The following is a 62735-nucleotide window of genomic DNA, read 5'->3' as shown; positions in this document are numbered from 1 at the left end:
AAACAAAGATGATTAGGGGGCTGGAGGCTAAAACATATGACAAATGTTTGTGGGAATTGGGTATGTCTAGCTCAGTGAAAAGGACTAGGGATGGTGACATGATAGCAGTGTTCCAATATTTGAGGGGCTGCCACAGAGAAGAAGGGGTCAACCTATTTTCCAAAGCATCAGAAGGCAATAATAGATGGAAACTAATCAAGAAGAAAACCAGCCTAGAACTAAGGACTTGTGAAAACAAATAACCAGTGAAAAGGCTTGCCTTCAGAAGTTGTGGATGCTCCATCACTGGAGGCTTTTAAGTAGAGATTGGACATTCCATTGTCTGGAATGGTATAGATCCCCTGCTTGAGCAGGGGCTTGGACTAAAGACCTCAACGGTCTCTTCCAACTCTCTTATTCTTTGCGAGAAGCGCTGCCAACCTCTCCCCCTTCCTTTGTCCCTTCCTGGGCACAGAGAGAGGGAGGGAGGGAGGGAAGGAAGGAAGGAGGGGAGGGAAACAGGAAGAAAGAAAGGAAAGGAAGGAAGGAGATTGGAATAAGAGGGAGGGAGGGTCTGAGGGAAGTCCTGCCTTAGCAGTTGGCCACCAGCAGCCCTGTTGCCCTTTTGCCATCCCCAGGTGGTCTCCTATCCTATTGCTGAGGATGCTTTGGTTACAAAGCCAGGTCTCCTCTCATGGAGAGTGAGTGGGTCTCCCTCTGACCATGCACTTTACCCTCCTGCACCCACCATGAGTAACCTGGCCAAGGAGAGCAAGCACAGCAGTAGCAGCTTTGAGGAGGAGGTAAGTACAGCTGGGCGCCCCCCTCGGGGAAGTGCATCTATGCTAGGCAGGGCTGTGGGGTCCTGGTGCCGTGGGAGCTCAAGGGCTGGGATGGGCGCTTGACCTCCACTGCCCAGGGCTCCAGGCGGTCCATGCCACTGTCCACGGGCCCCATGCACAGCCTGAGGCTCAGTGAGGCTCCTCCAGTGGACCGTGCCCCAGCGTTTGCCCCAGTCCCACCCCCCCTTCAGCCAGATCCGCCCCAATCCTGCCCAGCCCGCACAGGTGCCCCTGACGCAAGTGACATCAAGCTGGCCATGCCCATGCCAGCCATGCCACCCAGTAGGCCACGCCCATGCCAGCCATGCCCATCCGGCCCTCCAATGGCAACCACCATGCTGATGCGGCCCTCAATGAAATTGAGTTTGACACCCCTGGTCTAAAGGTTGATAGAAGAGGCTAGGCCACCTGAAAATTATAAAATAATAAAGGTTATCTTATCTTATCTTATTTAAAAGATGGCAAGTACAAATATGAAAAGCAGAAATTGCTAGCTAACTGAAACTGCAAGTAGAGGAAATACAAAACCTGAACATAAAGTTTAGAGCTCAAGGTCTAAAAAGCATAAACGCAGACAGAATAAGAAGTAGGCTTTGCTTATAAAAAGTAAATGATGTTAGATAAAATGGATACAAAGGGCATACGAAGGGTAGCGGTTTTAGGCGTTTCAGAGTAGCAAACAAGTGCTACTTGAGTTGAGTGCGATAGGGGAGGGAGACCTGTGTCAAACTGTTCTTTAAGGTGTGACTGAACTCCTGTGTGTTTTTCAGTTCACCAAGCCTTTGCAAAGGGTTCTTTTTAAACAAACCTTTGTTACTGGAATTCCAAGTGGGTTTGTTTGTTTTTGGATCTTGAGCCACGTTCCAAACAACTTGGGGGCTCATCTGGGATATCCAAACGGTCCCCGGACCTTGAGGAGTGGCTACCCCTAAGGGGACAGGCGCCACGTCGATTTTGACGGTTTCCTGAAAGGTGACCACCCCCGGTCTGGTACCCGTGAAGAACCGGACACTAAATAGTGGATTCCAGGAACAAAAGGAAGTCAGATCAGGTTTTTTTTGATGTCCCGAGGGTCCTGGAATACTGGCAAGACATACATGCCCAGTAAGGTGAGAATGTCCCTAGGGTCTGAAGGACTGGCAAGGTGAAGGAGGTGAGTCAAGTACCAATTGCTGGGAAACTCTGTGCACAGACCCAGGTAAGAAAATCTGGGCATTTTCACAGTTACCTGGGCAGCTGAGTGGAAGGGATGGTGTGAATTTGAGACTTGTGAGAGGCTGGATTCAAAACCCAATTCCATGGCTCAAATGGATGGAGGCAGCATCTAGGACAGTGTGGTCTGCTTCCAAAAGGTTGTTGATAAGGTGACCAACCGTCCTCTTTTAGGGAGGACAGTCCTCCTTTTGTAAGTTCTGTCCTCCCTCAAAAAGTGTCCTCCTACATGTCCTCCTTTTCGATATTTGAAGACTAATCTGCAGGTCTTTTTTTTTTCTCATAGAACAGTGTTCAGGCACCTTTTTTGATGTTTTTTTTTCCAACTTTTACATGAGCTGTGCTACTCCTATTGGCTTTCGAAAGCCAATAGGAATTGCTGCTGAGCACGCCAAAACACCCGGCCGGCAAACTTGGCACATGTAAGTTGTCTGCAACGAAGGTGAATTGGCAGGAACTTTGCACCTCTCCCTGCTATCCAACTACACCACCTCCTAGTTAGTCCCGAAGATACCTGGAGGAGACTGGAGCGGCGATGCCATGGTAATTTTCTCTTGATCTTTGGCCCTGCTAGGGCAATAATGGCTGCGGGCACAAGAGGCAGGGGCGGCGGGGCTGCTGTGGGTGGGGGTGTGAGGGGCGGTGGTGGCCGGCTGCCCCCGTGCTGTGGGAGCCGCGGGGCCTGCTCTACACGGGATTGTGCAGGGTGGGCAATGGTGCTGGTGGGGCAGTTGCAGGTGGGCTGTGTTGACAGCGGGCTGTCCCCCACGGATGGAGCCGGTGCAGCTGGTGCTTTGGGAGCTGCGGGGCCCGGTCTACACAGCAGGACAGCCATGCTGGCGGGGCAGCTGCGGGCGGGGGCACGGCATGTAAGCATAATTACAATATAAAATGTTATTGTTACAAATGTTTTTTTATCATGCCTTTATCATATTATAGTGTATTCTGTATTATTATTGCAATGAATAAAATATTTCTTTTATTTAAGATATTTTTTTTCTTCAATTTATTTGTGTCCTCCTTTTCACTGTAAAAAAGTTGGTCACCTTATTGTTGAGTTCCCACAGATGATTCTGGAAAAACTGACCACATGTAGTAGGGCGTAGAGTGGGTTTTTAATACCTGCTTGGGCTTTTGTTTGGAGTTGTTCCTGTGGCATGACCTTTGACCTGAGTCTGAGTGTGCCTTTCGGGTATTCTGATGGTGGTGGGTTAATCCTATTATGTCCCAAAGGTCATACATATCCTGCTTCCCTGGGGCTGTGGCTGATGAGCATTGGATTTTTTTGGTATGAGGGATTGTTGATTCTACAGATCTTTGTCTTTCTGATCCCAGCTTCCTGGCTCCAATCTTTCTAACAAGATAATCCCATCTGCATTTCTGCAGACCTGGTTTCTGTTTGGGGCAGAGAGATTTGGGAGGGGGGGGAGTTTCTGTCTTTAAGATCCTTTGAGGAAATATAATATTTTGCCTTTTAATATTCCCAAAAATATTTCTTTCTCTGTGGGGGGGGGGACTGACTTCCCACAGTAATAATGACAATATTGTGGTTGTGTTGTTTTCTGCCCCGCTCTTTAAAATCCCAGGCCTGGAAAAGATCAAAAGCTTCTACTGAAATTTGAAATGGAAGAACAAGCGAAAAAGTGTATGATTAAATGTGCTAAGATCTTTGGTTGCAACATACAGGATCAATGGAAAAATATTTATCTGTATCCCGCCTTTATTATTTTTGGAAATCACTCAATGAACATAGCCAACACAACTTCCTCCTCCTGATTTACCTCACAACAATAACCCTGTGAGGGGGGGGTTGGGTTGAGAGAGAGAAGGACTGGCCCAAAGTCACCCAGCTGGCTTTCGTGGCTAAAGCAGGACTTGAATTCACAGCCTCCCACTTTCTGGCCTGATGCCTTCACCATTAGACCAATATGTGGTCGAAAGAACTGAAACTCATGTTAGGTTAGGAATTTAAAAGAGGATTTCTGCAGAATGGTGGACTGTTGGGATATTTCAGATCTAAATTGGAAATGTGGAAAACACAAAGGGGTCATTTTATCATGCTGGATGAACTTGTGAAAAGGCCAGAAAAAAATTGGGTTCAAATCTACTCAGTGAGATAAAATAATTTTAAAGATTAACATTCAATTGAAATCAGACATTTTTCTTGCTGGTACAGTTGGACAGACAACTATAAAAGATTTAAGGGTGATTGGTTTTGTGTGCGGCAATTGCAGTGAGATTTGTATTTATTTATTTGTAAAATTTATAAGCTGCCCATTTTCCTGTGCGATAATTTTGAGCAGTTTACAGTATTATATTATTGTGCTTGCAAGGTAAGATTATAAGGTGAATAAAAATAGAAAGGCTCTGAAACACCCACAAGGAAGGAATGGTGGTTGAAGTTGGCAAAATTTGCAGAGAGGGCAAAAATTGACTTATTTGATTAAGAAAAAGACAGTGATTATATATTTATTAGTGAGTAGAAACCCTTTATGAACTTTTTGCTAAAAAATGGGGGGAAATGAACTCGTCATTGATGGATTTGATACTTAGAAAAAGTAGAATATGGCTTGAATATGGTTAAAAGAACAGATAACTTTAGATATAAAGGGGCCTTACAATAAGAGGAATAAAAGATATAAGTAATATAGTATTTTTTATAATATAAAAACAGGATCGCCAACATGATCGCCAAAATCTGATAACAGATATGGCACAAGAAGAAGAAGAAGAAAAAATATTGGGATGATGTATGTGAATGAAATGTTTGAAATTCAAAAGTAAATTAAGTTGAAGAGAATTAGGATTAAGGAATGACTGAAATATAGAGGGGAAATTAAGCTTAAATAAGAACTTTGAAAATAGGATATAGTGATTTAACAAATTAACTTTTACAAATATAAGTGAAATATAAACTGATCAGAAAAGATGTTATAGATAGATATCATAAGATAGATAAGCAGTATAGTATTTTTATAACACATGAAATATGAAAACATTGGGATGGTGTATCTAAATGGAAAATCTGGATATTTAAATGATAAATATCGAGAAAGTTATGACTGATAAGAACTGTTTGAATATTAAAGAGAAATTAAGCTTAAATAAGAATTATGAAAATAGGATATATGATGAACTAATAAGATGATTTTTATAAAAACACGCTGATAAGAAAAAAATGTCATGTATGGACATTATTATTTGTACAAACATGAAAAAAATGTTTATATTTAACCTTTTATGCATTGAAAATATTAACATTATATTTGTTTAAGGTTGAAGAAGGAGAATACTATTGGGAGGAGGGAAATTCAAAGAAATATACTATTAACTAATATACTAATTATGGAAGTACAAAAATTAATTATTATTGACTGTTAATTAACTACCATTGTTTTTTTTTCAAAATTTATGAACCAAGACAACACGCTGTACATTAGGCACTAAGGATTGTTATTGTAAAAAATCAATAAAACATTTCTAAAAGAAAAAGAAAGAGTAGAATATGGAAAGAAATAAGCCATGTTGCAGGGAGAAGATAAAATATACAGTAAATATACTTATAAAGGCTGTAAAGAAGATGAGAAGTTGCTTCTTTCTTTCTTTCTTTCTTTCTTTCTTTCTTTCTTTCTTTCTTTCTTTCTTTCTTTCTTTCTCTCTCTCTCTCTCTCTCTTTCTTTCTTTCTCTCTCTCCTTCCTTCCTTCCTTCCTGCCTTTCTGCCTTCCTGCCTTCCTTTTTTCCCTATTTACTTATCACTTTTGTTTCGCTTTACTTTTCACTAATTTATTTGCAGTCACACAACTCTTTTTACTTTGCAAAAAATAATTAAAAAATAAAATAGGGGCTGGGAGCAGGAGACAAGGACAGGAAAATGGGCAATAACACCCCCCCCCCATTAAATTGTTGCTGGGAGGAAGGATGATTAAGAGACCAGAATAGGGGTCTCGTATATATGAAAATTATATATATTATTACATATGTTTTTAATTCATCTTTAGGTCTTATTCTTCAGTACCGTTGTAACTTTGAACAGCCACTAAAGGAACGGTTGTAAGTCAAGGACCACCAGTACTCTTTTGTGATAGGAATAAATAGAGATAGCAGAGAAGGTACTCTCTCAATAGTCCTTGTTTTTGATTAATTAATATTTTCTGTGTAATTTTTGTTTCGTCAAAGAGCCTAATTTTCTGAGAGTGACTGCAGAGAAGGAAGAAGACATTGGAAGACTGAAAACTGAACATCAATTCCTTGTATTATGTTCTCCAGCATATGCCTGAGAAAGCAGAAATTAGCGGTTGGCATTATCTTACTCATTAGCATCACTAGTCTGCTATGGGAGAAATTCAAACAGTGAGTACTGCATATGAGTTTGTATTTCTTCAAGCAAACTGGATAGGAAGCCACAAGGTTTTTTTTTTAGACATTTTCAGTATAATACAATACAAGTAGTCCTCGACTTAACAACAGTTCATTTAGTGACTGAAAAAAGTGACATGGCTGTTTTTCACACTTGCAACCATTGCAGGAACCCCATGGTCACATGATCAAAATTCCGACACTGGGCAACTGACTCATATTTGTGATGGTTGCAGTGTCCTGGGGCCATGTGATCCCCTTTTGTGACAAGCAAAGTGAAGGGGGACGCCAGATTCACTTAACAACCATGTTACTCACTTAACAATTGCAGTGATTCACTTAACAACCATGGCAGGGTAGGTCGTTAAATGGAGCAAAACTCACTTAGCAACAGAAATTTTGGGCTCAGTTGTGGTCGTAAATTGAGTACTGCTTGTATTATTAATATAAGGGTTAAAGTTCTGTGATTTGAGGAGTGGCATATATCAGATTCCTCACCCAAGGGTTTGCTGGTTCTCTGGGACAAATTCTTCCCCATCTGAGGAACAGTCCTTGGTTAAATCATAAAGGCATCTATTTGCAGAGGCATCCTTATTTAGGGATTAAATTCACTCTTAAAACTTCAGGTGCTTTTAAACCATCGGAAAGAAAATGTATTCAGTTCAATTCAATTCAGTTAACCACCCTTTCCTCTGTCTTTTCTAGTAAACAGGTCCCGTTAGAAAAAAAAATAACATGCCAGAAAGTGAATCAAGTTTTAAAAACAATGTCTTTCTTAGTAAGGTGAGTTTGGGGTTTTCCAGCTCAAATGAGCGATTGCCTAAAGTTATTTGTTTGCATACTTTGTCATTTATTTATTGGACTGATATAGCCACCTATCTCAAACCTGTCTGGGAGTTCTGGGAAGTTGAAGTTCACCCAAATCTGAAACAACCACTGTTTAAGAGTTTTAATTAAGTTGGAGTAGTCTCCCATTCAAATTAAGTTTCATGCGTGGAAATTATTTCAGATATTTTAAAATTATTTATTGGAATACAGTTGGTGATATGTGGAAACTTTTAACTCATTTGCATGAGTCCTCGGCAACATTATATATTTGTTCAACCCTTAACTGAACAAATATATAAATGAAATATAGGTTTAGTTGCTTTATCTGATTCTGGCTCAGTTACAGATAAATACCATCATGTTTCTTCATTATTATTAGATACAGTATTACCTAAACCTCTATGGGTTTTTTTTTATTAAATAGATACAACATTGGTTTAATTTCATTTTCCCCCCCCCATATATTATATAAATTCCTTGAGCAGTGGTAGTTTAGGATGCCTTAAAGTCATGGCTGTCTTACCACTTATTCTTCATAGAAAATATTTAAAAAATAAAATAAGGAAAATTTGGGAGAAAAGTTAAGGCAGTGATGGCGAACCTTTTAGAGACCGAGTGCCCAAACTGCAACCCAAAACCCACTTATGCATCATCGGGTGCCGGGTGGGTGTGGCCCATTGAGTGGGCGTGGCTGTGGTGGTAACAGCAGACTAAAAAGTTCAATCAATCAATTCCAACTTTGCAAGATCTTTTTTTTCCCCGCGAGAAGTTGAAATTGACTGATTGATTGAACCTTTTTTTTTTGTACATGGCGGCGGAGGCCTAAAGCGAAAAGGTTTTATAAAACCCAGCTGAAGGCCTAGGTCTGGGGCGACGGCACGCGTGCCCACAGAGAGGGCTCTGAGTGCCGCCTCTGGCATCCGTGCCATAGGTTTGCCACCACTGAGTTAAGGAATGTACACACATACACAGACACAGACACAGACACAGACACAGACACAGAATAGATAGATAGATAGATAGATAGATAGATAGATAGATAGATAGATAGATAGATAGTTAGATAGATAGATTAGTAGATTAGATTAGGTATAGGTCTATAGGTAGAGGTATAGATTAGAGATACAGATAAGATATAGATAGATAGATGCACACCTATATACATATATATTAATAAATATACCTTCACAAGAATTATCGTATATGCCGGCGTATTAGGCGACCCGGCGTATAAGACGACCCCCGTCTTTATAGCCGGGCCGCATTCCTAGAACGTCGTCTTATACGCTGGAAACTACCAGTATTTCCGGCGTATAAGACGACTCGGCGTATAAGACGACCCCCGTCTTTGGCGCCGATTTCAGCGCTTGCGGAAGTCGTCTTATACGCCGGCATTTACGGTATATCAAGTTTTTATGAATCTGCGTTGGAGCTTAATTTCACGCTGCCTGGTCTGGGAAGGGAGGTACCATTAGAAAGTTCCTGGGAAAAAATGTTTTCTTCTCTCCGTTTTGATGATAGTGCTGGAGGTCAGGACCCATTATTTAAGAATGGAAAATTCTCCACGGACGAGGTGCTAAGGTGGCAGCTGATGCTTATTCAGGAGTGTCCTTGGAAACCCAATGCTACAGCGGTTATGCAGCATAGGTAATAATGCTACTGGTTTACCCAAATCACAGTTTGAGAAGGTATTGGCTTGCCTGCCTGTCAGACCTGCCACAAACTTAAACCTCTAAATGGAAAATGATCCTTGGCTCCATTTGCTGAGAATGGTATATTTTTTAATTAGAGATCGTGTATTGCAGTAATGCATAGCCAGAACTGAGATTCGCCGTCAAAATCCCTATGTTATACTTTCCCTTCCTCAACTGTCTTTCGTTTCCCACCCCAGGTTAACCACTTAAAATCTTGCAACCTGCTTTCCTAATGGTCAGATCAAGCATGCTCTGTGTATGCCACTCTCTCCTCCTTCCAGCTGGGCGACCTTGAAGCAGCTTCTCGAGAAGACACAGCACCTACTTTTGATTTCCCAAGCATTCCCTCTTTTGTCCCTCTTCTCCATAGTTCATGGCAGTGTCACCGCATATCAGCAAAGCACAAGCAAGCCCAAAGTGGCAGCTGACACTGCCCTTTGATTACTTTATCCATAGGACAGGTTCATTACATGTAGTCCTTGACTTATAACCGTTCACATATTGACTGTTTGAAGTTACAACCACACTCAAAAAGTGACTTATGACCAGTCTCCGCATCTACAACCGTGACAGCATTCCCACGGCCAGGTGATCCAAAGTTGGCAACTGGCATTTATGATGGTTGCAGTGTCCTGGGGTTAGGTGATCACTGTTTGTGACCTTCCCAGATGGCTTCTGATAAGCAAAGTCAATGGGAAAACCTCATGGCTCATTTAGATGCAGGGATTCATTAACGACCTGGTGAAAAAGAGGGTAAAATTAGACACGCCTCACTTATCAACTCCCTTGCTTAGCAATGGAAAATCTGGTCTCCATTGCAGTTAAGGACTACCTGGAAAATCTGGTCCCCATTGCAGTTAAGGACTACCAGTATTAAGAGAACAATGATGATGAATTATGTTTCTTCTGGTCGCCCCCTCCCAAAAGCTGTATATAAAAGGTTCTTTGCAATAGTTCAGAAGTGGTGTCTCTACCAATCCACATTCAGGATGCTGGTTGAGGGACCATCCAGCGTCTTTCTGGTTTATGTAAAGCTGGGTTTTTATAGCTTTTCCAGTGTCGCAATTCTGCAAACCTTTCAGCCTATGGCAGACATGTCAAACACAAGGCCCGGGGGCCAGATGCGGCCCGCGAAGTGGTTTCATGTGGCCCGCGAAGCCATCCTGGAAACAGTGAGGGAACGGCCCCTGCTGCCTTGGTCCTGGCCCAGGCCAGCCGGGAGCCAATGTACAATTTTGTGGTGGCCATCTATGCTGAAACGCATTCAGTCTTAGCTCAACAAGGCCATCTAGAAATAGCGAGGAACCAGCCCCTACTGTGTTGGCCCCACCTCCTGGGTGCATGCTGGGGAGGTGTCACCCTTTGTGAGGAATGAAGAAATGGACCATGCCTTGGTGCTTGCCCCGGTCCCACCCCCTTCTGCCAGAGACCCTCAGATCTGTCCCACGCCTGCCCAGGCCCCCACAGGCACCCTTGACACGAACAATGTAGAACTGGCCATGTCCACCCACTAGGCCACACCCACTCCATCCACACCCACCCAGTAGGCCGCCCACACCCTGGCCACACCCATCTGCCCCCCTGAAGGCAACCGCAATGCTGATGCGGCCCTCAATGAAATTGAGTTTGACACCCAGGCCTATGGGAACGCTTCGTCTATCCAGCTCCTGGGGTGGGAATATAAAATCACCTTTCTGACTCCAGTCGCTGCAACAACATGCAGCTGATGTTCTAACTCTTGGACTAACAGAGTTGGAAGGGACTTTGCTGGTCATCTAGTCCAACCCCAGCTCAAGCAGCAGACCCTATGCCATTTCTGACCAGTGATGAAAGTTCTATTGGTTGATTGTTCTCATTGTCAGAAAATTTCTCCTTATTTCTAGGTTGAATCTCTCCTTGATCAGATTCTGTCCATTGTTCCTTGTCTGGCCTTGGGGTGCTTTGGAAAATAGGTTGACCCCCAATTCTCTGCGACAGCCCCTCAAATATTGGAATGCTGCTGTCATGTCACCCCGGTCCTTCTCTTCACTAGACTAGCCATGCCCAGTTCTTGTAACCTTTCATATGTTTTAGCCTCCAGGCCCCTAACCATCTTTGTTGCTTTTCTCTGCACTCTTTCTAGAGTTTCAACATATTTTTTATAGTGTGGTGACCAAAACTGGATGCAATATTCTAGGTGTGGCCTTACTAAAGCTTTATACTAGTACCTCAAGTGATCTTGATTCAATCCCTCTGTTAATGCAACTTAGCAACAGCAATAGCACTTAGACCAGGGGTTCTCAACCTGTGGGTCGGGACCCCATTTGGGGTCGAACGACCATTTCACGGGGGTCGCCAATCAACGCAGTCCGCCATTTTTTCCCCCTTTTCCTTAGCTGTGCTACTCCCTTTTATTCTATTGGCTTTTGAAAGCCAATAGAATAGACTCTCTTGAGTAGAGTCTAATTCTATTGGCTTTTAAAACCAAGAGGAATTGTCCAGGTGTCTCTGCCCTGCTGAGCCCGCCAAAAGTCCCAGTCTGCAAACGGTGCTGCACCAGTTGAGTAGTCCTCAACTTACGACCGGTTGAGTAGTCCTCGACTTACGACCGGTTGGGGGTCGCGGCATTAAAAAGATTGAGAACCACTGACTTAGACTTATATACTGCTTCACAGTGCTTTATAGCCCTCTCCAAGCGGTTTACAGAGTCACCATATTGCCCCCAACAATCTGGATCCTCATTTTACCGATCTCGGAAGGATGGAATTTAGGATTGCACTGGCTTTTTTGGCTGCTGCTGCACAAGGATCCCTTTCCAAGTTAACCCCCACCACTGCCTTCTTTTAGAGCAGAGCTAGGACAGTGCTGCAATGCCTCTCATCGGCTGGTGGTAACCAAGGAAAACGCACCGCTGGGATCCACCATCCATTTTGATGGTGTGAAAGTTAAGATTATAACTGTGGATTCCAAGCTGACAAATATGCTATTGGAGGTAAGAGAAGAGGCATTCTTTGGGTTTTGGTGGGAGGGAAACCAATGGGGGCAGGATACAGGTAGTCCTCGATTCAACAGCAGTTCATTTAGTGACCATTACAATGGCACTGAAAAAAAAGGGATTTATGGCTGTTTTTTCACACTTAGGACCGTTGCAACATCCCCATGGTCATGTGATCAAAATTCAGACACTTGGCAGCTGACATATTTAGGGCGGTCGCAGTGTCCCAGGATCTTGTGATCCCCTTTTGTGATCTTCTGACAAGCAAAGTCAGTGGGGAAGCCAGATTTATTTAACAACCGCGTTACTAACTGAACAACTGCAGTGACTCACTTAACAACTGTGGCACGAAAGGTCGTAAAGTGGGACAAAACTCAACAACTGACTTGGTTAGCAATGGAACATTTGGGCTCAAGGACTTACCTGGATATCCAAGGCAGTATTTCATTATTTGCCTAAAACGGGTCAGATCCCAAGTCAAGTCCCCTTTGAACAAATGTAATGAAATAAGCTGCTCTAAGGCAGTATTTCTCAACTTGACAATTTTAAGGCATGTGGACTTCAACTCCCAGAATTCCACAGCCAGCATTGCTGGCTGTGGAATTCTGGGAGTTGAAGTCCACATGCCTTAAAATTGTCAAGGTTGAGAAACACTGCTCTAAGGGAATCCTTGCTAAAGGTCCCTGCATTGCCTTTGAGTCTACCTGAAGGATAAATTGAGGCCCAATTCATTAAAATGTTTGCATTCAGGGGCTTATGCATCCATTTTTAATTCTTTTTTTCCCCCCCTTCTTTCCTGGGCCCTCTAGAGATTTCCATTGGCAGATGCCCAGTATAGCAAATGTGCCCTCATTGGCAACGGTGGTATCCTGCAAGATAGCAGGTGTGGACAAGAAATTGACCAGGCTGATTTTATCATAAGGTAGCTGTTTCTTTCTTGGAGAGCTCAGTTTAAAGGGTTGGGATCATAAGGAGCTCTGGAAACCTTTATCTCCTTGGTTTATCAAAGTAAATACTTTCTCGTTTCCCTATCTTTCTTCTCTTTCTTCCTTTCCTCCTGTTTCCCCTTCTCTTTCTCTCTTCCTAGCGTCTCTTCCACTTCCTTCCTCTTCCTCTTTTCTTCTTTCATTTTCTTTTTCTTCTTCTCTGCCTCCTTTTCCTTCCCCACCCCCTCTCTTCCTCCTCCCTCTTTTCCTCTTTTCTTTCACCTTCTCCTTTCCCTTTCTCCTTCTCTTTTTCCTTTTCCTTCTCCTCCTCCTTCCCTCCCCCTCTTCTTTCCCCTTCTCCTTCTCTTTCTGTTCCTTTCCCTCCCCTCCTCCTACCTCTGTCCCTTTCTCTCCTCCTCCCCTTCCTCGCCTCTTCCTCATTTTTCTTCTTCCCTATCCCCTTTTACTTGCCCAGCCCCCTTTCTTTTCCTCCTTCCTCTTTTCTCTTTTCTTTCTCCTTCCCTTTCTCCTTCTCCTCCTTTTCCTTCTCCTCTTCCTTTCCTCGCCTCCCCGTCTTCCTCTTCCTTCTCTTTCTTTCTCTTTCTCTTCCTCTCCCTCTCCTTCCTCTCTTTCTTATTTATTCTTTTTCTTCTTCTTCTTCCCCATCCCTTTATTTGCCCATCCCCTTTTTTCCTCCTTCCTTTTTTCCTCTTTTCCTTCCTCTTCTCCTTCTCTTTCCTTTCCCCTCTACCTTCCTCCCCTCCTACCCCTCCCCTTCTCCTTCTCTTCCTCCTCCTCCTCTTTTCCCTTCTCCTTCCCCTTCTCCTCCTCCTCCTCCTTTTCCCTGTTGGACACAGGGGCTTTAATTTCTAGTGTTTTTGCAATTAAAACCATTGCTTATTTGGGAATCCTATAAGCATAAAACTCCCCTTCAGTATGATAAAAACAGGGCCTTACGTAGGTGGCACATCCAAAGAAAATGGCAAGGAAGAAGCCATTTCTTCAAGAGATGACAGAAAACTCTTCCACCATCTGGTTCTGGGCTGAAGATGTTTGAAACAGGATCAAGAGTTAGCACAAAGAATTTAGGATGGTGAGACTCTGGCAACAACAATGCCCGTTTGAAGTTCTTACAAAAATTCCCACCTCCCCCCCCATTAAGAACAGAACCGAACCTACCCATTTCCCTTCTTTTGCAGTTTTAAATAACAGTAATGCATTGGCTTGAGATTATTCTCTGGGTCTGTTTTCTATTTGCTCCCCCACCCAGGTTTAATTTGCCTCCCTTGAATAGAACTGAAGATGTGGGAACGAAAACACACCTAGTGACCATCAACCCCAGTGTTCTTACTAATAGGTAAGGCGATTGTGTAAGTACAAACAATAAACCACTACAATCTGTGAACGAAGAATGTCTTTGTGTAACCATGCTGGTTTCTTCTTGGGTTTCTTGTTTTTCCTTTTCAGTGGTATTGTGCTAGACTAGGCTTTTATGATCATATTTTTCAGAATTTCTCACATTTCTTGAGTTGTTTTCCCCTTTAGGATTTTCATCCATGGAATTTTTCGTATTCTCTCTCCGAGTTTGTTAAAAACAGCTCTTTTAAAGTTTAAGACACTGGCTGGCTGATGTTCTATTGCTTGTCTTTGCATTATATTGAATTCCAATATGGTGTGGCCACTCTCGCCCAAAGTTCTAGCAACTTCAACTCCCTCTATCACTTTTTCTCTATTAGTAAGAATTAGGTCCAATATAGCTTTTTCTCTAATTCCCTCCTCTACCTTTTGGATGACAAAGTTGTCAGCTAGGTTGGCTAGGAATCTGTTTGATCTCCCACTTGCTGCAGAGTTTGTCTCTCAGTTGATATCAGGGTAGTTAAAATCTCGCATTATTATGAGGATATATTTCTTACATACATTTGTTAGTTATTTAGCAAAAAGTTCATGTATTTCTTCTGCTTGGTTAGGTGGCCTGTAGTATATGTCTATAGCAATGTCATTCTTTTTTTCTTTTATGTTGACCCACATGGATTCTAGGAGGTTTTCATCCCTGGTTTTGTGGATTTCTATAGAGATGTAGTGATCTTTTATATATAATGCAATTCCACCTCCTCTTTTGTTAGGTCTGTTTCTTTTGAATAGTTTGTATCCTTCCATCAGTACATTCCAATCATGAGTTTCATCCCACCATTGTTCAGTAATGGGAAGTATATCATATTTACCTTCATATATTAGTACTTCAAGTTCACCTGTTTGTTCCCTAAACGTTGAGCATTCGTGTATAGGCATTTGAGTCCTTTATAGGTCTTGAGTACCTTTCCATCACTCTCTACTTCATTGTGTTTTTCCTTTTCTTCTTCTTTCTCATTACTCCCTACTTCCTTATATGATTGGCTATCTAATGGTTTTTGTTGGAATTAGGTTCTAAATATCTCGAAGACCCTCCCCCCTCAATTTTAGTTTAAAGCTCTTCTGATAAGATGAACCAGTCATTTTCCGAATATAGTCTTTCCGGTTCTTGTGAGGTTCACTCCATCCCTTGCCAGTAGCCCTTCATGTAGTTAATGCAGACTATGGTCTAGGAAACTGAAGTTCTTTTGACAACACCAGTTTTTAAGCCAGTGGTTCATTTCTAAAAACCTTTGCTCCCTGATTGGATGTTGGCATTTTGTTGGAAGTATAGATGAAAACACTACTTGTGCTCCTAATTCTTTAAATTTCTTCCCTAGTGTTGGTAATCTTTTGCTATTGTTTTCATATTCACTGTTGTGTCAATGGGTCCCCACGTGTAGGACAGGGCTTTTCAACTAGTGGTACGGGTACCACCTGTGGTACATTGGCACATGGCAGGTGGTACGCGACCATCCTAGAAATGTGGTAGCGGGGGAGGGGAATGAGCTGAACTGGTGACAGCACCGCACATGTTTGAGCGAGAGATGGCTGGAGCTGCAGGGCTATCAGGGCTCAGCAGAAGCACCAGGATCAATGCTACTTTCCAGCTGATCGGTGCTTCTTTGGGGCTGTCAGGGCTCAGTGGAAGCACCAGGATCAGCACCAGGCTCCAGCTAGAGCTTGGCGCTGATCCTGATGCTTCTGCTGAGCCCTGAAGAAGTACCAATCAGCCTGAAAGCAGCACTGATCCTGATGCTTCTGATGAGCCCAGAAGAAGCACCAATCAGCTGGAATGTTGCAGCCTCTCCAGGGTCTTGTGATTTACATTCAGATGCTTGGCAACTGATTCATATTTATGATGATCACAGTGTCCCAGGGTCATGTGAAGTGACCAAAACCTGCTGCAACCACCTAGCAGACGGGGGGGGGGAATAAAAACCAAACACCCCCCACCCCATCCCCGCTGCCAATCCTCATAAGAAATGCTCACAACAATGGAAACCTCGGACAGGAGAAAGAGCGCCGCCGGGCAGGCAGGCAGGTGTCTTGCTCGGCTGTGGCGTGGGGGGCACTTTTTTCAGTGCCATTGTAACTTCAAACAGTCACTAAGCGAACTGTTGTAAATCGAGGACTACCTGTACTTTATCATTTTTTCCCTTTTGGGGGGGGGTTCATCAAGTTTCTGACACCTTGCTAGGCGACTGGTGGTACTCGGATGTTGCCATATCCTAAAAGTGGTACAATGGGTGAAAAGGTTGAAAAGCCCTGGTGTAGGAGAAGAAAGGGATAATAATCCATGGGGTTGATTATTTGAATAAGGTTCTCAGTGACATCTTTGATTTTTGCTCCAGGGACACAACATACCTGCCTAGTTTGACTAAAATCAGACCTTTGCTAACTTCTTCCCTCTAGATTCCTCCCTCCAAGTTATCATTTTGCTCCCAGCTCCCCTTAATGGTGTTTTGCTAAAAAAACGTTCAAAATGGACTCCTACATCTGCAAATCTGTTTTGTTCATATGCTTTGGATTGTTGAGTGTGTACCATTGTACCACTTTTAGGTTTTCCTCTGGGATTTTCTCTCTCCTGTTTTTCTTTTGAAGATTCAAAAACTTGGAGGGTCCTCCGATGGCTTTTATAGATGCTGTTCGAGCCTACCCAAATGCCCTTTTCCTCATTCCTGCGTTATCATTTCATGATCATATTGAACTTGGCTACCGTGCTTTACACATCCTAAAGGATATTGGCCTGCCCCACCAGGCTTTCTTCCTCAACCCACATTACCTGCGTGCCCTTGATATCTATTGGAAACAGAAAGGGATGACAGAAATACGTCTGTCCACTGGCTTCATGTTCACCAGTTTTGCTCTGGAATTCTGTGACCACATCACTCTCTATGGTTTCTGGCCCTTTTTATTTGACCTAACTGGGAAGCCAATCAATCATCACTACTATGACAATGTGTTGCCACATCCTTTCGTTCATAGCATGTCCGAAGAGTTCTCCCGTTATATTGATATGTATGCCCAGGGTGTCTTGCGCATACAGCTTGGCAAATGCCAGTGAAATTTGGATAGGCAAGACAGTCCCTAACCCAGGGATAAATCACCCAAAACAAGAAGCGTCGGTGTGTAACGCCCATGAATATGTTAGCGTGGAATTTACACCGGTGAAGAAAACAACCCTCCACTAGGATCCTTCCAAAAACAAGACTTTGCGCACAACATTCTCTTTTGGCATAACAACAGCTCTTTGTATCTCAATCCATCTAATGGGCAGAAACAGCAACCTTCACACAACCTGGACATTAAGGGACAAAATAAGAGAACGTGCAATTGTTATGTTTGTAAAAATAAAAAAGAAGCTGTTTTATAAGTAACTGGCCAAAGTGGAGTCTTTTTCAAAAGCTCTTAGCTGGGAAACCCAAAGTGTTTACAGAAGAAATGTCAGTTATAGGAATGTGGGTGGTTGTTGATTGTTGCAACTCGATAATTTGTTGGAGTATCCTATATATATATTTATATATATAAATCACAGTCCGTTTTGAATACATAGCGGAAAAAAAGAGTCTTGAGCGTTAACAAGGTTGATACTATATGATATAAAGCTATTATAGAGTCTAGTTGTTCTGCTTTGTATTCTGCAAAGTCTTCTCCCAGAAGGTAACAAAGAAAACCAGTCATGGAGAGGATGTGTAGCATCCCAGATAATACTGTAGGCCAGTTACTAGAGTTCAAGTTTTTGTTACATAAGATAGCTAAGGATCAATGGCACTCAAAGGGGCTGGACTTAGTTCACTTGTGACTGTGTGAGGATTCTAGGTTGATCCCCCTTTTCACTCCATCTTCAGGTTCTGCCAGTCCTACACTCAACTGGCTTTCACAAAGTTCTTCCATCCATCCATCCATTTATCATACACCATCCATCTACCCATCTATCATCCATCTGCCCGTCCATCCATCCATCCATCCATCCATCCATCCATCCTTTGTGGCACTTCTATTGGATTAATCTAAGCAGTTTACACAGTAATAACAAAACACACAGCAAGTTATAAAATACCAGACTGTCATAAATAATTAAACCATCAGTCAGCTATAAATTCATAAAACAACGATCAATAATGCCTTACGGATCTGTAGAGAATAAGGAAGATGACTTTGACGGGCCAGATCTGATACCACATCTTATGTCCCAAACAAGCAGAAAGCATGTGTAAGACACTTCCCTAATTCGCATGGGTAGAAGTGGCATGGCACAATCAAACTTGCAAGATTCTACTACATGGATCTCTTGGGGTATATCAGATCAGGTTAGAAGGTTATAGCTTTAGTCTGGCAAGATCTTGTCTATTAGGTGTAAGCAAATAAAGAATTGGACTCATGTAAAACCCCTATCACCTTGCTACAGCATGTTGTGCTTTTATTATATTAATTTTATACCAATGCCCAGTTGTTATAGGAACTCAGTGGGGAGAATTAAGATAGCATCCTTCTATCCAGGTAACAACTGTGCTTATTATTTACTGGTACCATATTTCATATTTAAATGTCTCAGGTATTTGGTATAGACCAGTGTTTCCCAACTTACAAATATTGGGAATTTCAACTCCCAGAATTCTCAGCAATGGCCTGTTAAAGTTGGGGAATTCTGGGAATTGGCCACAAATCAGGTAGTTGGGAAAACTGGCCTAGAACCTAAATGGGTTGTACTGTTTACATGATTATGGGCAAAGGAATCAGGACCCATTTTGGTGGTCTTAGATGTTCCCACATAGAGCTATATTGCAATCTATCTATCTATCTATCTATCTATCTATCTATCTATCTATCTATCTATCTATCTATCTATCTCTATCTATCTATCTATCTATCTATCTATCTATCTATCTATCTATCTATCTATATCTATCTATATAGCTATCTATATATCTATCTATATATCCGTATATCTCTATCTCTATCTATATATCTATCTATCTATTTATATATCTATATCTATCTATATCTATCTATCTCTATCTATCTGTCTGTCTATCTATATCTATATCTATATCTAGATAGATAGATAGATAGATAGATAGATTGATTTATGACCAGAACTGAGCCCAAAATGTCTTTGCTAAGTGAGTTTTATCCCATTTTATGCCCTTTATTGCCACAGTTGTTAAATGAATCACTGTAAGTTTTAAATTAGTGACACAGTTGTTAAGTGAATCTGATTTCCTCCATTGACTTTGCTTTTCAGAAGGTCGCAAAAGGGGATCACATGATCCCAGGCCACAACAACTGTGAAAATATGAGCCGGTTGCCAAACATCCAAATTTTGATCCCGTGATCAAGGGGATGTTGCAATGGTCATAAGTCACTTTTTTCAATGCCATTGTAACTTCGAACAGTCACTAAATGAACTGTTGTAAGTTGAGGACTACCTGTCTTCTGTTCAAATCAGAGAAAATGCTCTTAAACCAGATCTCAGCTAGAATATATTTCGTTCAGTGGACAAATCTCAAGATTTTGAGGACATGTGTCTCTCACCATATGGCTGCCATGAATGTCAGGTATTGACATTCCACAAAATGGCTTTTTATCAGAAGACAATTTTTCTTCAATTCTTCTCTGCCATGCCTTCCAGCATGGGCTCTTCATCCCAATTTTTTTCCCTGAGTAGATCAGTACTTCCAAACAAAGTTGACACTATCCATTATTTTTACTTTTCGAAAAAGTTTCTCCAGTCTCAATGGACAAAGGGGCACCCTGGGAAATCAAGATGATGCTATGCTACACTTTTCTTTGCAACAAACTAATTTCACCTTTGCCAGCTTTCCCTGAGGTCCTGGTGGCTAATTGGTATTATCAAGCCAATTACACAATTCATACCCATATTTTTGATCCTGAGTGGAGTGCAGAAGTTAAATCTCAAGATGGCAAAGTTACTTTGGAATTACAACACCACCCTAGTGTATTTGCTTTGGCGACTCCGTGATGCCTGTTCTATTAATAATATGCTTCGGCGAAGAAACAGATGCTAGCAAACTCTCCAGGGCTTGGCTATCTCTAAAGTTTATCCAACTTAGAGGAAAAAGAAACTTGAAGTGTTTTTTTCCACTCACTTTTACAGAAAGGCAGGCCATACTTGCCATTTCTATATATCTTTCTACTAGTAGTTTCTTCCCATTCTTCCCTCCCCATTAAAAAGAAAAAAATAGCCGTGGCATTTTTATATCCAAATTGGGGCTTTGCAAATAGATACGTAGCAGCTTGCCCTATTTTTCTTTTTCTTTTAAGACAAAATAATAAGCACACAAATCCACAATTTCAAACACACAGCTTGGGAAAGAAGCCTGTTCAGGGTTTAATTCTATTAAGCCACCCAGAATTGCCTTGCAGCAAGTTGGGTGGCAAACAAATTTAATAAATAATAAATAAATTCATAGGGGTAATTTGAGGGCAAAATTGCTCATTGCCAACCTGAACACCACAGCAAATAAACGCTTCTTTCCAGAGTTGTCATTCAGAAGTGGAGGTTTTAGAAAAAATAATTGTTTTGCAATTGTGGAAAAGTACTAGAAGCCCCACGAAACCCTGCCTTTTCTCCTTGCCCCCCACTTGTCTTGACTACAGGAAAGCATTGTTTTCCAATCCAAGCCATGTTAGTACTTGCTTCAAATCTATGATTGTCATGTTCTCCTATCTTTGCTCACTGCAATCACACAAACAACTGGGGTTCCATAGTGATGGGGGGGGGAAAGCTTACATTTTGTAATGGAATTTGAATGTGAGAGTTGTTTTTTTGCTAATTATTTGTACTGAACTATAAGCAACATTTGTCAACCCTGGCGACTTTTAAGTCGTGTGGACTTCAACTCCGAATGTATGAGATAGGACAGCCACCTATCTGAAATGGTATAGGGTCTCCTGATTGAGCAGGGGGGTGGACTAGAAGACCTCCAAGGTCTCTTCCAGCTCTATTCTGATTGATGTATGCTGGCTGGGGAATTCTGGGAGTTGAAGTCCACACTTCTTAAAGTTGCTTGGGTGAGAAACGCTGCACTATGGTCTCAGTGGGAAATCGAGAACAATTCCGAATGGTTGCTTAAAGGAATGAAGAGGCTAAAATACAGGACCATATATTGGAGGCAGTTACCCTTTTGGCAGCTATATGTAACGAAATCTCATTTTAATGTATGCTGATTAGTGTACATTTAAAATGACAATAAAGTTAGTATTCTATTCTAATTCCTTGTCTAATCACACTTGGCCAATAATTCTATTCTATTCTATTCTATTCTATTCTATTCTATTCTATTCTACTCTACTCTATTCTATTCTTTTTATCATTCTGTTCTATTCTATATTCCATTCTAGTTCTTATTCTATTCTATTCTACTCTACCCTACCCTACCCTACCCTACCCTACCCTACCCTACTCTACTCTATTCTATTCTATTTTATGCTATTCTATTCTATTCTATTCTATTCTATTCTATTCTATTCTATTCTATTCTATATTTTATCATTCTATTCTATATTTTATCATTCTATTCTATATTCCATTCCATTCCATTCCACTCCACTCCACTCCACTCCACTCCATTCCATTCCATTCCATTCCATTCCATTCTATTCTATTCTATTCTATTCTATTCTATTCTACTCTACTCTACTCTACTCTACTCTATTCTATTCTTTTTATCATTCTATTCTATTCTATATTCCATTCTAGTTCTTATTCTATTCTGTTCTATTCTATTCTATTCTATTCTATTCTATTCTATTCTATTCTATTCTATTCTATTCTACAGAACCATCTGGTCACTTTTTTCTATATTGTTCTCCCACCTCTCTCTGTGTGTGTATGTATGTGTGTGTGTGTGTTTGTCTATGTGTGTGTGTGTGTGTGTGTGTTTCAATGCTTTAATTCAAACCTTTAATTCCATCAAATAGCCTGTAACCTGAGGATTTCTTTTTCATCCTTCTTCAAGCTATAGATCCCTTTTGTGTACCCCAGCCAAAGTCTTTGCAGCTTTCCTTTTCAAGCCTATGAGTTCAGACGCCCAAGATATTTCTTTTTTTGCCCCTTAAAAAAGTAAAACAATTCTCTTTTGCCAAAGCATTAAATCCTCTCTCCCCAAATTCCGCTTTTCGTGATCTCACAGGGTGGAGCAAATAATCCCACTTTGGACAGCCCCTTCCCACAGTACAGGCAGTCCTTGCCTTACAACCACGATTGAGCCCTAAACTTCTGCTGCTAAGTGAGACAGTTGTTAAGTGAATTTTGCCCCCATTTTATGACATGTGCCTTCTTGCCACAGTTGTTAAAGAGAATCACTGAAATTCTTAAGTTAACCATTCAATGAGGTTGTTCTAGTGAATGTAGTTTCCCCGTTGACTTTGCTCTTTAGAAGGTCGCAAAAGTTGATCACATGACCCTGGGACGGTGCAACCGTCGTAAACATGAGTCGGTTGCCCAGCATCTGAACTTTGATCATGTGATCACGGAGATGCTGCAACAGTCGTAAGAATAATGGTCGTCAATCACTTTTTTTCAGCGCTGTTGTAACTTTGAACGGTCACTAAATGAACTGATGTGAGTCGAGGACTACCGGTGAAGTGAGGAATGGACTGGCTGGTCGATCATTTGGGAAGAATTCTGCCCTATGTATATGTCTCTCCCTAATTCTCCTTGCCTTTTACTCTGTTTTTGCTACTTAAATATTTTCATGTTTACTTTGACTGACAGGGCAAGCCGTTACTATACAGCACGGGTGTCAAACTCGCCGCATCAAGTGACGTGTTGCGACATATCACTACTTTTTTTTGCATTGCCGGAGCTGGGGTGGGCGCGGCCTCCGCATGATGCAACCAGCCGACCGGCCAGCAGTTTGAGACCCCTGCTGTACAGTATAAAATTAAAAACTACAGGCTAGCACTGATGACGTTGCCTAGTTTGATAATGAAACGTCTGCAAAAAAACCACCAAGCTCACAGAGCAGCAAGGATGGGGACCCCAAAGTTCAACCCTGAGCTACAAATATTTTCTTCTGGTTTTTAATAAATATCAAGATACAAAGATATTTTTTGGCTAGCTGTACGTCTTGCGGTGTCTGCTTTTTTCTAATTAGGTTTAGTGATCGTTTGAAACTACAGTGCACTGAAAAAAGTAACCTAGGACTATTTTTCACACTTACGACTGTTGCAGCATCCCCATGGTCATGTGATCAAAATTCAGACCCTTAGCAACTGGCATGTATTTAAAAGGACAATTGCACTGTCCCAGGGCCATGTGATCATCATTTGCAACCTTCCCAGCCAGCTTCTGACAAACAAAGTCAATGGGGGAAGAAGCCAGACTCACTTAACAACTAATGATTCACTTAACAACTGCAGTGATTCCCTTAACAACTGTGGCAAAGGAGGTCGTAAAATGGAGCGAAACCCATTTAACAACCCATTTAGCAACAGAAATTTTGGGCTCAATTCTGATTGTAAGTCAAGGACTACTTATATAGCAGACATGTCAAACACAAGGCCCGGGGGCCGGATGCGGCCCGCGAAGTGGTTTCATGTGGCCCGAGAAGCCATCCTGGAAACAGTGAGGGAACGGCCCTCGCTGCCTTGGCCCTGGCCCAGGCCGGCCGGGAGCCAATGTACAATTTTGTGGTGGCCATCTATGTTGAAACACATTCAGTCTTAGCTCCACAAGGCCATCTGGAAAGAGCGAGGAACCAGTCCCTACCGTGTCGGCCCCACCCCCTGGGTGCATGCTGGAGAGTTGTCACCCTTTGTGAGGAATGAAGAAATGGACCATGCCTTGGCGTTTGCCCCGGTCCCCTCCCCTTCTGCCAGAGACCCTCAGATCTGTCCCACTCCTGCCCAGGCCCCCACAGGCACCCTTGACACCAACGATGTAGAGCTGGCTATACCCACCTAGTAGGCCACACCCACTCCATCCACGCCCACCCAGTAGGCCGCACCCACCCTGGCCACACACCCCCTCCCCGCCCCCCCCTCCCCGAGGGCAACTGCAATGCTAATGCGGCCCTCAATGAAATTGAGTTTGACACCCCTGTTGTATAGGAAGTGACTGGAAGAACGTTGGTGCAAATTAGACTGAAAATGACCTCACAACTAGAATTAAAACATTTCCCAGCATTTTGTCTCTTTACCTCTTCTTAAGAATGGCTGGAGTGATGGTCCCTAGATTATACTACACTGCTAAGTGCATTAATCCAAATTAAAATATGTCTGAAAGGTGGCTGGCTACCTAGCCTCTGTTTGATCCCAAAACAAAGAAGTGAAAATCACAAATTCTCTAGATAATTGTTTATAGTTAGTTCCACCACCAAATTACTTATTGTTAGGAAGTTTTTTCATGACGTTCATCCAGAATCATGCTTCTCTGAAACTGTCCCAGTTAAATTTCTAAATCTTTTTTTCAAAAAAAAAAAAAAAAAAAGGAAAAAAGAAGAACGAGATGCAAGGGACATGCTATTCCAAGAGGGAGGGAATTATTCCTTCCTGAGGTTTGGAAACCAAATTCCACTTTTTAGAAGTCAAGACATAAGGTTGACTCATATTCTGCTTCTGATCCATAACGATCCCAAAATCCTTTTCGCACACTACATTTGATTCCTGTTTCCCATATACAGGCAGTCCTCGTCTTATGACTACAATTGAGCCCTAAATTTTTGTTGCTAAGCGAGACAGTTGGTAAGTAAATTTTGCCCCATTTATGACCTTTTTTTGCCACAGTTGTTAAGCGAGTCACTTAAGCTGCTAAGTGAATTGTGCGGTTGTTAAGAGAATCTGACTTCCCACATTGCCTTTGCTTGTTAGAAGTCGGCTGAGAAGGTATAAATGGTGATCACATTATGCTGGGACAGTGAAACTGTCATAAATACATGACAGTTGCCAAGAATCAAATTTTGATCGTGTGATCATGGAGATGTTGCAACCGTCTTAAGTGTAAAAACTTGTCATAAGTCAATTTTTCCAGTGCTGTCGTAACTTCAAATGGTCACTAAACAAACGGTTGTAAATTGAGGACTGCCTGTAATAATCATAATTTAGTTGTAATCCAGTAACCAGGTTGACAGATTGAACTATGGTTTTGTTCCACTGTGATTTATTGACTAAATAACAATTGGCTGTATTTGCATGCCATGTTAAGTCATAAACCATAGTAAGCCATAAACCTTGCTAGTTATACAGGCTGAGAAATCTACAAGACAACACTATTATGGATTGTCACAAAATAATGATGTCATAAAATAATGATGAAATTGGGATGTTTTTCAGAATCAAGGCCCAAACTAGAGAAAAAGAATAATAGTGATCCGAAACGAGGGTACCTTTCCTAATTTACAGGAATCCAGATGCTCACTAGATGGCAACAATTAGTTGATTTCTTCTCTTTGACGACATCTAGAGGTGATTTCATGGACCAGATATGGTTGCTCTAGCCTAGCTAAAGCTAGACTAAGCTGAGAGGTTTTGGTCTTCAGCAGTGGTTCTCAATCTTTTTAATGCCGCGACCCCCAACCAGTCATAAGTCGAGGACTACTCAACTGGTCGTAAGTCGAGGACTACTCAGCTGGTGCAGCACCGTTTGCAGAATGGGAATTTGGCAGGCTCAGCAGGGCAGAGACAGCCTGGACAATTCCTATTGGCTTTTGAAAGCCAATAGAATTGGACTCTATTCAAGAGAGTCTATTCTATTGGCTTTCAAAAGCCAATAGAATAAAAGGGAGTAGCACAGCTAAGGAAAAGGGGAAAAAAATGGCGGACTGCGTTGTTTGGCGACCCCTGTGAAATGGTCGTTTGACCCCAAATGGGGTCCCAACCCACAGGTTGAGAACCACTGGTCTTCAGTGTCTTAGCTATTTATTCACATCTCAGATGCTGTCCTAGAAAGGAAGTGAAGCTAGAGAGGAAGAATGCAGAAGACAAAGTAACTTCATTGCTCACAGATTATTTTTTTAACTCAGTTTATAGAGTTCTATGGGATTTCTGCTGTTCTGTTCAGCTGCAGAAGGAACAGGAAAAAGCAAGGGTCATCCTTAGTATGTAAAGCAAGATAAATTTCAGGGGGTGAATGGCCACTTTTAAATTTTTTACAGGTAGTCCTCGACCACAATTGAGCCCAAAATTTCTGTTACTAGGCAAGGCAGTTGTTCAGTGAGCTTTGCCCCATTTTATGACCTTTCTTGTCACAGTTGTGAAGCGAATAACTGCAGTTGTTAAGTAACACGTTTTTTAAGCAAATCTGGTTTCCCCATTGACTTTTCTTGTCAGGGCGCAAAAAGTGATCACATGACCCTGGAACACTGCAACCGTCATAAACATGAGTCAGTTGCCAAGCGTCTGAATTTTGATCACATGACCGTGAGATGCTGCAATGGTCTTATGAAAAATGGCTATCAATAACTTTTTCTTGTGCCATTGTAACTTTGAATGTCACTAAAAGAACTATTGTTAAGTCAAGGACTACCTGTATTCTCTACTGCTGCAGGCTATTGCACTAGACCAGGGGTGTCAAACTGTCGGCCTGCGGGCCGGTTGCTTCATGCTGAGGCTGCGCCCACCCCAGCTCCAGCAATGCAAAAAGTCATGCTACTTCGCGACACATGACGTGGCAAGTTTGATACCTGTGCACTAGACTGACAGCTCCACAAATAATCACCATCTTACACAGTAGGGCAATGTTTCTCAACCTCAGCAACTTTTAAGAAATGTGGACTTCAACTCCCAGAATTCCCTAGCCAGCATGCTTGGTAAATCATGGTTTATGGCTTACTACAGTGTTTCTCAACCTTGGCCACTTGAGGCATGGACTACAACTCCCAGAATTCCCCAGCCAGCAATGCTATGCTATGCAATGCTATGCTATGCTATGCTGGGGAATTCTGGGAATTGAAGTCCTGGCCTTTTCAAGTGGCCAAGGTTGAGAACCATTGGTTTAGTTTAGTTAGTACATTACACAATCTCAAGCTATTATGGTTTATTCCCTAATTTGTGGCTTAAGCCTTTTGAGGAATCCAGTCTCTATCTGCCCCATCCCATATTATGTGCTTTCATCTAGTCAGGCTGCCTTTCGCTCCACTTTTGCCCACTCCCCAAACTGCGGGCGTAGACCCCTCATTCCTTTCCTGAAGTTACGAATAGAAACTTTCCGAGCCGCAAGGGCTGATGGGAACTGAAGTCCTAAAGTAGGGAGACTGCCAAGCCATTAGCGATCCGCTCTTGGCGTTGCCATAGCAGCAGAAAGCCATTAGCGCTCCCTTCTTGGCGTTGCCATAGCAGCAGAAAGCCATCTCTTGACTGACTTCCGGTTTTTCCACCGGAAGGAGCCGCACGGACTTAGGCACGCATGGCTGAAAATCCCGGAGGCTTCAATAGATGGCGCGAAGCAGTTACCATAGAGATGATGGTTCGAGAGTCTCCAAGTAAAAGCAATGTCGGGTTTCCGCTTCCGTCTAGCGGCCGCTTCCGTGTTTGGGCGTGATGGAGTCGGTGCTGAGCGAGGTGGTGGCGTTGGAGGATCTAAAAGTGAGTAACACCAGCCTGGGTTTTGAACCAGCGTGGCTCAGGGAAGCCTCCAAGTTCAGGAGCAGTCTACCTTTAGTTGCTAAGACGGAAAACAAGGGGGTGAAAGGTTGAGTGTCCCCCTCCAGCCACTCCCGGGGGAAATTCTGGGCTTCGGATTCAGCAGGGCTATTTATTTAGCGCATGGGATATCATACATGGACTAGCAATATATGGGTTAACATTTCTCCTACATTAGTAAAACACAATAAAATATAAATGTTAAAAAGATACATTTTCAAAAGTAATAATTAGGCTCGACTAGATGTCCTCATAGGCTTCTTAATTAAGTATGTCTCTGCTTAATCCTTATAAGGCTTTCAGATGTGCTTAATCCTTTATTCCTTTCTATAGATTAGAACTTTTTTTTCTTCTTCTCCGGGCTTCTTTTCATTTACCTTCCTTTCGATTTACAGGTAGCCCTCGGCTTACAACAGTTCATTTAGTGACCGTTCATAGTTACAGTGGCCCGGCAAAAAGTGACATGACCCACATTTCACACTTAACAACCATTGCAGCATCCCCATGGTCACATGATATAAATGTTTGGCAACTGACTCATATTTATGATGGTTGCAATGTCCTGAGGCCATGTGACCTTCTGGCAGGCAAAGTTAATGGAAAAACTAGATTTGCTTAACAACTGTGTTAGTAATTTAATAGCAGTGATTCACTTAACAACTCTGGCAAGAAAGATCATAAAATGAAGCAAAATTCACTTAACTGTCTCCCTTAGCAACTGAAATTTTGGGTTCAGTTATGATTGTAAGTTAAGGACTACCTGTATTTTCCACTTTATCATTTCTGTTTGCTATGCAAAAAAGCATGGGATATATTCTGAGTTGCTGCACCTGTGCAGAAATCCAATGTGAATTGAGAGGAGTAGAATAAAAACTTCATTGTCACTTTAATTGTACACCAATCAGCATACATTAAAATGAAATTTCATTGCATTCAGCTTTCAAAAAATACCATTATACATATACTCACATACACAAACATGACACAGAGAAACATCCCAGTCTAGTTTGAATATATACATGGTAAAAAAAAAGAATCTTGTGAATTTACGAGATGGATGGCATAAGGAACAAAGCTGTTACAGAATCTAGTACAGTGGTGGCGAATCTATGGGATGGGTGCTAGAGGCGGCACTCAGAGCCCTCTCTGTGGGCATGCGCACCATCGCCCCAGTCCTAGGCCTTCAGCTAAGTTTTATAAAACCTTTCCGCTTTAGGCCTCCGCCGCCATGTGCACAAAAAAAAAGGTTCAATCAGTCAGTTTCAACTTCTCGGGGGAAAAAAAGATCTTGCAAAGTTGGAATTGATTGATTGAACTTTTTAGTCCCACCCATTCTGCTGTTACCACCACAGCCATGCCCACCCAATGGGCCACACCCACCCAATGGGCCACACCCACCCGGCATCCAACGATGCATAAGTAGGTTTTGGGTTGCAGTTTGGGCACTTGGTCTCTAAAAGGTTCGCCATCACTGATCTAGTGTGTCAGGTCTCTAACAGAATGCTTCGAACTCTAAGCACATAGCGCTTATATGTAGTATCCTGAATAAAAGGAAGTGAGCGGGCGCCAAATCCTTTACAACTTGCAGACATGCAAAGGCTTTCCTAGTGTTAAGCAATTTATTTATTTTACTTATTTATTGCATTTTTATCCCACCTTTATTTCTTTATAAGCAACTCAAGGCGGCAACTTCTTCAGTAGAGATCAGCCCCTAGCATTCCCTCGATCAAACCTGCTTTTTTCCCTGTAGCCTGGAACTATAAAAAGAAAAATGCATATTAAATGTGAGTGGAGATGGACAAGGGACTCTTCTGACAACTAATACACATACATCATTGGAACTAAACTTTCCCAACAACAGCCTTGTGATCTAGGTTGGGCTGGGAGAAAGTAACAGATTCAGAGTCACCCAGTAAGTTGTCATGACAGAGTTTTCCTGAGTTTGAACCTGAGTCACGAGTGCCAGTCCAAAATCTTACCTAGTGGCTGTACAGTTGAGGTCTTACAGCTCCAGCTGTTTGGCAAATTGAGAGTCATTTTTGTCTAGTGCAGTGTTTCTCAACCTTGACAATTTTAAGGCATGTGGACTTCAACTCCCAGAATTCCACAGCCAGCAATGCTGGCTGTGGAATTCTGGGAGTTGAAGTCCACATGCCTTAAAATTATCAAGGTTGAGAAACACTGGTCTAGTGATTAAGATACCAGGCTAGAAACCAGGAGACTGTGAGTTCTAGTCCCACCTTTGGCGTGAATGCTGGCTGGGTGATTTTGGGCCAATCACCAGGCGACTGCGAGTTCTGGTCCTGCCTTAGGCATGAAATCCAGCTGGGTGATTTTGGGCCAATCACACTCTCTCAGCCCAAAACACCTCACAGAGTAGTTGCTGTGAGGAAAATAGGAGGAAGAAGTAGTATTATATATGTTTGCCACCTTGCGTTAAAATAAAATAATAAAGGCGGGATCAAAAAAAAAACAAGTAGTAAATTATTGTGGCAATTGTCCAGGACACCTGCAGGTTATTTCTCCTAAATTTGTTTTGGTACTGTGTATTACACTTATGTTACATATTTATGGTAAATTTGCTCAGTAGAACAATATTAACTAACTCAACGGTAGGCTGCTATGATTACTATGGGGGAATTAACTTGGTTTTCAGAAAGGTCTGGGCCAGGAAGTTGAAAAATAATCTGAGAAAAAGCCATGGAAAATCAAGAAAACAGCAGAGACGTGTACATAAAGTCCATGAACTAGGAGCTGAATTCATTTTAAAAGAGAATGCCCTTTTTATGAGAAGGGCTGGATGTACTTTTGGATCTCCAAGTACAATATTGTATAGTCCCAGAAATAGCTTGCCTGCCAATTTTTTTTTTTTTGATAGGAAATCCCACGGGCTTCTTTCTGTCCAAGAGGCAATGTACTGTTAAGGTTTATTTTGGCTTCACTTAGCGTTTTCAGACCTTGAAGTGATGGTGTTGCAATGATAATAGTGTTTAGACAGGTTCCCATTTCCCTAAAAAACAAAAAAACAAAAAACCAAACAGCATCAAAAGGGATGCTTTAGGGCAAAGGACATTTTGAGTAGGTATTTTTAGCAAACACAGGTTGTCAAGCAGGCTGGGGAGACGTCACACCTAGTCTTTGGCGATCCCAGTGATCTCTCCACTGAAGATCACTATGTTCTCCTCAACCCGGTCAAAGCTCTGCCGGAGGGCTTTTAAAACTCACTTCTGAGACCTTTATCAAAAGAAATGTAGCTGACCATTTCTTCCCACGGTTGAAGTCAAAAAGATCTTCCAACGTGCAGAGGGGGTGAAAAATCCCTTCCATTCTTCTTTATGGTGGCAGCTGTCATCTGCTTGGGCTTGCAGTTGTGGGCCTGACCATCGCAGACAAAGAAACAACAACAACAAAAATCATTGTTTTGTGCCTGGCAACACAGTCACACACACTGTGGTCCCTGTGTTCCTTTGTCTCTGCAGTTCTCCCATAATGCTTCGTAAGAGATCCCATTGGATCATTTTTACCCCCTCTGGCAGTATTGGGTCCTTGCTGGCCAAAATCAGTGCAGTGAAATAGCAGCATCCTCAAGGGAATCGTTGTGTTACCTGATTTTCAAACCTGGATATGTGCTGTTCTGTGTTAATTGAAAATATTTGCAGTTCAGTCTTCATTTTTAGAAAGATAATAAATTTCCAGCCCTGTTCTACCGCAAGAAATGGTTTCTTTCATCTTCAAAGTAATCCTTGACATACAATCATTCGTTTAGCGACCGTTTGATGTTGCCACAGAGCTGACAAAAAGTGACTTAGGACCATTTTTCACAATTAAAACCATTGCAGCATCTCCATCATCGTGTGGTCAAAATCCTGTCACTTGGCAACGGGCGTGTATTTAGGACGGTTGCAGTGTCCCGGGGTCACATGATCCCCTTTTGCGAACTCCTGGCAAGGAAAGTCAGTGGGGAAACCAGATGCACTTCATTAACCGCTGTGTTAATAACTTAACAAGTGCACCGGCTCACTTAACGACAGTTGCAAGGAAGGTCGTAAAATGGGGCAAAACTCACTTAACAGCTGTCCTGCTTCGCAACGGAAATTTGGGCTACCTCTGCTTAAGATGGAGTGGAGAAAGAGGGCAAGTTTGCAAAACATGGATTTCTCCCTGCCCCCCCAAGTTAGAGAAGTACCTCCATGGAGATTCTTAGTTGTCCAGGTCCTGGTTGTCCCAAAGGTGCTTATTTCAGGAGGCAACTGGACTTTCTTGTTTTTCTTTGAAGACCTTTCGCTTCTCATCCAATAAGCTTCTTCAGCTCTGACTGGATGGTGGGGCAATGGAAGGATTTATATTCTTTGCAGACAGCTGGTCATTTGCATTCTTTTAGAGCAGACATGTCAAACTCGCGACATGTGACGTCGCGGAACGTATCGGGACGGTTTCACCATTGCCAGCAATGGGGTGGGCGCGGCTTCCAGGTGACACATCTGGCCCGTGGGCCGGCAGTTTGACACCCCTTGTTTTAGAGAATCATTGTGGCCACTTGGAGATTTACCTGTGTCCTCAGGGTCACCTGAGTAGTGCAAATGGGTGTGGAATGTTCTTGGCTGTATGATGTTTTCTGCCCTGTGTCCCTTCGCTGTTGAAGACAGGCGCACAGACTCATCCCCAACAGTCTGTGCCTGTCTTCAACAGCGAAGGGACACGGGGCAGAAAACATCCTGCAGCCAAGAAGACTCCACACCATTTGCACTATTCAGGTGACCCTGAGGACACAGATGAACCTCCAAGTGGCCTCAACGACTCTAAAAGAAGACAAATGACCAGCTGTCTGCAAGGAATATAAATCCTTCCATTCCCCACCATCCAGTCAGAGCTGAAAAAGCTTGGATGGGAAGCGAAATGTCTCCAAAGAAAAACAGGAAAGTCCAGTTGCCTCTTGAAAAAGCACCTTTGGGACCAGTTAGAGAAGGTGGACCAACTTGATTGGGGGAAGGATGTCCATTGAATGTGTGTTGCATTTAGCGTTTATTTTTCATGCTGGTACCTGGTGTCCAAAGTTGATGTGGTTTCTTCTCCTCATAGTTTATTTGCACAAGAACCTCATTTTGAACCTTATCTCAAAGAAAAAAACAAGAGTCTAAAGCAGTGGTTCTCAACCTGTGGGTCGGGACCCCATTTGGTATTGAACGACCATTTCACGGGGGTCGCCAAACAACGCAGTCCGCCATTTTTTCCCCCTTTTCCTTAGCTGTGCTACTCCCTTTTATTCTATTGGCTTTTGAAAGCCAATAGAATAGACTCTCTTGAACAGAGTCTAATTCTAATTGGCTTTCAAAAGCCAATTGGAATTGTCCAGGCTGTCTCTGCCCTGCTGAGCCCGCCAAAAGTCCCATTCTGCAAACGGTGCTGCACCAGTGGAGTAGTCCTCGACTTACGACTGGTTGAGTAGTCCTCGACTTACGACAGGTTGGGGGTCGCGGCATTAAAAAGGTTGAGAACCACTGGTCTAAAGCCTCGCTATCAGCTTTGCAGCTTCAGACCTCTCTGTGTACAGGTTGTCCTCGGCTTACAACAGTTCATTTAGTGACTTTTCAAAGTTACAAGGGCACTGAACAAAGTGACTTACGACTGTGTTTTTCACTTATGACCCTTGCATCTCTCCCCATGGTCACGTGATCAAAATTCAGACACTTGGCAACTTGACTCATATATGTGACGGTTGCAGTGTCTCCGGGGGTCATGTGATCCCCTTTGGCGGCCTTCTAAGAAGCTTGAGAAGTCAATGGGGAAGCCTGATTCGTTTAACAACCCTGCTATTAACTGAGCCACCGCTAGTGATTTACTTAACAACTCGGGCAGGAAAGGCCATAAAGTGGGGCAAAATTCACTTAGTAAATGCCTCGCTGAACAACAGATTTTGGGCTCAATTGTGATCGTAAGTCGAAGACTACCTGTATTACCCTGGGGTCCTTGGGCTCTGAGCCAGCGTTGAGAATTGCACAGGATGCTAAATTGCAAATCATTGAGAATTGCACAGGATGCTAAATTGCAAATCATTGAGAATTGCACAGCATGCTAAAACATGAGAGTGATAAATTGTGATTAGCTGGAAGAATCTCCAAAGCTATTTGCTGGCTGTGGAGAATTGCCCTCTCTCGCAGAGAGAGGGGATCACATTCATTCATTCATTCATTCCCCCAAAATATTTTCATTTTACTTATTTATTGTTTGGGCGAGGCGTTCTGACCGCAAAATTGAAAAATGAGGGAATTGCAGCTTTTTTCTTGCCCTGTAGAGGGCGCAAAGACCCTGAGAATATCCTGCATGGGGAGAGGGGGGCAGGGAGCTGCCATGCTATATGTTTTTCATCTATTCTAGAAAGACAATAAGAAGCTGCAGATTTTTATTGGTAGAAAAAGAGACTCTCTGTTCATATTTTCTATTCCTTTGGGGGGGGGTGGCGGGTTTGTCCCCTCTGCCCTGCACTTTTTATCTTTCACCAAATCTTTTTGTTACCACGGCACTGTAAAAAGTAACTTATGACCATTTCTCCCACTTACGACTGTTGCAGCATCCTCACGGCCACATGAACAAAAGCCAGGCGCCTGGCAACTGGTTCATATTTATGACAAATTGCAGTATCCCGGAGTCAGGTGATCGCCATTTGCGACCTTCCCACTTGTCTTCTGACAAGCAAAAAAATCAATGGGAGGAACCAGAATCGCTTAACGACCCCATGTCTATGGAGACACCCAGTCATCCAGGCCGTGCTTCTCCCAAAGATCCTTTTTTTTCCAAAGGCAGCGGGACTTTCTTTTTCCTAACAAAGGGAAAAACGAAGTCTCGTTGCCTTTTCAGAAAAGCATCTTAACTGCATGATTCATTTAGCAACTGCAGCGATTTGCTTAACGACCGTGGCAAGAAAGAAAGGTCATACAATAGGGCGCAACGCAACAGATGCCTTGCTTAGCAGTGGGAAGGTTGGGCTTAGTTGTAGACATAACTCAAGGACTACCTGTATAGTCAGAAATTCAGTGGACCATATTTTAGCACAGCTTGGGTCTCTCGCCAGGAAGGCCTGTTAATAGTAGTAGTAGTAGTAGCAAAGTTGGAAGGGACCTTGGAGGTCATCTAATCCAACCCCCTGCTCAGGCAGGAAACCCTATACCATTTTGGACAAATGGCTGTCTCTTCTTAGAAACCTCCAGTGTTGGAGCATTCACCGCTTCTGGAGGCAGGTTGTTGTTCCACTAGTTAATTGTTCTAACTGTCAGGAAGTTTCTCCTTAGTTCTAGTTCAGCCTGTCCAGCTGAACCCTCTTTTTGAGAATCCTTTGTTCTGAGTTGTCCCAAACATGTTTTTTTTAGGAGGCAACTGGACTTCCTTCTTTTTCTTTGAAGACGTTTTGCTTCTCATCCAAGAAGCTTCTTCGGTTCTGGCTGGATGGTGGGGAATGGAAGGATTTGGAAGGATTTACCACCACCCAGTCAGAGCCGTAGAAGCTTCTTGGATGAGAAGCGAAAGCTCTTCAAAGAAAAACAAGAAAGTCCAGTTGCCTCCTGAAAAAGCACCTTTGAGACAATTGAGGACACAGGTAAACCTCCAGGTGGCCTCAACGACTCTCTGAAAGAAGGCAAACGACCAGCTGTCTGCAAGGAGTATAAATCCTTCCATTCCCCACCATCCAGTCAGGGCTGAAGAAGCTTCTAGGACAAGGGTAGGCAACCTTGGCTCTTTTATGACTCGTGGACTTCAACTCCCAGAATTCCTGAGCCAGCCATGCTGATGGGAAAGGGAGAGGTTTCCAAGCTGAGCCATGCTGGCTCAGGAATTCTGGGAGTTGAAGTCCACGAGTCATGAGGGGGGCCATAGTTTCTCTCATGCTGGCTCAGGAATTCTGGGAGTTGAAGTCCACAAGTCATAAAAGAGCCAAGGTTGCTTACCCCTGTTCTAGGATGAAAAGCAAAACGTCTTCAAAGAAAAACAAGAAAGTCCATTTGCGTCCTGAAAAAACCTTTGGGACAATCATGACCTGGATGACTGGGAATCTCCAGAGACTCGTTCTGAGTTGAGAACCCCACATTGTAAACATACAATAGTGCCAGCCGCCATATCTTGGGGAAACTTGCAGATGGATGACAGTGCCGAAGAATTTATCTCTGTTCATCTTGCTTGATCTTCATGATAACTTAGGATTAATGCAGGCAAGTCTTCACCTTACAACAGTTCATTTAGTGACTGTTTGAAGCGGCAACGGCACTGAAAAAAAACAACTTACGCCTATTTTTCACACTTATGACCGTTTTCAGCATTCCCCATGGTCACAGTGATTTACATTCGGATGCTTGACAACCTGACTCACATTTATGACGGTTGAGGTGTCCCATGGGTCATGTGATCCCATTTTGCGACCTTCCGACAAGCAAAGTCAGCCAGATTCACTTCACAGCTGTGTTACTAATTTGAGAACTGCAGTGATTCACTTAACAAATGGGGCCAGAAAATTCGTAAAATGGGGCAAAACTCACTTAACAAATTTTTCACTTAGCAACATCAATTCTGGGCTCAATTGCGGTCGTACGTTGAGGATTATCTGTACCTAGGAATGAATGACGGACTAGCAGACGTTCCTGCAAACACCATAGTTTACACGAGAAGCGATGCTATCCCCCAAAATAAGATTTACTGTACCAGATAGTCCTCGACCTACGATCACAATTGAGCCAAAAACCTCGGTTGCTGAATGAGACATTTGTTAAGTGAGTTTTGCCCCCTTTTACGATCTTGCCTGCCACAGTTGTTAAGTGAATCACTGGAGCTAGTCACACGGTTGTTAAGTGAATCTGGCTTCCCCATTGACTTTGCTGGGCAGGAGGCCACAAAAGGTGATCGCGTGGTCCCTGGAACACTGCAACCGTCATAAATAGGAGTCACTTGGCAAGTGTCTGAATTTTAGTCACGTGACCATGTGGGGATGCTGCAACTGTCGTAAGAGTGAAAAGCAGCAGTTATAGGTCAGTTTCGTCAGTCCCGTTGCAGCTTTAAATTGGTCACTAAATGAATGGTTGTAAGTTGAGCACTACCTATATATCAGTGATGGTGAACTTTTTAGAGCCTGAGTGCCCAAACTGCAACCCAAAACCCACTTATACTTGTCGAGTGCCAGGTGGGTGTGTCCCAATGGCTAGGTGTGGCCCATTGGATGGGCGTGGCCCATTGGGTGGGTGTGGCTGCGGTGATAACAGTAGACTGGGTGGGATTAAAAAGTTCAATCAATTCCAACTTTGCAAGATCTTTTTTTTTTCCCGCGAGAAGTTGAAATTGACTGATTGAACCTTTTTTTTTTTTGCATACGGTGACAGAGGCCTAAAGTGAAAAGATTTTATAAAACCCAGCTGAAGGCCTAGGACTGGGGCGACGGCGCGCGTGCCCACAGAGAGGGCTCTGAGTGCCGCCTCTGGCACCCGTGCCATAGGTTCACCACCACTGCTATATACAATCAATAAAATAAGGCTGATTTTTCCAGTAGGTTTATCACCTTTCCTTTTGGTAAATGACTTAATTCTCACCCAGCTGGAAAACACAAATTAAACAGAAATTCATCCTAGTCTATTTCTAGTAGTGCAGCCTTTCCCAGGATGGAATTTCCAGCAGTTTCTTCTAGCCTGGCCAGCATTGAAGATGATGGGTTCACTTAACAAATCACAGCTAGAAAGGATCGTGTTGCAGGAGGCTCTCGTTCAAAGCAAGGAGAGAGATCTTGCTAGAAAACCTGCTGTAATGAGGACAATAGACCAATTATATAAGCAATGTGAGGAAACTTCCCATGTGTGTGTGTGTGTGTGTGTGTGTGTTTGTGTGTGTGGAATCAATGATTTGGGGCAATGAGGGGCGCTGGCAATTGAAGATTTGAAGATGGGCGTCCTTGCCGTCCATCCATCCTTACCCTCCATCTAGCCCAGTGGTTCTCAACCTTTTTAATGCCGCGACCCCCAACCGGTCGTAAGTCGAGGACTACTCAACCGGTCGTAAGTCAAGGACTACTCAACTGGTGCAGCACCATTTGCAGACTGGGACTTTTGGTGGGCTCAGCAGGGCAGAGACAGCCTGGACAATTCCTATTGGCTTTTGAAAGCCAATAGAATTAGACTCTATTCAAGAGAGTCTATTCTATTGGCTTTCAAAAGCCAATAGAATAAAAGGGAGTAGCACAGCTAAGGAAAAGGGGGGGCGGAAATGGCGGACTGCGTTGTTTGGCGACCCCCGTGAAATGGTCGTTCGACCCCAAATGGGGTCCCGACCCACAGGTTGAGAACCACTGATCTAGCCTTTCTCTTTTCTGTTCTCCAGAGATTCGAGAAGAAGTTCAATTCTGAGCAAAGCGCAGGCAACATCTCCAAAGGAACACAGTTCGAGTATGCTTGGTGCCTGGTCCGCAGCAAATACAATGAGGACATCAAAAGGGGCATTGTACTTTTGGAAGGTGAGCCTTAGGCCAGCTGCAAAGGGGCACTCTGGATCTCCCTTACGAAACTCTTTCTTAAGAATAAATCCCCGTAGTTCCTTTCATAAGATGAATGTTGTCTTTCACCTGTTAGGCCTTAGAGATACGGCAGAGGATTGAAAGGGCAGTTACGGAAATTCTAGTGCAGGGGTGACAAACTCAATTTCATTGAGGGCTGCATCTGCATTGCGGTTGGCCTCGGCGGGGGGGGGCAGGGGTGTGTGGCCAGGGTTGGTGCAGCCTACTGGGTGGGCATGGATGGGATGGGTTTGGCCTATTGGGTGGGCATGGCCAGCTCTACATCGTTCGCGCCGGATATGTGAAGTAGGCGAGGGCCATTTGCTGGCCACTTCCAGGTGATGGTGCATTTCTTCATTCCTCACAAAGGGTGACATCTCCCCAGCATGCACCCAGGGGGCAGGGCCGATGCGGCAGGGGCTGGTTCCTCACTGTTTCCAGACGGCCTTGTGGAGCTAAGACTGAATGTGTATCAGCGTAAATGGCCGCCACAAAATTGTACATGGGCTCCTGGGTGGCCTGTTTCCAGGATGTCTTTGCGGGCCACATGAAACCACTTTGTGGGCCGCATCCGGCCCCCGGGCCTTGTGTTTGACGTGTCTGTTCTAGTGTGTCATCTTTCAAACATGACACACTACACTGCAGTGGTAGGAAGCTTAAGAGCTTTTTCCACTCTTCAGCTGAACTGACCATGTTAAATCTGGGGAGTTGTTCATGTGGTCCTTGGCTTACAACAGTTCATTTAAACCTTAGCATGTTCCTAGTCCTCAGTGATCTCCTCTCTGTCTGGTGGGACTGACCTCTCTGAACCTATTTTCTCTCTATATAATGATTATCCTTATACGAGTAGTCCTTGGCTTACAACAGTTCATTTAGTGACCGTTTCAAGTTACGACTCCATTGAAAAAAGTGACTTATGACCATTTTTCACATGATCACGTGATTTACATCCGGATGCTTGACAACCGGCTCACATTTATGACGGTTGCCGTGTCCCGGAATCATGTGATCCTTTTTTGCGAACTTCTGACGAGCAAACTCAATGGGGAATCTAGATTCACTCAACAATCATGATTTAAATCCACTTAGCAAATGGGGTGAGAAAAGTTGTTAAATGGTGCAAAACTCACTTAACAAATTTCTCACTTAGCAACATACATTTTGGGCTCAGTTGTGGTTGTAAGTTGAGGACTACTTGTACCACTTCTCCACCAAACCGAAGGCTGTCAGTTTGGAGACGCTTGCCTCTTTTAGAAACCGGGGCCAAAAATTATTGTAGAAAAAGATTCTAGTCTGGTAGAAACATCTAATTTGTGAATAATATAGTTTCCTACCTGATACGTGTCAAGCAAGGTCCTCTTTCATAAGAAATATCAATGTTTGGCTCTCAGCAGCGGGCACTTTTTCCTTTTCCGAGGATGACTGACATTTGGCTTTTAATTTGATGAGCCTCACTGTATTTACTTTTGAATGGTGTGGACTTTAAAATAAGTGATTGACCTTAAAAAGTCTCTACTGGGATATACAGGAAACACAAATAAGACTCGTAAGAGTCAGCGTTCTCTGTTGCTATTAAACCAACTTTTTTTAAAAAAAATTTTTGCTAGTTCTTTTGGAATTTGGGGAAAAGCATTTTAAATACTGAGTTGTGCTTCTTGAGTGTATGCTTCCACATTTGAAGGAAAACATTTTTTTGTTTTATTTATTTTGCCAAAGGATTGTCCTAACTAACCTCAGTAGCTAGATTCAGGTGGACTAAAGCAGCAGTTCCCCAATCTTTCCGGCTTTGCGGACTGGTGGAGGGGGGGGGAGAGAAAGAGGGGATGGATCTGCACAAGGAGCGGACACGTGTGCCCGCCGCTTGCACAAATGGAGCTTTGCGCAGGTGCTCGCCTGCTACTCGTGCAAGTGAAACTGCACGTGTGCGTGCTTGCCCACCGATTCTGTGGCCCAAATGCGCCACGGCACTTGTAATTTAGCAGCCATCCAAGGTAATGGCTGAGAACCCAAATGCCTAAAAATACAGTAGCTCCCTTTAAAAATACTCTTGAACCTGGAGGCTGAATTTGTGTGATGTCTTTGTTCAGGGCCAGTGTGTATTTTAATTCCTCAAGGATTCAGCTCTGCTGTTGGACAAACAGGGGAGGCAAAAATTTCATCACATTACAGATAGTTCTCGACTTAACAACGTTTAGTGACCGTTCAAAGTTGCAATAGCACTGGAAAAAAAGTGACTTGATGAACCCTTTTTTTTAAAACATGACTGTTGCAGCATTCTCTCAGTTACATGATCAAAATTTGGATCCTTGGCAATTGCTGGTTGCAGTGTCCCACTGCCTAAGGTCGTTAAGTGTGAAAATTGGTCGTAAGTCACTTTTTTTTTCATTGACATTGTAAATTCGGACGGTCACTAAGTGAACTGTTGTAAGTTGAGAGCTACCTATATTAGAAAGCCACGTACATCCATTTTCTTCCCTTTGCCTTTATTATTTATTTATTTATTTATTTATTTATTTATAGAACTGTTGCTCAAGGGAAACAAAGAAGAACAACGGGACTACGTATTCTACCTTGCGGTAGCCAATTACCGGCTTAAGGTAAGCTTGTAGATGGCCCCCCTTGTCACTTTTCTGGAATTTGCCGGAAGGTCCACTTCCAGATATGGCTGTGCTCAATTTCGATCAGCTGGCCTTATTTATTTATTTATGAGACTTATATACCGCTTTAAGTGAAAGCACTCTCTAAGCGGTGTACACCAGTAAGCAATGTATGTATGTATGTATGTGTATGTGTATGTGTGTGTATATATATATATATATATATATATATATATATATATACACATACATACATACATACATACATACATACATACATACACACATACATTGCCCCCAACAATCTGGGTCCTCACTTTACTGACCTCGGAAGGATGGAAGGCTGAGTCAATCTTGAGCCGGTGAGATTTGAACCGCTGACCTGCTGAACACAGTCAGCTAAAGTGGCCTGCAGTACTGCACTCTAACTGCTGCGCCACCTCGGCTCATTTTTATACCAAAATCACAGCAGTTTGGGATTGCAAGCCAAAAGAAGTAACGTTCTGTTAAAAAAAAAGAGGGAATCCAAATTTTGAGCTCTTTCTTCGAGGGACATGAGAAAGATGCTTGGCTGACGGAGGAAGCGTCTTGGATGAGAAGTGAAACATTTTCAAAGGGAAAAAAAAAACCCAAGGGAGTCTAGTTGCCTTTTGGGGGAATAAAAGCATCTTTGGGATAGCAATAGCATTTAGACTTATTTACCGCTTCATAGTGCTTTACAGCCCTCTCTAAGTGGTTTACAGAGTCAGCGTATTGCCCCCAGCAATCGGGGTCTTCTTTTTACCGACCTCAGAAGGATGGAAGGCTGAGTCAAACCTTGAACCGGTCAGGATTGAACTCCTGGCAGTGGGCAGAGTTAGCCTGCAATGCTGCATTCCAACCACTCAGAGGGAAGGGAAGGGAAGGGAACGGAGGAAGGAAGGAAGGAAGGAAGGAAGGAAGGAAGGAAGGAAGGAAGGAAGGAAGGAAGGAAGGAAGGGCAGTTGCAATAGCACTTAGACTTATATACCACTTCATAGTGGTTTACAGCCATCTCTAAGCAGTTTGCAGAGTCAGCTTATTGCCCCCAACAATCTGGGTCCGCCCTTTACTGATCTTGGAAGCCTGCAATGCTGCATTCTAACCATTGTGCCACCATGACTCAATGATGCTTGACTGACCACGTTCCTACCTCTCTTTTCAAATCATCTTCTATATCAGTGGTTCTCAACCTTTTTAATGCTGTGACCCCCAACTGGTCGTAAGTCGAGGACTACTCAACTGGTCGTAAGTCGAGGACTACTCAACTGGTGCAGCACCGTTTGCAGAATGGGACTTTTGGCGGGCTCAGCAGGGCAGAGACAACCTGGACAATTCCTATTGGCTTTTGAAAGCCAATAGAATTAGACTCTATTCAAGAGACTCTATTCTATTGGCTTTCAAAAGCCAATAGAATAAAAGGGAGTAGCACAGCTAAGGAAAAGGGGAAAAAAAATGGCGGACTGCGTTGTTTGGCGACCCCCATGAAATGGTCGTTCGACCCCAAATGGGGTCCCGACCCACAGGTTGAGAACCACTGCACTAAATGAACTGTCGAGAACTACCCGTACCAAAGAGAGTTAAAATGGAGTCGGTTTAAGCATCTTTTCTAATATTCTCTCCTTGTCCTGGGATTACATGGTGCTTTGGGAACTGCCGCCAGTTGCTTTCTCCAAGAGTTATTTCTGTCCTTTTTAACAACCCCGAACGGACTGGTTGGTCCAGGCCAGGATTGACGGTCTTTTAGCATTTAGGCAAATGCCTTCAGGGAACAGCCAATACAGATTTTAAGCTAAGTGATTGACCTGGGAACTGGTTTGCCTTTAGAAAGGTTTTGATGAGGCAGAAAAGAAAACATTGCACTAATCTTTCCTGCACACTGACTTTTATTTTGTTTTTTTAACCTTACCTCAAAACAGACCTCTTTACAGGGATGTTTAAAAACTGTTCCTCTACCGCCAGCGCTTTTCTTCCTTCGCATTTGAAAATAAATTTCACCATCTCCTGGTCTTGGTGGAAGTAAACAGCACCTGTTGTTTTGTCTCATCTTCTCGAACGTGGAGGGTGTGATTGTGAAAGAGGAACTTGAGGGATGTAACTATCTCCCCAACCTTGGCTGTGTGTGGAGTTGACTCTCCCCATGGCTCCCGTTAACTTGGCCTTTGCTTTATCTCTGACAACTAATCTTGGCTTCATAAACTTCATGGAAAGCAGGGTGTTGTCCATCCTTATCTGTCTTTGACTGATCCTCTTATCTGGACTTTTTATGGACTGCCACAGTGCCATGATCATAACTCTTCGATCCTTGGGCGTGTTGTTGGAGGCAACAGTGCAGATAAGAAGCAACTTGGGTCTGAGGGAGGGATCTGTGCAAAGCACAGCTGGGTGAACAGTGCATTCCTCCTTGTGTTTGCTCAAGAGGAAATCCCACTTGAGCCAGCTATAGGATATCCAGCCTTAAGAGCAGGAATGGAAGGGGGATGGTGAATGGAAGGAAGTCCAGGCCTGTTTTGAAGCTTCTGTGTGGTGCAACAGATAAGCTACTGAGATTGCAGGGTGAGGTGAATTGAACTGAACCCTCTCCAGCTCAAAAACATGGTGGGATGGTCTGGAAGTTTTTGTCTATGGAGAGTCTCAGTCATCCAGGTCCTTTTTCATGAGGCCACTGGACTTCCTTGTTTTTCTTTGAAGACGTTTCGCTTCTCATCCAAGAAGCTTCTTCAGCTCTGACTGGATGGTGGTCCTTCCATTCCCCACCATCCAGTCACAGCTGAAGAAGCTTCCTGGATGAGAAGTAAAATGTCTTCAAAGAAAAAGCACCTTTGGGACGTCTGGAAGTTGTTGTCTCTCTGTTGAACCTCCCTCCAGTGAGTAAGTGATGGTCCTCTCAAAAACATCTGGGATGCCAGACATCAACATGTTCACTGATTACAGCAGAAAGGAAGAATGGAAAAGCATGATCTCTTCCTCATGTATTGGGGTTATTGCTTTGAATGTTCCCCAGCTACTAACATCTGGAGAACCTCAGGTTCTTTGAGGTCTTCCTAGGCCCAAGTTCTGGATAGTCCTCCATTTTGTTCTAGCAGTGGCAAATTGGATACTCCTCCATTTTGTTCTGGATAGTCCTCCATTTTGTTCTAGCTGTGGTAAATTGGATACTCCTCCATTTTGTTCTGGATAGTCCTCCATTTTGTTCTAGCTGTGGTAAATTGGATATTCCTCCATTTTGTTCTAGCAGTGGCAAATTGGACCAATGTCGTCTTGTTTGTTTCCACTAGAAGTAGTCCTCTACTTGTAACCATTCATTTAGCAATGTTTAAAGTCACAGTGGCACTGAAAATAAGTGACTTGCGATTGTTTTTCACACTTACGACCGTTGCAGCATGCCCCTGGTCACGTAACTGAAATTCAGATGCTTGGTAACTGACTCATACTTATGACGGATGCAGTGTCCCGGGATCCTGCTATCTCCTTTTGGGAACTTTTGACAGGCAAAGTTGATGGGGAAGCCAGATTTACTGAACAACCGTGTTACCACTAAATTAAGAACTGCAGTGATTCACTTAACAACTATGGCCAGAAAGGCCGTAAAATGGAACCATTTTACATAGCGATGGAACCGCCGGGCTCAGCTGAGGACTATCTGTATTTGATTTTTAGGTATCCAGGCCCTGAACATGGAGAATTATGTTGTGTTTAATATCTACCTTTGGGTTCTCTCTCTGTAACCTTGGAATGGATCTATAGTCATTACATAGGTGAAGTTGATTTTTGCCCTTTTAATCCTCATAACTGTCTACTTACGGGACCACCTCTGCCCTATTGTCTCTACCTGTAATGGTAGGTGAGAATGGCCTTGAGCGAAGGGGCAAAGAAAGGTTGCCTAGGAAACGGTCAGATAAGAGAGGGCACAGCCCACAGCCGCATAATGGGTGGAGAAAGGCTCAAAAGGGATCCACCCTGGTTTCCCGGGGCTGTTAAGGAAACGGCAGGAGAATTGTACTTTTCAGACTGGCAAGTTTCTAGTAATGTTTTTTTTATTATTATTATTATTAACCAACAAAACAAAACAAAACAAGGCAAAACATAACACACATACACACACAATATATACTCCTCTCCCTTTTTTTTTTTTTACAGCGATTGTGTAACGGTAATCTATTATTTACATTTCCCCCTTTATTCTTCTTTAGAATATATGTCCTTATTGCCCCATTATTTCTTATTTATATTTTTCTTCCTTCATGTTCTACTTCTTAATAAGAATAATTCATATTATTATTATACATTATTATACACATATTTTCACTTTTGACTTTTCCATATTTATTCTCCTCTATTATTTCTAGTCTCCAACCAGACATACCACTTGTTCCATGTTATATAATACTCTGTGTCTTCCTTTTCTTTTATCTCTTTTGTTAATTTGTCCATCTCAGCACAGTCCAGGATTTTTCTTATCACTTCTTCGTCTGATGGTATATTCTCATTTTTCCAGCATTGTGCATATGCTATTCTTGCCGCCATTATTATATGTAAAATTAAATACCATATTTCTTTACTATATTTTCTGTTTAAAATACCCAACAAAAAGATCTCTGGTTTCCAGTCTACAGGTTGGTCTATTATTTCTTGGATCCGTTTTCTTATTGTAGTCCAGTATTTTTTTGCAACTGGGCATGTCCACCATAAATGATAATACGTTCCATGTACTTTTTTACATTTTCAGCATGTTGGCGAATTGTTCTGGAACATCTTGGCAAGCATTGCTGGTGGAAGATGCCATCTGTAAAACATCTTCAATTGGTTTTCCTTGAATGCCGCCAACAGAGTCAATTTTATATTTATTTCCCATATTTTTTCCCATTTCTCCAATTCTATATTATATCCGAAAATTTTTGCCCATCTAATCATTGAAGTTTCTAGTAATGTTAACGGCACAGGTGGTCCTCGAGTTACAACCACGACTGAGCCCAAAACTTCTGCTGCTAAGTGGGACATTTGTTAAAGTGAGTTTTGCCCCATTTTACACATTTCTCCTTATTTCTAGGTTGGTTCTCTCCATTTTACGACCTTCGTTGCCACAGTTGTCAACTTGGTACCACGGTTGTTAGCTGAATCTGGCTTCCCCCATTGACTTGCTTGTCAGAAGTCACAAAAGATGATCAAATGATCCCCCCCCTCCTTCCAGGACCCTGCAGACATCATAAATATGAGTTGGTTGCGAAGCATCTGAATTCCGATCACATGATCGTGAGGATGCTACAACGGTCATAAGTACGGCCACATGGTCCTAAGTCTCTTTTTTTTTGGTGCTGTTGTAACTTTGAACGGTCATTAAATGAACTGTTGTAAGTTGAGGATAACCCAAGTCTCTAGAATTTTAAGAATGAGAGAAGAAGAGAAAATGCTCCTATAAGACTAGGGAGAAATCTGAGCGTCTGGGTTTAAAGAAAAAAAAATACAGTTGTTTCAGAAAGAAAAAGATAATGGAGTTTGTGGTTTTTGATCATGTCCCAAATGCAGATACACATACATGAATCTTGAGAAAATATACATCAATCCTAACATAAAATGAAAACATTATTATTATTTTGGATCATCGCACAGTCAGCCAGATGTTCAGACTGGATTTGGCATTTTGTCTACCTATTGAGTCCTTACCCAGGACCTGGGAAAGACAGATGTGGATGTTTGATGGTATTACAGGTATCGTTGCAGGATGGAAGCAGTTCCTAGTAAGGCCGCCTTTTGCAATTGACTAATGGCAAATTTGTCAATGCCAATGGTGTTCAAGTGGTGCTCCAGTTGTTTTGGGATTGCACCTAAGGCGCCTATTATTATTATTATTATTATTATTGTTGTTGTTGTTGTTGTTGTTGTTGTTGTTATATTAACACCACCCTCAGCCTGCTTGCTAAACCTCAAGATATGATTAACCCCGGATATGCTCTTTTTTTTCCTCCACGACAGGAATATGAGAAGGCTCTGAAGTACATCCGGGGCCTGTTGAAGACTGAGCCGAGCAACACACAAGCCTTGGAGATGGAAAAACTGATCAAGAAAGCCATGCAGAAAGGTTAGGGGGGCAGAGGTGGGGTAGAGACAGCCAGGCCTTTTTTAAACTCAGTTCAATTGCACTGGATCCCAGCCCAAAGAACAACGGCTAATGTGATCCTTCCCAACCTGGGCTTATCCTTATCAACCTCTTGGGTTACCTCGCTTTTGTAAAGAATTGAGCAACACAGAGTTTCACAGTTGGGAGACCAAAACATGGACTAACCTCACATTAATCATGAATTGAAATTGCCCAGGCACATGAAACCTTGGCTTTTAACAAGTGCGACGAACCTGGATGATTAAGGAGTGTTATTTCTATCGAGAGAACTATAAAAATGGGAGGTAGTCCTCTCTCAGCAAACTAGTTTTATTTGTAAAGAGTAGAGTAGAGCAGAGCAGAGCAGAGCAGAATAGAATAGAATAGAATAGAATAGAATAGAATAGAATAGAATAGAATAGAATAGAATAGAGATTTGGAATAGAATAGAATAGAATAGAATAGAATAGAATAGAGATTTGGAATAGAATAGAATAGAATAGAATAGAATAGAATAGAATAGAATAGAATAGAGATTTGGAATAGAATAGAATAGAATAGAATAGAATAGAATAGAATAGAATAGAATAGAGATTTGGAATAGAATAGAATAGAATAGAATAGGAGATTTGGAATAGAATAGAATAGAATAGAATAGAATAGAATAGAGATTTGGAATAGAATAGAATAGAATAGAATAGAATAGAATAGAATAGAATAGAATAGAATAGAGATTTGGAATAGAATAGAATAGAATAGAATAGGAGATTTGGAATAGAATAGAATAGAATAGAATAGAATAGAATAGAGATTTGGAATAGAATAGAATAGAATAGAATAGAATAGAGAGAATAGAATAGAATAGAATAGAATAGAATAGAATAGAGATTTGGAATAGAATAGAATAGAATAGAATAGAATAGAATAGAATAGAATAGAATAGAATAGAGAGAATAGAATAGAATAGAATAGAATAGAATAGAATAGAATAGAATAGAATAGAATAGAATAGAATAGAGAGAATAGAATAGAATAGAATAGAATAGAATAGAATAGAATAGAATAGAATAGAATAGAATAGAATAGAATAGAATAGAATAGAATAGTTGGAAGGGACCTTGGAGGTCTTCTAGTCCAACTTTCTGCTCAGGCAGGAAACTCTGTGTACCATTTCAGACAAATGGTTGTCCAGTCTCTTCTTTAAAACTTCAAGTGTTGGAGCATTCACCGCTTCTGGAGGCAGGTTATTCCACTGATTAATTGTTCTGACTGTCAGGAAATTTCTCCTTAGTTCTAGGTTGCTTCTCTCTTTGGTTAGTTTCCATCTGTTGCTTCTTGTCCTGCCTTCAGGTGCTTTGGAGAATAGCTTGTGGCCACCCCTGAGATATTGTAACCCTGCTATCATGTTACCCCTCGTCCATCTCTTCATTAAACTAGTATCCAGTTCCAGCAACTATTCTTTAGTTGTTTTAGCCTCCAGTCCCCTGATCATTTTTGTTGCTCATTCATACATACGTACATAAATACAGATAGTCCTTGATTTACAGCTCTTCATTTAGTGACCGTTTGAAATTACAGCAGCACTGAAAAAAGTAGCACATGACTGTTTTCCACCCTTACGACTGTTGCAGGATCATGTGATCAAAATTCAGACACTTGGCAACTGGCGTGTATTTATGACGGTTGCAGTGTTCCAGGGGCACGTGATCATCATCTTTTGCAACCCTCTGATAGACAGAGTGGGAAAGCCGGATTCACTTACAACAGGGTTACTAAGTTAACTGCAGTGATTCACTTAACTGAAGCAAGGAAGGTCATAAAATGGAGAGAAGCAACCTAGAACTAAGGAGAAATTTCCTGAAAATGAGAACAATTAACCAGTGGAACAACCTGCCTCCTGAAGTTGTGGATGCTCCAACACTGGAGGTTTTTAAGAAGAGATTCAGACAACCGTTTGTCTGAAATGGTATAGGGCAGTGATGGCAAACCTTTTAGACACCGAGTGCCCAAAAACCACTCCACCCTCCCCCACCCACTCTGCTCTTCCCCCTGCCCTGCCTACTCCACCTCACCTCCTGCCCCACCTACTCTGCCCCGCCCCGCCCCCTGCAGGGCCGCCTGCCACGGCAGATTGCCCAGGCAGCCCTGCAGCACCATGGCGGCCACACAGCCGATGATGCTGCGGGGCACGGGGGCGGAGTCTTGTACCTGCTGCCCGGCTGCCATGTCCTTGGCTGCGCTTCTCCGCATGGGCCACAACCCGGGGTGACTCTTCTCTGGGGGGGAGCTGCTGGTGAGGAAGGGCCCGTTGGGGGAGGCGGGGCTGGGACGACGGCGCGTGTGCCCACAGAGAGGGCTCTGAGTGCCGCCTCTGGCATGCATGCCATAGGTTCACCACCACTGGTATAGGGTTTCCTGCCTGAGCAAGGGGTTGGACTAGAAGACCTCCAAGGTCCCTTCCAATTCTGTTATTCTGTAAAATGGGGCAGAATTCCCTTTAACAAGTGTCTCACTTAGCAACAGAAATTTGGGCGTAATTATGGTCGTACGTTGAGGACTAGCTGTACACACATGCATGCATACATACATTCCACAGCAGTTAATGTTTGAAGATTGTGCAGCGATTGCTGTGACCCTGGAAGGGCCCTGGCTAGGGTTGATGGCCAAGGGATCTTGGTTGACCCCGGGAAGGCAACCATTGCAGCTCTTACTCTTTGGAAGAGGCTGGGGTGGGTAGGTAGTAGGTGAGTTGGTTGCCATGGCAATGGGTTTGTCCAGCCCCCCCTCCCCTTTTTCGGAAGCAGCAGTCCAAAGTCCCTTCAATGTGTCGGTCTTTAACTGACCCTCAAGGATGATGCCCCCTTGTTCTCTCCACAGATGGCTTGGTTGGCATGGCGATCGTCGGTGGCATGGCGTTGGGGGCGGCCAGTCTGGCGGGCCTCATCGGCTTGGCCATTGCCAAATCCAAATCCTAAGACGGATAGGGTAGGCCTCCCTTCTCTTCCTCTGGTGGAGCAGCCTGGCCTGGCAGCTGGAAGACTAACCCTTCAGAGAAACGGAGAGAATGATTCGAAGCACTTTGTTTTCTTCAGATGTCACTAACCTGACTGTAATTCCTGGATTTTGGTCCTCTTTTCTCCTGCTGATCAGCTGCCATGCTCGCGAGGGCAAAGGGCGATGTTAATGCAGAATTTGCCCAGAGAATGAGGGTGCCCTGGGACTATAATCCAATTTTCCTCTTGTGTTAATCCAATTTGAGGTCCTTTTCTGCTGTCTCTCCTCCACTGGTAAAGAAGATGTACTAAGTCCTTCTCTCTCTCTCTCTGCCTTTCACTTGTCCCAAAAGTTTGGAAATCTCTTCTGCTGAAGTACAGGGGCAAAAACCGAACCCACTTGGTGTCCAGGATGTTGTTCTGCCTTTCACATGAAGCTTTGACCAACCGCTGGAAACGAGACGGCCTTCTGGAAAAGGAAAAAGGAAAAAAAAAAAAAAAACCAGCATGTTTTCCCAGGCAGAATATTTCCTTCACTCGCAAACTGATTTTTCCCTCTGCTTCTGGACTTGCTCTTTACCTGTATCACAGTGTGTGTAGTCAGGATGGATCCATTGTCAACACTAGATTTTATTTTTTAATTTTTCTTTTAATGCTTAGCCGGGTAGGCTCCTGTGTTCTTTCAGTTTCTTAAAAAAAAAATCATTTTTGTGAAGGTAAAGGGGCTGGGTAACATCAGCAAGAGGTCTGGCCTCTGATGGTGGACCTCTAAATGTGTAGATTTGGTAGTGTGTGACCAGCCCATTCCAAGCCACTCCATCTCTTGCTGAACTACAGTACCCAAAATTCTTCACTCATGACCACGTCATCTAGACCTGCTTAGATCTGGAGCTCACGACTTAGCTAGTTTGAGTAAGTCATCGGTTTATATCTGAGATGGGGAAGCATGGCGCCTTCATGATTTGTGGACTTCAACTGGCTCAGGAATTCTGGGAGTTGAAGTCCACAAGTCATACAAGGGCCACCCCTGGTTTATATGATGGCAGAGATATTGTTGCACTATCATGGGTTATTGAACAGTTGACACCATTGGAAAACATTGTTCCGCTTTTTTTTTTCCTCTTATGAATGAGGCATTTGTATTGTCCTCTAGCCTCTGGGTGGCATGAAGGAAGAATAAAATTAATTGGAAGAATGATGTCATTGGTTTCCTTAAACTCTTGGTTTCTACCTTTCAGGAAGGATGAAGGAAAGACAAGCCACAAATCACGTCATTGTGTGAGAATACTGCAAGTTGCGTACCCCGCTTGCATCAGATGTCAGGATGCAAATGCATTAAACCGTGTTTGCACGCTGACTTCAGCCCGATCCTGGTATCATATTGGCATCCTTTCAGTTTGCCACCCAAGCCGCCGATGGACTATGGTCGCTTGCCAAACTACCTGGCTTTTTTTTTTTTTTTTTGTCAAGTGCCCTGAGCTTTCTGGAGCTCACAGATAATATTGCTGTAATCCTGGGCATTTGCCAAGGCCTGCCTGGATAATAATCACCTTTTGGCTCACCTTGTACTCTGATGCACTGGCAGCAGAAAATGGCTTAATTGCTTTGAAGGAACCTATGCCAAGTGCAGCACGCAACCTAAAGCTGATCTTGGAGACGGTGCAGATGGCCTGTTTTGCAAGCTGTTGGCTGGGGGGTGGGGTGCGGTGGGGGCCAGTTCACGCCTATGAAATAGACCTGCTCACCTCCTAGAACAGGGGTTCTCAACCTTGGCAACTTTAAGACTTGTGGACTTCAACTCCCAGAATTCCTCAGCCAGCAAAGTCCACAAGTCATAAAAGGGCCAAGTTTGTGGCTGAGGAATTCTGGGAGTTGAAGTCCACAAGTCATAAAAGGGCCAAGTTTGTGGCTGAGGAATTCTGGGAGTTGAAGTCCACAAGTCTTAAAGTTGCCAAGGTTGAGAACCCCTGTCCTAGAACATGCCAGAAATTTTCTAGGTAGCTTTTGGACTAAGCATTGGGTGATTCCTGTTCCTTGACCGGGTCTATAGAATAACTCTAGCAAGGAAAGTCAATTTTGGTGCTTTCTGGTAGTTTGATCTATCTGGTACTTCTTTTTTTTTCTCTAGTTTTTAAACCTTAGTTCCTAAAGGGCAACAGTTATGCTCTCTGGTGGCCAGCAGCCAAGGTGAAGAACGTTGTAAATCAGGGGTCTTCAAACTTGGCCCTTGCATGACTTGTGGATTTCAAGTCCCAGAATTTCTCAGCCAGGCACGCTGGCTGAGGAATTCTGGGAGTTGAAGTCCACAAGTCATAAAAGGGCCAAGTTTGTGGCTGAGGAATTCTGGGAGTTGAAGTCCACAAGTCATAAAAGGGCCACGTTTGAAGACCCTGTTCTAAATCAAAGGGTCTGAAGTAGCTGTAGCTCACATGAAATTCAATATTCTTCCTTTAAAAGGATGACTTCCATATGGAACTCAGTCTGGTACAACGGCCAGTGCCTCACTGAGAGGAGGAAAGGGCTAAGCTTGAATCTGTGTGGAAGGCTCGCAGTTTTTTTTTCAAAGGGTGCCCTGTCTTTTGTGGCACTGCTTTTATAGTTTCTTCAGAAGACTGAAGACTTGATTCTTCCCCCAGGCACGGGATCCAGGATGTTAATGGCTCTCTAGAATGGGTGGATGTCAGATCTTGGGAACAAGATTTTTATCAGGGCCTCACCTTGTTTTTTTCTTCGAAATGATTTTATTTTTAGCCACCACCCAATCTTCCATGGGCCAGATACTGTAGGAGGTCATAGGAAAAAGAAAGAGAAAGAAAGAAAGAAAGAAAGAAAGAAAGAAAGAAAGAAAGAAAGAAAGAAAGAAAGGAAGGAAGGAAGGAAGGAAGGAAAGAAGAAGGAAGGAAGGAAAGGAAGGAAAAGAAAAAGGGAAAAAGGGAAGGGGGAAAAGGAGGAGCAAGCTTTGGGAAAATAACTTAAATAATGCTTCATGGCAAAATATGCATTGTGTCTTAACTGAGCATGCAAAATTGTACTGTTTGCAGAGGACTATAATCCTATATATTTATTTACCCAGGGTAGTTTACCTAAAAGGAGTTTTCCAGTCTAGATGTCTACTTAAAAATAAGCCCCATTATTTAAAGCCCGCTTTTGTTGAGCCCAAATGGGTTGGTTTGCTTTGGGTTTTAATGCCGTGTGTCAATCCAACTGTGGTAGTTTAGAAACATTCTTGATGTGAAAGTTGGCCTTTGTGACTTATTCAACAAACCACAACTGAGCGCAGCATTGGAATCTAGTCCATGGCTATGCCCAAGTCAAACAAACAAAAAAAAATAGGGTTTGAGATGTTACATAGTTGCTAAGTTGTGGTTTAAGGTGTTTTGAGGACTCAGCCGGTCACAGCGCATAGCTTGATAAGCGAATCTAGTCATGATGTTAAGTGGGTTAGTGCAAGTGAATATAAAAGTGTGGCGCGTAGTTTTGTACATGTAAAGGAAATGCTGGAGGTGGGAAAAATGAGTTTTTAGTGCCTCTGGAACCCAGGAAGCTATTCACCTCTGTTTTGTTTCCATTTCATGAAATTTTAACCCTTTTCAGTTGCTGTAGAGTCCTGTACCTTTATATAAAGCTTACTATTTTTCTTGATGCCTTATCCACCTTCCCTTGTTCTTTTTTCTTTCTCCACCCACCTTTTTAAAGTTTTTCTTGAAATGTAGGTGGTAGGGGAGAAATTTCTCAGTTCGCCCAGGTTGACTTTTGTTGTTGGATCATCCACATGTTATGCATCCAGATGTGAGTTACTTCCTCTCAACTTCCCCCAATGATTTCTTGTTTCATTCAGTCATAGGTTTTGGCCAATTCTGTATTTTATTTTATTTTGGGGGGTGCTGGGTCAAAGCACTATTTGCTTTGAGTTGAAAAAGTAAAAAGCTTTCTGTGACATCTTTAGAAATGAAAGTGATAATTTCTAGGAAGTAAAAAACAAAAAGAAAATAGGGCTTATCTACCCCCGCCTCCAGTTTACTGGCATTCTGGTTTCTCAGTTGTGCAAGCTACAGAATTTTGATATTTCATGTTCAGCTATGAGTCTGAGACAAGACTTGGCTAGGCTCCAGTGAAATTCATGGAAATCAAATTACTCCTGTTGGTGATGTGAACATTCTCCAGGATGTATCTCTTATTAGCAATATTTTAGAAGGGTAGGTAGCAGGTATGCGGCTATAATACTCAAGTTATGCACGGTATTCATCCCTCAAACTAAAGAGACTGCAAAGAGGCTGTGTGTTGACACTAAATATATGTATATATAATTCTTTATTTGACTGCTTGGGGCCCCCAATTTGAGACGAGTAGTAATTTCCAGAAATTGTTGTACATATTGTTTGATGCACGTGTTTCAGACATTAGACATTCACCTCCCCTATAACTGATGCTTCTCAACTCATCTCTCTAGGTTTTTTGCTTATTCTAAAGTTTTTTTCTTGCTGCATCTGGAATTGTGACTTCTGATCTTCGTTTGCTCCTTCCAGCTAGTTATCCTGGTCGACACTAAACACACATTTCTCTTCACTTAGTTTATTTTTATATTCAGACTGACTTGGAGATATTGGAATAAATTAACCTTTGCTCATTATTGGCAACTCTAATTAACATGTGAAGTCTTGTCTTTCCATAACTCTGCCTTTCTTTTGTGGGTCAAAAACCAGCAACTTGTTGGATTCTCCCTTGTTAAAAAAAAAAATTGCTACAAAAAGAAATAAAATCCATTGAAATAGGAAATATCAGAACCGGCTTTCTAGTCTTTCCTTCTAGAAGCTTTCAAGCTGTACCTTCAGTTTATTATATATATATTTAAAATATGTGATATCTTTGATCAAGTTGTTAAACCAAAGAGAATAACTTTATTTAAGTTTATTAAGGGGTCTTCCTTCTGAGGCTCAAGAGAACCAGGAATTGCTATCAAGAATTATAATCAGTAACACCATCCTAATGTTAAATACATGGACTCAATTTTACATGATAAGTTGTAACTAACCATGGTTTGTTCAATAAACAGTTGGCATAAACAGTGTTTTAGTTATAGTGGCTGAGATCAGTTCTAAGCTGAGATGGATGAATCCAGCTGTTTATAAACTCCATTTATAAACCATTTATGGTTTAGTGTGTTGTCTGAATCCAGCTACTGAAGCTTATCCTACAAACGGGGGTTCAGCAAACAGGCCGAGGTGGTGCTAATTTAATAATAAGAATTTTTTTAACTTTGTATGTTAGGATTGATGCGTATTTTCTCAAGATTCACGTATGTGTATCTGCATTTGGAACATGATCAAAAACCATAAACTCCATTTTCTTTTGCTTTCTGAAACAACTGTATTTTTTTTCTCTTTAAACCCAGATGCTCAGACTTCTCTCTGGTCTTATAGGAGCATTTTCTGTTTCTCTCTTGTTCTTAAAATTCTAGTCCTCGACTTACAGCAGTTCATGTAGTGACCGTTCGAAGTTACAACGTCCCTGGAAAAAGTGACTTATGATCATTTTTCACACTTGGGACCGTTGCAGCTTCCCCAGAGTGATGTGATCAAAATTTGGATGCTTGGCAACTGACTCGTATTTATGACAGAGTGTCCCGGGGTCATGTGATCCCCTTTTGCAACCTTCTGACAAGCAACGTCAATGAGGAAGCCAGATTCACTTGGCAACCGCTGGGTAACAAGTGCAGTGATTCTCTTAACAACTGTGGCAAGAAAGGTCATAAAAGGGGGAAAATTTGGCTTAGCCACGGTCTCACTTAGCAACAGAAATTTGGGGCTCAATTGTGGTCGTAAGTTGAGGACTAGGTGTAGACACCCAAAATTCAGCATTGCTGCCCAGTCCCTTTATACCGAGCCGAGGTGGTGCAGCAGTTAGAGTGCAGTACTGCAGGCCACTTTAGCTGACTGTGTTCAGCAGGTCAGCGGTTCAAATCTCACCAGCTCAAGGTTGACTCAGCCTTCCATCCTTCCGGGGTAGGTAAAATGAGGAGCCAGATTGTTGGGGGCAGTATAAATATAAATATACATTGCTTACTGGTGTACACCGCTTAGAGAGTGCTTGCACTTAAAGCGGTATGTAAGTCTCATAAATAAATAAATAATACCGGGAAGCACTAAGCTAGGAAACTTTTTCCTGACTGGACAGCCACTGGTCTATACTGTGTCAAACTCAGTAGCTCAGGGGTGTCAAACTCAATTTCATTGAGGGCCGCATCAGCATTGCGGTTGCCCTCGGGAGGGGGTGCGGCCTACTGGATCGGCGTGGATGGAGTGGGTGTGGCCTACTGGGTGGACATGGTTTCAGCAGGCAGCGTGGCGCTCTCCTTACAGTGCCGAGAGGTTGAGCCGGGTGGTACAAAGCTCGCCAACTTTGCACCTCGCTGCCTGCTGAAACTGGGCAGGCTGGGGGCTAGGCAGCATTGCACTTCTCATCAGATTCACGCCACCCAGCTCAGCTCTTGGCGCTGTGAGGAGAGCGCCCCGCTGCCTGCCAAAACCCCTCCCCCAGAGCCCATCAAGCCGGATATGTGAAGTAGGCGAGGGCCATTTGCGGGCCAGTTCCAAGTGTTGGTACATTTCTTCATTCCTCACAAAGGGTGACACCTCCCCAGCATGCACCCAGGGGGCGGGGCCGACACAGCAGGGGCTGGTTCCTCGCTGTTTCCAGACGGCCTTGTGGAGCTAAGACTGAATGCGTTTCAGCATAGATGGCCACCACAAAATTGTACATTGGCTCCCGGCCGGCCAGGGCCAGGGCCAAGGCAGCGGGGGCCGTTCCCTCCCTGTTTCCAGGATGGCTTCGCGGGCTACATGAAACCACTTCGCGGGCCGCATCCGGGCCCCGGGCCTTGTGTTTGACATGTCTGGTATAGAGTTTCCTGCTTGAACGGGGGTGGACTAGAAGACCTTCAAGGTCCCTTCCCACTCTGTTCTTCTGTGAATCTGATGTCAAATGAAGGACCTAAAGGAGAATTACATGTAGTCTTTGACTTTACGATCACAGTTGAGTCCAAAATGTCTGTTGTTAAAGTGAGACATTTGTTAAGTTGAGTTTTACCCCATTTTACGACCTTTCTTGCCACAGCTGCTGTGAATCACCGCAGTTGATAAGTTAGTAACCCGGTTGTTAAGTGAATCTGCCTTCCTCCGTTTAGAAGATGGCAAAAGGGACCCAGCAATGGTCGTCAGTATGAAATATGAAACAGAAAAACAAAACAAAATAAAAACACACGTCCAGCACTAACAACTATAAAAAAAGAAAAAAAATGTGATTCAAATACCAAGTAAATTTAACGTGTAACATAGACACTGAAAAAAAATATATAAGCATCTGAATTTTGATCACATGACCCAAGGATGCTACAACACTCATTAAGTGTGGAAAACGGTCATAAATCACTTTTTCAGTGCCAGTATAACTGAACAGTCACTAAATGAATGGTTGTAAGTTGACTATCTGGAGAAAGGAAGTTATTTAGAGGGTTGGTCTCCCTCTCAAGTCAGATGACTTATCAAAAGCTTATCTAAAGTTCTCCATTTTCATCCCCAATAAGAATCAAGGAGAACAGGACAAATTGTTCCTGTTTGTCATACGTCTCTTTTAATTGTGTCCTATTTTATTTTACGGGCCAAACTGAAGCTTCTCTAAGGTGGTTCTTGTCCTGAGTCTTCTGCTTTGAATCTCACCACCTTTTGCTCCTTCTGGCTCATGGATGACTGCCTTTAGACAGAATCAGTTTGGCTGTCGAATAAAATAAGTATAAGAATAAGAATAAGAATAGAATAGAATAGAATAGTTTGGTTGGAAGGGACCTTGGAGGTCTTCTAGTCCACCCCCAACTTAGGCAGGGGTAGGCAATCCAAAACACTCAAAGAGCCACTTGGACCCGTTCCCCACCGAAAACAAAACACTGGGAGCTGCAAAATCCTTTTGATATCTAAAATGAAGATAACACTGCATATATCCTTTTTTACCTTTATTTTACCTTTTTTACCTTTATTTATATATATCATAAAGGTAAAAAAGAATATATGCCTTTTTTCTCTCTCTCTGCCCTTGGTCTGCCAATCCTCTACCCCCATTCTCTTTCTCTCTCTTTCCTCTCCCTCTCTCTCTTCTCCCCCCCTTTCCCTCTCTCCGATCTTCTGCTCACCTGGCAAGCTGGCTTCAAGCTGTTCTCCAACAAGAGAACAGGTAGGCAACCTTGACTCTTTTATGACTCAGGGACTTCAGCTCCCAGAATTCCTGAGTCAGCATAGCTGGGCTAGCTAGCTCTCTCCTGCCCTTCCTGCTTCTTGCAGAGATGCAGCAAAGGGAGGAGCCCCGCCCAAAAAGCTTTTCAGCTTGTTGGAGAACACAGTGAGTCCACTCTCTTTTACACACACAGACAAACAAACACAAACACAGAGACAGAGAGAGAAGCAGGGAAGTGCAAGTGCCTCTCTCTGTCTCTGTCTCTCTCTGCAAATGACAGAGGAGGCTGGGAGCCACAGGGGAAGACTCAAACAGCCGCATGCGGCTCCGGAGCCGCAGGTTGCCAACCTGTGCCCTATACCATTTCAGCCAAATGGTTGTCCAATCGCTTCTTAAAAACTTCCAGAGTTGGTGCATTCGCAACTTCTGGAGGCAAGTTGTTCCACTGGTGAATTGTTCTAACTGGAAATTTCTTCTTAGTTATAGGTTGCTTTTCTCCTTGACTAGTTTCCATCCATTGCTTTGTGTTGACTGCAAGTTCCTTGGGACCAAATCACCTATTTATTCTCTTCACCGGATTTTTTTTTTTAAAATACCATTCTGATCACAAGATCACAGGAAGGCTCTAACCAAGTGAAAAGAAGGACTAGGGGAGATAGGATAGCAGTGTTCCAATATTTGAGGGGCTGCCACAAAGATGAGGGGGTCGACCTATTTTCCAAAGCACCCGAAGGCAGGACAAGAAACAATGGAAACTAATCAAGGAGAGAAGCAATCTAGAACTAAGGAGGAACTTCCTAACAGGGAGAACAATTAACCAATGGAACTCCTGCCCTCCAGAAATTGTGGGTGCCCCATCACAGGAAGTTTTTAAACAAAGACTGGATAGCCACTTGTTTGAAATGGTATAGGGTCCCCTGCTTGAGCAGGGGGTTGAAGTAGAACAGGGTTTTTGAACCAGTGGTACGGGTACCACCTGTGGTACATTGGCACCTGGCAGGTGGTACGTGACCATCCTAGAAAAATAGCGGCAGAGGGGAATGAGCTGAACTGGTGGCAGCACCGCACAAGCCTGAGCGAGAGATGGCTGGAGCTGCAGGGTTGTCAGGGTTCAGTGGAACCACCAGGATCAGTGCCACTTTCCAGCTGAACGGCGCTTCTTTGGGGCTCTCAGGGCTCAGTGGAAGCACCAGGATCAGCATCAGGCTCCAGCTGGAGCTCGGCGCTGATCCTGGTGCTTCTGCTGAGTCCTGAAGAAGCACCAATCAGCCTGAAAGCAGCACTGATCCTGACGCTTCTGCTGAGCCCAGAAGAAGCGCCGATCAGCTGGAATGTTGCAGCATCTCCAGGGTCTTGTGATTTACATTCAGACACTTGGCAATCGATTCATATTTATGACGGTCACAGTGTCCCAGGGTCATGTGAAGTGACCAAAACCTGCTGCAACCACCCAGCAGACGGGGGGAATAAAAACCAAACACCCCCCACCCCACCCCCACTGCTAATCCTCAACAGAAATGCTCACAGCAGTGAAAACCTTGGACAGGTTGAAGAGCACCACCGGGTGGGCAGGCAGGTGTCTTGCTCGGCTGTGGCTTGGAGGGCACTTTTTTCAGTGCCATTGTAACTAAGCGAACTGTTGTAAATCGAGGACTACCTGTACTTTATCACTTTTTTCCTTTTTTTTTTTTTTTTGGTCATCAAGTTTTTGACACCTTGCTAGACCACTGGTGGTCCTCGGATGTTGCCATATCCTAAAAGTGGTACAATGGGTGAAAAGGTTGAAAAGCCTTGAACTAGAAGACCTTCAAGGTTCCTTTCAACTCTGTTATTCTACGTTCTAAGTATCCCTATTTACTATCCTAAAATAACCACCACCGTCTTCGCCATTTGTAAATGTATTAAAAAAAGAAAAACAAGGAAATGTTTGGCCCCGTTTGGCTTTGCAAAATGGCTTTGGGAGCCTGGCGAAACGCTGTCATGTGACTGACAGTTTTGCTCACCCAACTGGCCAACCCAGTTATAATGATTTACAAGCTAGCCTGATGTGCTGGTTCAGCTGCTGGAAACGTTTATACTCCAATGATCATTCTCCTTCTCTGACTGAGCTGGACCAACACACTAAACCACACAGTGATTTCCTTCTTGGTGGGTTAGCATGTTAATAATAATTTCAACATTGTGGCTTGTACTCATTGGGTTATAATTTAGCCTTTGTGTGGGAAACCAACCAATTTTAGGTCTCCCCCCCCCAACAACTAATGCAGACTCCTGCCTGCTGTGTTACACAATCTGTGACTTTTGTCCTCTTGTTGTAGGTTCATGGTGTTCTTTGCCCGAGATGCCGTGTGCCTCATATGGCTTTGCTATAAAATAACAACAGAGTTATTTAAAACTGTGTTTTGCTTTTAAAGAGGCAGAGCAACCTAATGCAGTGTTTTTCAACCTCAGTTTTAAGATGCATAGTTTCCAGAGTTTCCCCAGCCAGCAACTCCCAAATTCTGCGAGTTGAAGTCCACACATCTTCAGGTTGCTGAGGTTGAGAAACACTAGCCTAATGGATTTATTGAAAAACCAGAGGATCCTAATCCCTACCGAAACAGAACAATGTTCCAAGTTTAATTCAGAATAATAGTCAGAAAGGAGCTTGGAGGTCTTCTAGTCCAACCCCCTGCTCAGGCAGGAAACCCTATACCATTTCGGACAAATGGTTGTCCAGTCTCTTCTTAAAAACTTCCAGTGTTGGAGCATTCACCGCTTCTGGAGGCAGGTTGTTCCATTGGTTAATTGTTCTAACTGTCAGGAAGTTTCTCCTTAGTTCTAGGTTGCTTCTCTCCTTGATGAGTTTCCATCCGTGGTTTCTTCTCCTGCCTTCGGGGGCTTTGGAGAATAGCTTGACTCCCTCTTCTTTGTGGCAAACCTTGAGATATTGGAACACTGCTCCTAGTCCTTCTTTTCATTAAATTAGATATACCCCATTCCAGCCACTGTCCTTCATATGTTTTAACTTCCAGTCCCCTAATCATCTTTGTTTTAGGGGACTGGAGGCTAAAACAGAACAGTTGCTGGAATTCAGGCCTAGAGACCATTTGGTTGGTAGCCATAGTGGCTAGTGATGGTATGATAGATGTAAGGTAAGATAGATACATCTCACACACATATGTCTGTGTCTGTATGTGTGTCTCTGTGTGTATGTGTATTTATCTGTAGAGGTAGTGTTTGGTTTAAACCAGTGGTGGCGAACCTATGGCATGGGTGCCAGAGGCGGCACTCAGAGCCCTCTCTGTGGGCATGTGCCCCAGTCCTAGGCCTTCAGCTGGGTTTTATAAAACCTTTTCACTTTAGGCCTCCGCTGCCGTGTACAAAAGAAAAAGGTTCAATCAATCAGTCAATTTCAACTTCTCACGGGAAAAAAAAGATCTTGCAAAGTTGGAATTGATTGATTGAACTTTTTAGTCCCACCCAGTCTGCCGTTACCACCGCAGCCACGCCCACCCAATGGGCCACACCCACCTGGCACCCGACGATGCATAAGTGGGTTTTGGGTTGCAGTTTGGGCACTCAGTCTCTAAAAGGTTTGCCATCACTGGTTTAAACCATTTGTTTGAGGTTAACGATATTGAAAAAAGTGACTTGACAACTGATCTTCATACTTAGGACCATAGCAGCACCCCCATGGTCACGTGATCAAATTTTTGACAGTTGGCAACCAGCATGTAGTTACGATGGCTGTAGCAACGTGAGGTTATTTGTGATCTTCCCAGCTGGCTTTTGGCAAGTAAAATGGGGGAAGCCGGATTCACTTAAAGACTGCGTGATTTGCTTACCAACTGAAGCATAAAAGATTGTACAATAGGACACAATTCAAGCAATCCTATGGCTTAGCAACAGAAATGGACATGAGTTGAGAACTACCTGTAGAAGTAGTCCTTGACTTTACAAGCACAAATAGAGCACAACATTTCTGTTGCTAAGAGAGACCTTTGTGAAGGGAGTTTTGCCCCATTTGACGACTTTTCTTGACAGCGTTGTTAAGCGTATCGCTGCAGTAGTTAAGTTAGTCTAGCTTCCCCATTAAACTTTGCTTGGCAGAAGGTCACACAAAAGGGGATCACGTGACCCTGGGACAGTGCAGTGATCATAAATATGAGCCAGTTGCCAATTTTGATCACGTGACCATGGGGAAGCTGCAAGAGTTGTAAGTGAAAAGTGGTCATAAGTCACTTTTTTCAGTGCTGTTGTAACTTGAACAGTCACTAAAGGAACTGGAATTGGGTATGTCTAGTTTAACGAAGAGTAGGACAAGGGGGGACATGATAGCAGCCTTCCAATATCTCAGGGGCTGCCACAAAGAAGAGGCAGTCAAACTCTTCTCCAAAGCACCTGAAGGCAGGACAAGAAGCAACGGATGGAAACTAACCAAAGAGAGAAGCAATCTAGAACTAAGGAGAAAGTTCCTGACAGAACAATTAACCAATG

The 62735-nt window shown here is 43.0% G+C and overlaps 2 protein-coding genes across 3 annotated transcripts; both read left to right on the top strand.

Moving 5' to 3' along the window:
- The first annotated feature begins 2515 nt into the window (after window positions 1-2515).
- Window positions 2516-17581, top strand: LOC120301075 (alpha-2,8-sialyltransferase 8F-like). 2 transcript variants are annotated; one of them, XM_039327804.1, is made up of 8 exons: window positions 2516-2576; window positions 6211-6384; window positions 7096-7173; window positions 8740-8865; window positions 11739-11883; window positions 12696-12808; window positions 14083-14169; window positions 16806-17581. In XM_039327804.1, the coding sequence occupies exons 2-8, from the start codon at window positions 6290-6292 to the stop codon at window positions 17266-17268; spliced, it is 1107 nt and encodes a 368-aa protein (XP_039183738.1). In that variant the 5' UTR covers window positions 2516-2576; window positions 6211-6289; the 3' UTR covers window positions 17269-17581. The 2 variants fall into 2 exon arrangements, with proteins under 2 accessions (XP_039183738.1, XP_039183739.1); XM_039327805.1 differs by lacking the exon at window positions 2516-2576 and adding an exon at window positions 3894-3992.
- Window positions 17582-27617: 10036 nt separating this feature from the next.
- FIS1 (fission, mitochondrial 1) lies at window positions 27618-51231 on the top strand. The gene is made up of 5 exons (XM_039327776.1): window positions 27618-27752; window positions 38157-38289; window positions 40849-40925; window positions 46917-47022; window positions 49918-51231. The coding sequence occupies exons 1-5, from the start codon at window positions 27708-27710 to the stop codon at window positions 50013-50015; spliced, it is 459 nt and encodes a 152-aa protein (XP_039183710.1). The 5' UTR covers window positions 27618-27707; the 3' UTR covers window positions 50016-51231.
- The last annotated feature ends 11504 nt before the right edge of the window (window positions 51232-62735 follow it).

This window comes from Crotalus tigris, unplaced genomic scaffold (assembly GCF_016545835.1).
Source record: "Crotalus tigris isolate CLP2741 ecotype Arizona unplaced genomic scaffold, ASM1654583v1 scf7180000024367.1024689, whole genome shotgun sequence".
NCBI classification, from domain to species: Eukaryota; Metazoa; Chordata; class Lepidosauria; order Squamata; family Viperidae; genus Crotalus; species Crotalus tigris.
Note: the sequence above shows the minus strand (reverse complement) of the source record. Positions and strands in the feature narration are given on the sequence as shown.

Bases quoted from the DNA above. Each gene is read 5' to 3' on its own strand.
- FIS1 (XM_039327776.1), top strand. From the start codon at position 27,708: ATGGAGTCGGTGCTGAGCGAGGTGGTGGCGTTGGAGGATCTAAAA. The intron at 27,753-38,156 runs GTGAGTAACACC...TCTGTTCTCCAG, and splicing joins TGGCGTTGGAGGATCTAAAA to AGATTCGAGAAGAAGTTCAA. The intron at 40,926-46,916 runs GTAAGCTTGTAG...CCTCCACGACAG, and splicing joins TAGCCAATTACCGGCTTAAG to GAATATGAGAAGGCTCTGAA.
- LOC120301075 (XM_039327804.1), top strand. From the start codon at position 6,290: ATGTTCTCCAGCATATGCCTGAGAAAGCAGAAATTAGCGGTTGGCATT. The intron at 7,174-8,739 runs GTGAGTTTGGGG...TTTTGATGATAG, and splicing joins ACAATGTCTTTCTTAGTAAG to TGCTGGAGGTCAGGACCCAT. The intron at 14,170-16,805 runs GTAAGGCGATTG...TTTCTTTTGAAG, and splicing joins CCCAGTGTTCTTACTAATAG to ATTCAAAAACTTGGAGGGTC.